The following is a 70,775-nucleotide window of genomic DNA, read 5'->3' on the forward strand; positions in this document are numbered from 1 at the left end:
TGCCTTTGTACTGGTGAGGTGGTTCTGCAGATTGAGGAGAGAAAGAGCTAAACCAGGCACTTGTGAGAACTCCTTTCACAGCATTTCACACTGAATGACTTTAGAGGATGCCGACACTCTGAGTTTGTCAGCCACATCTCCCCGGGACAAATGCAGGAATTGGGCTTCCATGCCAAATCAGGACAGCAGGTCCCTGAGGATGTGCCAAGCATGCACTGCCCAGCCCCCATGTCCCACTGGAAGAGCCTCAGTGGCCCAGCACGGTGCTGGAGCATCACTGAAACCAAGCACGTACCAGCTTTGATGACCTTCTCAAGTCTTTAAACTCAGCAAACAGGCAGCACCTTGCTCAGACTTGTAAGGAAAAGATTGGGTTTGTCCACAGGAGCCTTTCAGAGTTTGTGAAAGGTCAGTGGGGGATGTGAAACTCGCCATGGAACCACACTGGTTTGTTCAATTTACAAGCATCATTTGTTTCAGTGTGACCAGAAAGTTATTCAGGTCCCTGCCTGCAGCCCTGCCTGCTCCCACCAGAGGCTGAGGCTGGATCAGAGCATCAATGTCAGCCCTGAGCCAGTGGGTTGTGATGCCCCAGCAGAAGATGAGAGATGCCAACAAGGTTTCTCATTAGCCCACAGCAGTTTAATTATTTGTGGCACGGATGTCTCCTCAGAGAGAGGACAAGGGGCATGGATTCTTGCTGCTTCTTTCTAAGCAAATGCCAGGGGTCTAATTCCTAATTTTTCAGATATTTTCCTGATTAGAGGCTGCCTCAAGTGCCAGGGAAAAGGCAGCAATGGAGCAGAGGTTCAGGTGCCTCGTTGACCCTTGCTCTCCACAGTGATCCCTGCAGAGCTGCTGCTGCTCCTGCAGGCTCGTTCTGCACAGAAACATGTGGCTGATCAAACATGAAGCAATAAAAAATCCCCTCGGCCCACAAACACCTTCCCCAGTCAGCTGGGCATTTCCTGAGCTAAAATGGCTTTTTTCTTCCTTGATGGATCCCTAGAACGATAATTGAACGATTTGCTGTAATAAAAAGTTAAATTGCATAAAATTAATATTGATCCAAATTAAACCATTTGTCTCCCTTCCCTTTTCGGTTCCACAAACACGATTATTGCTTTGGCTGTTACAAACCAAATACAATCACAAGTTGCAATCACAGCTTGTTTTCTGCCCTTTGCTCCCCCTCCCCAGCTCCCTTCTCTTGCAGGGGAGAGGGCAGCACCTGGGCCAGCAACTTTTTTGATCTTCCCAAGCACCAGGATGCCTCTCTGGCCCTGGCCAGGCTGTGGCACATGCTTCAGCCTTAAATATTTGCAGGAGGGACCAGAGTGGACAAGGAAGGAGGAAATACCCCATTGACAGACATCAGAGCCAGTTCCTCCTGCTTTCTCTTCCCCTCCACCATTTTCTCATGGTGATAATTGGAAAGGAAGGAAGGAGCTATAAATACCTCTGGAAATTAAAAGGAGCATGTATAGTCTTGGCAGAGAGGGAGAATATCCAGAGGGTCTCAGCTCCTCTTCCCTACACCTACTGGCAAGTGTTTACTACGAAATTTTTCATTTGTCTCCTCTGGGATTACAGGCAAAACAATATTTGACAGCCCAGGAAAACTGCAGTTTCTATGGAGCCAGGGAGGAAAATCTGGCTCGGAGTAAAGCAGGCGCAGGAAAGCAGGGTCTTAAAAATCCTCTGCAGTGGGATGTGGGAAAAAGATGCTCCCACTGCCTGCAGTGAACATCAGAGCAGGGATATGGTAACCAAACCACTCCTGGAGCTGGTGAATGGAGCCAGATTCCCAATGGCCTCCTGCAAGTGGACACAGCACTGGAATTCCCAGCATCCACAGAATCTCCACAGCCCTGCCCAGACAAACCCTGAGTTCCCTGGAAACCCCCCTGGCTGCCATCCCCATCCCCAGGAGCAGCTCAAGGCAGCAGCCTCCCCATCAAAACCTTCTCTCCCCAGGCCAGGGAGCTGCTCAGTGGCTCTGGGGCATCACTGCTGGAACCAGAATTTGCTGGGCCAGAGTGAAGCAGAAGGGAATCCAGGCTTGCCTGCGTAGGAACACATTTTCACTGCATCTGGGCTTGTTCCAGAGCAAGTCCCTGAGTGCAGGGCTGCTTGCCAGGTCTAGACCCCAGTCTGGGAGGCAGAGAAAGTTCATGGGACTAAAGAGGTTTCAAACCAAACATTCCTGGCTCAGGGAAGCAGGGCTGTTCCTGCAGAGCCAATCCAAACCAGCTCCAGTGCCAAACAGGTTTATTCTATAAACTTTGCAGATGCAGGGCAGAATTACTGAAATAGCTCTCAATGGGCAGGTTTGGGACTAAGCTGCCATGTAAAACTCCAAGGAAATATTAGAGGTGAGCAGCTGGGGCCAAGCTCTGCCAGTATTCAGCCCAGAGCATTGCATGGGACCAGGGACAGCTCCCAGCTGCAATTCTTGATGTGCTGGATTTACCAGGACCAGGGAGAAAGGAAAGGAAAGGAAAGGAAAGGAAAGGAAAGGAAAGGAAAGGAAAGGAAAGGAAAGGAAAGGAAAGGAAAGGAAAGGAAAGGAAAGGAAAGGAAAGGAAAGGAAAGGAAAGGAAAGGAAAGGAAAGGAAAGGAAAGGAAAGGAAAGGAAAGGAAAGGAAAGGAAAGGAAAGGAAAGGAAAGGAAAGGGCAATTGTACATTCAGTTCAACTCTGGATTGTTCTTTCACCATGTTCAGCTGAGCTTTACAGTGCTTAATTTAAAGTGCTGTTCTGTGTGGGAAACTCGTAAAACAACACGATCCATATTTATTATCCCTTGATGATTCCAACCAAAATCTTCTCATTTTGTGAGATTAAGGGGAGGGAGAAAAGGCTCATGCTGCTGTGGCAACTCTGCCAGAGACTTGCACATGGGTCTGCAGACTGACTCTGCTTGCTGCTCTGCTTGGCCACCTGCACAAGGAAGAGTCTGCAGAAGACACTGTCCCTGCCAACATCAGCCTCCTGCCCCTTTTCTCCCACTCCTTCCCTTCCAGGAAAACAAAGCAGCACCTCACAAAGCCTTGGAGAAAGGCTTTTGAGCTGCTAGGTAGAGCCTAGAAGCTTAATTTGTCCTTTTCCCTGGGAGTGCTCTGTGAGCAGCTCCTCCAGTCCTCCCCGTGCCTTGCAGCCCAGCTCTGCTCCTGTCTATTCTCCAAAGCCTTGTTGTCCTCCAAAGTGAACATGAATTGCTGCCAGCTCAAATTAGTGTCTTACACTCGCCCAACTGAGCTGCTGGAGGAGGAGAAGGACTCAGGATCTCCCAGCCTTTACAGTTTGTTCAACTTCTGTTACACACTGCCTGATTGCCAAATGGGTGAGAGAGCCTGTGGAAATTGGGTCTGCCTCCTCTCAGGTGGGAACCTGGCTCTTCCTGGAGAAGTCATGGAGCAAAGCTCTTGCAAAGGGATCTCAGACAAGGCTCTGAGGAGATTAAAATTTGTACACAGCAGCAGTTGAGCCAAAGGTACCAAGGGCAGAGTTTCAGCAGGAGATGCCAAGGATGGTTATAAAACTGCAAACCAACCAACCAAACCAATCTACAACAACAACCTGGCCCCAGAAACAGCTCAGTGATCAGTAACTGGCAGCAGCAGCAATCCCTGTAGAACATTCTGGAAGTGCCTTGTGCAGGAGCTGGGGAAGAGGGGAATCCCTACTGCATTTCTTCAATAACATGAATAACTCCAGGGACTGAGCTGGATGAAGACAACCTTTCACCAGGGCCATTGGTTATTTGATCGTGTGGGTTGATTGCACAGGTTGGTGTCTAGCTGCCACACATGACATCCCTCTGCAATGGCATTTGGCTGCCAAAAAAATGAACAGGAGCCAGAAAAAAGCCCAGCTCAACCCAGAGACTTTTGCCTGGTTATTTTTGTTTGTCCTCCCAGTCTGCTTGCAGACCCTGTGGAGAAGGATAGGCTTTTTATTGACCAGATAGCTGTGGCTGTAATCTCTCTGAAAATGCACATTAAAGGAATTTTAAAATCGAGATTATCTCCGTGAGTAGTCCTTAATGACTCCTTCACAGCTGTTACAATGCTTATGTAAATATTGCCAGTGAATATTTAAGGCTCTATTAAAGAGAAATTTACTGTGCTGTCCATAATTGAATCTCTACATAAATCCCACTGCACAGGTTGGCTCTCTGGAACACAACCACTGCCTCCCTGTTGGGCTCAGTGACAGGGTCCTCCCCTCCACAATCCTTATTGTGGATATGATGCCTGGGAGAAACACAAGCCCCTGGAGGGGACTTGCACCCCAAACCCAGGAACTTTAAAATCAAAATGTAGGAATAATGTTCAAGTAGGGGGAAAAAAGCTAAATTAGGAAGATGTAACAAAATGTGATTGAATTCAGTATAAATTAATATTCCAGGTGGGAACAATACATGTGTATGTATGCATAAGAGCCATCAGCTCTTTTGTTCTGAAGCTGAAGGAACATGAAAACAGAAACTCGTCTCCCATCCGAGCTCAAACCTGCCAGAAGTAGCTGAGACATGAGAAGAGGCTTTGGCATTTCTCTGGGCTCACAAAGAGAAAGCCAAATGAACTCAGATTCATCTGCACTTGAAAAGCAGGACTTCTCTGCAGGACTGGAGCAGCAGATGGATGGAGAAGAGGAGCACCACGATCTTCCAGAGCATCACAGTGCCCAGGACAGGAGCTGAACCCAGGGCTGAGCCACAGAAGTTCCAGCTTTCCCAGTAACACTCTGAAAGATCACTGCAATAAACTGAACAAGACGAAGTTCTCTGAACCAGATGGGCCTTTTCTTCTCCTTCTCCATTACCAGGTCTCAGTCTGCTCACACACACCTGCCCCTGTGGCAGTGGCATCCCCTTGGTCTCAGCTGCACACCCCCAGGAGCTTAAAGAGAAAAGGAAACCAGAGATCACAACTAGCTGAACCTTATTTTTCTTAATAATTATTATTATTGAACATTTATAAGCAAATATAGCATCAGGATCTTAGGAAGATTTAATGGAAAAAAATTAATTTTCCTAAACTAATGAAGTACTTGAGCTCCAGGGCAACAACCGCTAATGGTGCTTCTATCTCAGCTGAAGAGGCAAAAAAATTGTGTTTAATAGTAATTTTAAATATAGATTTGAGGTTCTTTCCCATAAATCATGAAGTCAGATAAGGACTGCGCATAATAACTTGTCAGATTACATAAACAAAACTGATTTCAAATACTTTAAAAAACACTTTTATTCCATTTGCAAGGCTGCACGCTTGCAAGGAGACTTCACATCTGCATGAGCCACCACGCACTTAAGCCTTCACCCGTGGTAACTCTTCCTATTTAACAGCATGTAGTCATCACACAGCCTTTAAAAAAAGAATTTAAATTGTATAGACATGAATTTGTCCAGGGAGGGATCCTGGCAGGTGTGCTCAAAGTGGAGCCAGAGGGGACACAGTGTGACAGCCCAGCCAGACACCAGGAGATGTACCAGGAGATGCTGGGGTCAAACACAGCCAAAAACTCTGCTGGTGGCTCAGGGCTGCTTCCCCCCAGGTTTCCAGCCCCAGCAGCCTCCCAGTGCCTGCTGACAGGAGCACTGTCCCTCCACCATGAGCCCTGCATGTCAGGGAAATGCAGCATCCATCAGTTTTATTCCCCGTGTGCCACCCTGAGACACCTCTCAGCTGCTGCCAGGCTGAGCTATTACTCTGAATGTAAATAATGGCCCATGCTGTTCCACTTCTTTACAACAGGTACTTTTTTAATGCTTCCCTCCTTGAATCCCTCTTCCCCCAAGGACCACAGCACTGCAGGCTGCTGTGTGACTGCAGAGGAGCCCCATCAGCAGAGCAACACCCGCTGGCTCAGCCTCTCCAGGGCTTTCACTGAGGAGCAAACACTCCTCTCTGATACACTGAAAACGTCAAGATGATCATTAACATCCTCCCTGAAACTCTGCTCCCTTCACTAAAGGGATGCTAGGGGCAAAAAACCTCACTGACAAAACCTGAATTAGCACTTGAGGGTCTGTAGACAAATACTGGGGGATTTGTACAATGAGTCCTCCAAATTTACCATCCCGTTGTCTTGGACCATCCCTAAATTCCTGCTGCCAAGACAAGCATCCATCCCCAGCCTGAGGGCCTGTTGATTACCATGAATTACCACCAGTTTGTGCTGAACTGAACATTCTGTGAGGGAATGCCTGGGTTGAACCAGTGGCTTACACTGAACCCTCTGTCCCTGGCCAAGGAACCCTTGCACGGAGGGAGCTGCCAGCAGAACCATCTTCAGGGGCCAGTGGGAACTGGGATTCCTTGGAAAGCCCAAAACCACTTCCCTTCTCCAGAACAAGCAGAGGGACTGAATATCTCCATCCCAAATGCCCTACCCTTTTCAGTGCTTTATAAACTTTTTATCCAGCTGTAAAATTTCTAATTATCTGAGCTAAATAACCAACGCTGCATGAACTCAAACCGAGACTATTCCAGTCAAACACATAATTAAAAATTTCTGCTGTGCTGGTTCCTTCCCCCAGCAACATGAATTACTGTGCAGGGTGCAGCACCACAGCTGGGACCCCAGTGTGGTGATCCAGATTGTGGTAAATGCCAGGACCAGGGGGAATGAGATGCACCCTGCCCTTGCCCCCAGTGCAGTAGCACTGGCCAGCATTCTCACCTCTCTCAGCCACCATTCCCTGCTCTCCATCTTGCTTTGGAGAGCCACAAGCACTGGGAGCCCCAGGCTGCAGCCCAGGAGCAGGCTCAGCTGGCAGAGAGGTGCCAGAATTAGAGCAAAGCACATCCTCAGAATCTGCTCTGGGAAACATTGTTCTGTAAGGAGCCAGCAGCAGCTGGAGACTGACAGTCTGGAAAGCCACAAAGAGGAGAGACTGTGGCAGGGAGAAGATGATGCTCCCAGCTTCTCCAGGCTATGGATGTCCCAGCTGCTGGGACCTCAGTGTTTGCAACTTACCGAGCATCAGGAAACTTCTGCGTCTCCTCAAGCTGTGCCAGAAAACCTGATATTCCTCCTAATGATTCACCTGCCTCCACACTGCATCAAAGACATCAAGTGGGTCTCATAGCAACTGCCAGATTAGCACTTCTCCCTAAGCCAGGCTTGTCACCACGAGCTGGAGGGCTGGAAGGGAAGGAGTGTGATGCCAGCTGGGAAACAGGAGCAATTCCCCCTGCCTGCCACATCCCTGATAGGCATTAGCTGCCACTGGGCTCCTTGCCTGGCTCTTAAATAACCTCTCACCTGGCCTAATCAAGCCTGGGAGGCTCCTGCCCCACAAGCCTTCCTGCACACCTGTGAGAGGAGCTGACTTTCAGAGCTCCGCCTTGGCTCAGCTGTCTCCAGTGTTTGCCATTTTCAGGATTCCCTCAGCTTCCCACAGTCCATGTGAGCAGGGAGAGGGTCTGCAGCAGCTTCCTGAGCTTGTGTCCATGCTCCATGTGCGCCTGTGTTTGATGTGGGAGTGATGACAGAGGATGTCAGCCCCATTCAGCTGCAGGAAGGATTTAGAATCACTGAATCACAGACTGGTTTTGGTTGAGAGAGACCTTGAAGTGCATTTCATTCCAGCTCCTTGCCATGGGCAGGCACACCTTGCACTAAACCAGGTTGTTCCATGGCTCCTTTCACTCCAGGGGTCCTACTGGAGCAGCCCCAGCCCAGGCTGGCTGGCTGGAAGTGCTGATGGGAGAGGGAAGCTGTTTTTGGATGCTGCTGGGAGCCAGGGAAAAAGCAGCCTTAAAGCCTTGGGTTTCTCAGGCTGCACAAGGACAAGAAGTTATAACAGTGATTATACACCTGCAGGGTGTGTGAGAGCCGTGTGAGTGTCTCTTGATGTTTTGCTTAAAGCATGTTTTCAAAGAGGTGTTGCCTTCTTGGACCACTGAGTCTTTTCTATTCTGTTTTGCACGTACTACCCTATATAAGTGCAGTGTTCCTTTAAATAAAGCTCTCTTTTGCTTCTCCATTACACAGGAACTATGTTGCATTATCCTTTTCGCCGCTCTCCCATAGCCACAAATGCAACAGGAATCCAGCCACGCTAAGCGCTCCTGGCAGCGAACACGCGCATCCAACTCCACTCCAAATCCATTTTAGATCAAAGGCATTTGACTCTGCCTAATTTCTAAGAGCCATCACGCTTCCCCAGCCCAGATGTAGGACTTCCTAGGCACAAATCCTGCTGCTGCCCCAGCGCTGAGTGTGGGGCCTGCCTGTGGGTGCCATGAGTCCAATTTCCTTGGCAAGATGTGAAAAGTCCAGAGCAGTCCAGACAGTTTCAGCAGCTTTTTCAGAAAGGGCTGTGGAAATCCTGTCCTTTGGGTCTCGCTGCTGCTGCTTTGCCTGAGCGTTTCCAGCCTCTCCTTCATCTCTGGGATTTACCCTGTTATCTGATGATGATTTATCCTGCTATCTATAGCACTGATCAGCGATGCCAGGGAGCGTGGCAGGACCTTGTGACCCCTTGCCTATTGTGCAACAGCTCTGGGGATTTTGCTTGCCAGGGCAGCTGGATAAGGAGACATCTCCAACGGGAGTGTTTAACAGCTCCTCACAACAGATTATTGGAGGGTGCTTTAAACCCCAGGGCCGTTATCTGAGCCTAATTTTCCGTTCCAGCCCCTAACATTTCAATTTCCCCCTTCACTGATCTCTGGCTTTAATGGCTCTCCCAAACTTTCCTCAAGTTGAGAAGTGCCCATTTGGTACTGTTCCTGCTGCATCCTACCAATGCCTCATCTTCTTTCTTTCTCCTACTCTTTTCCCTTTTCTCACCCTTTTCACCTTGAAAACTCAGCCTCAACGTCCTCACTTCCCTGGGAGTTGTGGCCCTGGCCCTGCCCCTGTGGGGGATGCTGCATTCTCTCTCCTGGCTCCCTCACATGGGGTTGCAGCTGGACCCTGGGAAGGAATTTCATGGAGCTTGGGAACCTTCGGTTCCCCTTTTCTTTTGTCTCTTTGCAAGCCAGGCTGGAGCTGACACTGCACGTCTCTCTGGCAGGACTGAGGGCGGTGCTTGGCACCAAACATCTCCAAATCCATTCAGTGGGGCCCAGCAGCACTCGGTGGTCTCCAGTGGCTCGGGGGGCTCTCATCCCCCTGCTTTGTCTGCCCTGTCCATGTGCCCAGGGCTTTTGGCTGGCTGCCACCAGTGAGGCTGCACTGTCCAGTCTCTTCCCAGCCCCCTGGGGATGGGATGCTATGGGCTTTGGCAGCTGCTGCTCGGTGCCACTCAGCTGTCACTGCCTTTTGTCCCTGCCAGCAGGCTGCCTCCAGGGAGAGGGGCTTGCTCACCCATTCCCAGAGTCCCTGGCACTAAACAGGGCCCTGGAGAGAGTTTTCTTGGGCTCTTGGCTGCTTCTTTTCCCATCCTGCAGCTTTGTTCCTCAGGCAGAGCCAGATCTGGGATGTGTGCACAGCCCAGCAATGCTCTGCCCTCGCCTCTGCTCAAGGAAAGGTGACCTCAGTGACTTTGGGAGTCGATTATTCAAATCCAGACAATTCTAAAATCTGCCAACACTCAGGGAAAGGGGTTTATTGGCATTTAAACTATTAATCCTGGCACCTGTTTTTCAGCTATGCACCCTGCCGGACTTGGAAAAATGCAGGTGGGACAAGGGACACTGAGCCAGCTTCTGCCCAGGTGATGTGGGACATGCAGCCACAGCAAAGCTCCAGCATGCCAGTGTCTGCCCAGGAGGGACAGATTTTGAGGGTTCCTGTCTCCTTAACCCCTGGGAGAATGCCAGCCCAAACATTAACAGCATCCATTGATGCAGAATGGTTTTGTCTCTTGGGGCTGATTGAAAAGCAGATTGGTGAATGTGGGGCTTTTTCTCTCCCAGGAGCTGAACACGGCTAACTGCTTGGATGGACAGCTTTATGGACTGTTACATGGATATGGCTCTTCCCATGGCTTCACACACCCATTTCACAAATGGTGCTGGCTGCAATCCACTGCTCTGTGCCGAGCTGCTGGTTGGGACATCGTCACGGAGGCTGAAGTGACAAGAAGGAAAACATGGATGAGAAATAGGGAAAAACAAATGTCAAGCTGTGCTTTTAATAGTGCGAGGGCAGGGTACTGGTTGGGCTTTTAAGAAGAGAAGGATGTGCTGGTAATTGGAATAATCTCTCTGAGGAGAGGGTGGCAGCCTGGCTCCTGTACCTGCAAGCACTCAGCATCCCTGGCCAGCCAGTCCTGGGCTGGATGCTGCACTCTGATTGCTCACATTGAGCCTGGCTGAGACCAAAGGCACTGTGTCCCTCACAGTGCAGCCCAGGTATGGGCCAGTCCTGATCACCATGGAGCCTGCAAAGTTAGAGAGAGGATATTCAGAGAAAAGGATCGAGCTGGATCCTGGTTTTCAGGCAGAGTTGGCCCTGTGTCACCACAGCAAAACACTCTTCTGGATTAGCAGAGAGCTTGAAAACACTCACTGGCAGCCAGAGACTGAATTGGTGTTGCTTAATGATGGCTTTTTCTGGGAAACTGAACCCCCAAGGCCAGATGTGGCCATACCTGTTGGTGCTATCCATCAGACACATCAGGCAATGTGCTCCTGCCAGTGAATCCTGTGATCTATTCCTAAACACTGTGTTATCGAAGGCCAGAACAAGTATCAGGCAGAGAAATCAACTGTTCCCTGATCTAAGCCGACTGGAATCAATTGCTGCAGGGGGAAAGTGTGGTCAGCCACCTCAGAGCCCTCTAGCAGGTCAATAAATACACCTGAGAGGACACGCTCCCTGCCGAGGAGGATGTGTTTCCCCTGGCATTGCTGCTTGAGTGATGCCCTGCTGTGCCCCCATGCTGCTGACCTCACACAGGGCTTCACACAGGGCTTCACACTGGGATGTCACCTTTCCTCAAGTGCCACCAGGGCTTTTGCTCCTGCCCCTCCTGCGCTGGTCCTGCTGTGGCAGAGGTGAGCTGGCTCCCAGGACACCCATCACCAATTCCTGCCTCTGTCCCCTGCACCAGTCACAGCATTTATTCATGCTTGAAAATTTGCAAGGGAAAGATAATAAACCCCCCAAGAAAGTCTGTCTCTGTTTTGGCCTGACAAGGAACTAAGATAAATGTCAGTTTTCAGTTAAAATCATGCTCGGAAAATGAGCAGGAACAATGGGGATTTCATTCTGCTGCGTTTATTAAACACATAGAGACATGTCACTGCTGGCAGAGCCAAGCAGGTCCCACAGCCCTGCGGCTCAGTCTCTACCAGCATCAGAAATACCCTAGCTTAGATCCAATAAAAGCCTGGGATTCAAAACCTGGGAACTGCATACACATGCGCTTCCTGAGTCCTTAGGAGAAGTCCCACTGGAGAGCCAGTCCATAGCACAAGTCATGGGCAGCACATCCCAGGTGGGCAGGTGGAAACTGTGGGCTGAGCCCACTCTGGACTGAGCCCAGCACAGACTAAGCTCAGCATGGACAAGCCCCACCACAGACGGAGCCCACCACGGGCTGTGCCATGCAGGTCTCCTCCTCTGCGGCATCCTCAGGGCTCTTCCTCCCCAAGCCCTCCTGCCATAACTCATCTCTGCTGAGAGGCGTCGCTGCCTCGAGCTGCTTATTAGCACAAATTGCCTGGCAGCCACAAACTGCTCTCTCAGGGCTCGTCACTCACCGGGCGCTGGCGGCCGTGGCACAGCGCGGTGACGGAGCCGGGCGCGCGGGCAGCTCGCTCTGCTGCGGGGCACAGGGGGCCCAGCACGACCCCTGGGCTGCTTCAGCAGTGATAAACCCTCTGTTCTGCAGCAGAACTCACTGATGGGTCGCTAATTGCAGTTTTAATAAGAGGTGTTGTTCAGATGTGTTTGGGCCATGCCATCCACCAGGAGCTGGGCGTGTGCCAGGGGTTGGTACCTGTCTGGGGAGGGGGAAGCAGGGGGTAGGGATGAGTGCTGGACAACCTCATCCATCAGTGTTCCCCCTGCTGTGCTGCAGAGCCACTCTGCCTGCCACCACAGGCCCCCCATTCCTGCCCCCCATCCCGTTGGGAACCTAAGGGCACTCAGAGGGGTGCAGGGCATGGAGATCTTGGCTGTGAGACCCATCAGCTGGGATGATGTACTTACACTTTTAATAAGAAATAGCACTTGATATAGAACCGTTCCAGCATTTATTGAACAAAAGTGCCTTCCGCTGCTTCAGTGCAAAGCCCTGAAGCCTGTCCTGGATGATTTAAGAATGATCCATCTGGAAAATGATGCAGTCAATTTGTTACATCCAGCCAGAGAGCCATAGAAACCACCATAACAAGCTTAAATGATTTCAACATCACTACATCATCCAGCCCCAGCCAATCTTCCTCAGAGCCACTGCTGAGCTGGGGTTGCCCATCCTGCATGGCTCCTTTTCCTGAAGCTGATGCTGCTCCTGCAGCCCATCCTGTTGCTGGATCCAGGCTTCTAATCAATGCTTTTTGGGACATGGGGGACCCTTTCCCACCTTCCCACTGCTTGTCTCACTCTCCCCACTTTCCAAAATCCCTGTTTTAAGACAAGAAGCTCCATGCAGCTCACAAACCCTCCCGGTGGGCTCCTCTGGCTGCCAGCAGCTTGGGTGCCTGTTGATGGTTACCACCTCACCCTGGGTAAATCAGGGCTTCGGTTTTCAAAATAGCGTGTTGATTGAAGCTTAAAATATCCCCAGCAATTACTTCGCCCCGGTATAATTATAATAATTAAACTTGGATAATGCTTAGTCCTACTTTTTATCAGTACTGTGTGCTGCGGCACCAGTGTGTGGTGTTTTGTTTCCAGACTCATTTTCCAGCCTTGCCCTGACGAGCAGCGCTGGAAGGGACATGAGCTGGCAGTCTCCAATGCTGACAAGGGGACAGTGACCCTGTCACGGCCCCTCCAGCCCTGGGGACCACTCATGGCACCGTTTAACCCGGGGCATGGTGTGTGGTGGCCGTGTCCTGGCCCTTGCTGCACAGTGGGATGAGCAGCAAGAGGGGATGCTCCCGGCTCTGTGCTGGGGCAAAGGTTGCTGGAGGGAGTAGGGATGCTGGTTCTTCCCTTTGGCTGCTTGCCTTGTCCCACCCCAATCCCTCTCCCACAGCTCAGCACAATATTTCTCCTCCATGCTCCCAGCAGCGACACTTGGAACAGCTCAGGCTGGTGAGTACGTTTCCGGCTGTGATAAATAGCAGGGAAAGGAATGAGAGCTTAACACTGTATTTCATGCCCTGAAATCCCACTTGCATCTGGAAATGAACAGAGTTCTCCAGCTGATATATGCAGCTCTGAGGCCATTCGCATCCTGTTCGCTTGTACACATTGTCTCAGTGATTTAAGCTGGCAATTTGGCCTTAAAATGAAGAGCAGCTCCCTTTGTCCCTCCCCATTTTTCTATATATTTTCCTGCAGAATGGAGCTTTTGGAGATTTGCCTGGGCTGGGGCTGGGCATCATCTCTGGTCTTGGTTTTGTGCTGGCCTGGCACGGAGAGTTGTGGAGGGTGCTGGCACTGCAGGAAGGCTGCTGCCACAGCCTGGGAATGCAAGTGGCAGGTGGCTGTGCTGGTCTCTGTTTTCCCAGGCCGTCCCTCTTCAAAGCCAACATGGACAGCAGTGGAGGCTTCTCCCCCTTTCCTGGTCAGATGGCATTGTGAGGATGACAACCATGCTGTCCCCATGTGCCCTGGGGAAGGGGGACCAAGGGGGGCTACGGGAGCTGTCTGGCAAGACAAGGGGGGCTGTGCCTGCTGCTGGCAAGAGCCTTCCTTGTGCTGCTCAGTCCCCACATCCATCTATCCATCCATCTGTTGAGCAGCACAGCAGCAGGGGCGACTGTGACCCACTGCCACCCGTTCCACACCCAGTGTGCAAACCAGAGCCACCACTTACCTGCTCACGGCCATGACTCCTCCTTGGGTAAAAGGTGGAGCTGGGAGGAATGATTTCAGAGCGGAGCTGTTTGTTTAAGGCATCATTAGTGATGTTTAATTAACTCCCCAACAGTCCTATTCAATGGCTTCCTTCTTCCAAACAGCTGTCCCAAGAGCCCTGGGGGACATTGGGTGACCCTCCTGCTGTGCCACAGGGTGTGGAGGTAGTGCTGCTGTGGCAGAATGTGCATCCAAGGGGATGCACAAGATCCTCTTCCCAGGATGAAGGCAGGGCTATTTCCCCACTGCTCACCTGAAGTGAGAACAGCTGGGAACGGGGAGATTTCCCCATGGAAGCCTCTGGACTCCTTGCTGAGATGTGGATCCCCCTGGACACCAAACCAGCCCCATCCCCTCCCCAGGAACCACGCACGGAGGAACCCAGTCACCACCGGCTGCGCGGTTCTCATATCAGTTTTAATAGCAACATCAGAGTACTAAATATACAGAGGGCAAGGGGACAGGGTGGCATTTACAGTGCTTCCAAATACACGGCTTCCACGGACAGAGACAAATTAAAAACCGCTTGGGAAGAAAAGGTCCTTTTGGCACCGCCCCAGCTTGCACTGCGGGCGGGTGGGGCAGCCACAATGCCAAAAGGTGACGGCGCTTCCACCGGATGCCTCCTGGTGCAGGATTTTCCCAGGAAAATAAAGAAGTACTCAGTGATGTAAAACCGGTTACAAAGTAAAACTGTCTCATGTTAGAAAAACGGGTTTTGGCAAAATAAAAATAAAGTGTAAACTTCACTGTACATGTCCTATCAAACAAAAAAAATAAACCCCTTGGAACCTAAAATAGAAGAATCTGGGTCAGAAATCTGTGCCCTTAGTGTACATTTTTGTGCAACATATACTTTTTTCAAAGTAAATATTATCTCCACTCGTGACACTATTAAAAATGTACCTACAAATGCTGAGAGTAATTCTTAAAAATGTGTGAGAAGCGTTAGATGAGCTCGGGAGACCAAACCCACAGACTTGGAAATGGCAAGGGATTTCTTGCTGGTTTTGAAAAAATCGCATACAGATTTAATATCTGGTTGAACGAAAATTCCAACCACATTCATCCTGAAATGGGCGGGCTGAGATAGGATAGATATATTTTTTGTTCTATTTTATTTTTTTTTTTAATTTTTTTTTTTTACAAAATATATATTATGTGTAGAATATCTACTATTTTAACTACCGTTTCAGCTGAACTACCTTCCTTCGCAACAAGCTGCCAGTGGAGAAGAGGTAACCTGAAATCCGCCCCCGCGCCGGCTCTGCCATCGCTGCAGTGAGCTCCTGGCAGGCTCGGTGCCCTTGGTCCCACGGAGCACTGGTGCCCCGTGGAGCACTGGTGTTGTCTGGAGCACGGCTCCTGACACCACCACCGGCCGCCCTTTCTCCAGCTGGGAAGACAGAGTGAAGGTAAACGATCGGATCTGGAGAGACGGGCGGCTGCCCAGCACCGGCTCTGCCTGGGGTGCTGTGGGGTGAAGCCTCCCCGCTTTCAGAGCTCAGGGGATTGAGGACCAAACCCTGCCCGCCCTACCTGTTGGTGCCATGACATGGGAGCTTGGACATGGAGCCCCAAAACAGTTTGGTGCAGGATAAAGCCCACCAGGGCTGGTGGCAACAGTGGCACCGACTCCCTGTCCTGGTGGGAGCGGCACATCCTGTGGCTCCTGCTCAGTTTGCAAGGGATGTGGAGGGAGGAGAGTCCTGGACGGCCCTGGGCTTGCTGCAGAGCCCAAGGAGAGCCAACCTCTCCTCACCATGGGTGGCTTGTCCCCCACCACTTTCTCTAAGACAGAGCCAGAAGTGACACACGGACACTCCATGACATGTCTGGGGAATGTGGCAGTCTCTTGGCTGCCATGGTGTGTTCTCAGGGACTATTCAGGGGCTAAGGAATCTGGAAAATGAACTGAAAAGGAACAGGCAGCAGCGGGCTGAAGGCTTAGAGCCAAGTGATGAGCAAAACTTTTTTTTTCAAGCTTCCAGGACCTCGGGTGAGATGGTGTGCCCAAAACATGACAAAGCCCCCACGAGAGCGTGTCTGCGACCACCACGCTTCCCTGCTTTTCCATGGTGGGAAGATCTACTCAATAGACTATGCCACGGAAATGCAACTTTCTATTTTCATTTCTTTCTTGGTTTTTGGCTTTCATCAATAGGAGGGAATGAAATCACCACAGTTCATTTCTCTTCACTGTGCAAGACTTTAGGACGCCTGGATCCTGCCTTGTACATCACTGCATCAGCGGCTCCATCCCAGCCCTTCCTCCTCCTCCTCCTCCTCTCCCTCCACCGCAGTGGCCCAGCATGGATGGGGGGAGGCTTCCTCTGATAAAGTGCAAGTGCTGTTGGTCCTTATAAATAAGGGAAGATTGTGCATCTACTTTTGTTCCCTGGTTCACCACTCAGTTCTGGGGAGACCAGGACATGTCCTGCTGCAGACTGGGGGGGAAGCTCATGCAAGTCCTGCCCTCTGAAATCTGTGCCCATCCTGGGCTCACTTCCTTCTCTTTCTCTCTCACACACACACACACACACACATACACACACGCTGTCCCCTCCTCTTCTCCAGCTCCACAGGGAATTTCCTGTGAGCCATCCTGTGGATGCTCTCTCCATCACCACTGCCATCATCACCACTGCTTGCATCGGTGCTGCCCGTGCTGCCCTGGCACCTCCCAGCTCTGCCTGACAACTTCCCTGTGGGCAGCAGGTTCCATCCATGCAGAAACACAGAGTACTGCTTCAGATGCCCTGCAAGAGGGAGCTGAGATATATTTCTTGTCATACTGCTACCGCGATTACACTGGAATACCTGTGGGAATGAAATAAATAGGAAGATTAAGGGGAGAAGCACAAGAAACATGGCTCAAAGCTGGTGCAGATGGATTCCCATGAAGTCACAAAGGAAGGACAACCTGTGGGCAGGGGCTGCACCACTGACACCACCATAACAGGAAAGCCCCAGGACACTGAGATGACCCTGGAGCAGTTGCTCAGACTTCATGCTTCCCGAGGACAGACAGTCCCCACATTTTGCAGGGACAGCTAAAGCTTTGGGGGCCACTGTTCTAGCAAGACACTGTCTCCTCTCCTCCCTGGAGGCATCCAATGCTCTGGAGAGCCAGACATGAGCCAACCCAGGAGATACTGCTCTGCCCAGGGGATGGTTGGCTCAAGTCTGCAGGTATTTGTCAGGGCTGGCAAGGAAGACTTCTGTCTGAGGCAGCGTCCAAAAATTCAGGACAAATAATCCAGACTGTGCAATTCCATGGGAAAAGGACAGAAAAGGACACGGGAACAAGAGACCGCACGCGTGGCTATGCGCAACACCACCAGGGTTCTACTTTTTTTTTTTGTTTGTTTTTAAACTGCACGTTCATTATCATAAAAGAAAGGAGCTGAGTAATCAGTGGGGGAGTAGAAACGTGGATCTGGACAATTCTAAAAAACCACTAGTATTTACCAAGGGCAGTTTACAAAAGGAACTGGAGGACTTTGGTCTGATCTCTGCTGTCGTTTCCACCCATTTAACATTGAAGGGACCCGAGCGAGACCCATCCCAGTGTCTGATGTGCAGCACGGCAAGGCAAGCACCCAACTCCATGGAAAGACTTGGACAGAGGGTTTAGGGTCAGCACCCACGAACACCACCCACCCCAGCAGGAGCTGGAAGGGCATGGACGTGTTTCTAGAGCAACACACCAAACTGGAGCCTGCAGAATCGTGCTTCCCTGGCACAAAAATTCCCTTTAAACACTATTAAGAGTTCTCCAGGATTGTGGACAGCTGGCTGTGTCTTCTTCTGCTGCAGCAGAGCCAGCCAAACCAGGAGAACAAAGGAAGAGTCTCTCAATCCCACAGCCCCAGGCTGGGGCAGGAGGGCAATGAGCTCCTTCCTCTTCTTTCTCACACAGGGCTGAGTAAGCTTTGGTGCTGTGACAAACTTAGAAGCCATTCTCAAAAAACCTCCCCACACCCCACTCCTAAAATTTTTCTTCTGTGCCAAGAGAGGCTCATCTTTTGGAAGTCCACCCCTAAAATCTGCCCCGTCCAGCCCCGAGGTGTCATGCCTAGCACAGTGGAGACTGCAGCTCTGTGGACACGGGGCAGACCCAGGATTTCCAGCTTCTTCCCATCGATCTTGATGATGTATTGGGATAGAGAAGCCTGGAAATACCTTCAGCACTGCCTTGAGCTGTGCACTGGATGGTTTTGGGAAGCTTCTCCTCTGCTTCCCGCCGGCAGCACAGCCCTGGCCGCCTCCCACCACGGTCACGTTGCAACGCTGGAAAAGCATTTCCAAAAAGAACCAAAATTATATATATATATATATATGTATACATACATATATATGTCTATACATACACACACACACGTATATATAAGTATATATGTCTACCTATATATACACATATAGGTTGACAGGCAAGCTGCCAAAGTAGAAAACATCAGATCACCCAGTTTGCATGATGCATGTTAAAGAAATGAGACCATTAGCCCATGACATCTTCTTTAAAAATGAGTATTTAAGATCTTCAAAAATTGCTACAGTACAAAAAGAGTTTGTGTGTGTATATATATATATATATTTTCTCTCTACATATACCGTATGTATGTATGGACCGGAATGGATGACCCCACCAGAAGAGATGCCCCACTCGTCCTCCACAACATTTCCAGGCGTTATTGACTCGGCTCTTTGCAAAGTCTTTGCATCGGTTCATGGCACATAATGGTATTATTGGCACAGGTTCAGAGTCACCGTCCATGGCCGGGCTCCAGGCGCTCATCCTTCCCTTTCCATCCCTTGCTGGTTCCTCCTCCTCCACGGGATTCTTTGTTCTCACACTTTCCTTTCTCTCCTCCCAAAAACGTGCTCTTCGACAATGCAGTTACCTATAGGCGTGTTCATTTTTATAAAAATATATTTGGCCCATAGAACGCTGCTCTTTGAGTCTCCTACTGGTAAACAGAAATGGTAGGTACAGGTAACCCATTATTTTTTTATATTTTTACAGGTTCACCAATGGAATCCTGTTGAGGACGAGAAGAAGAAGAAAGATTAAGTCATGACAGGGAATTTGCACCATGTCTTGCACTGCTTGGATGATCCCCCACAGCCTGGAGGTTTCCTCCTCCTTCCCCCCTGATTGTGGAGCTGCGGGATTCCTGGGGGAGCAGGGCATGGAAGGAGCAGGGTATCAGTGACCTCCTCCTCCTCCTTCTCCACAGCTGCTGGTCTGTGCTGGGGATTGGGACCACAATTTCTCTCTTCTTGGGGACTTTTCCAGAGTGGGATTTACTCCCAAGCATCCCTGCATTCTGCAGCTTCTCACACTCGGGCCTTTGAGAAGCGAGTGCTCTGGCAGACGAGCAGATGATGACAAGCACTAACAAGATTTTCTAAAGTTAAATCTAAAGAATCAATAGGGAATTGGTTAAGCACTAAACTAGAGATCCTATCAAAGTCCTTAAGCTATTTATTTACCATCTACTGGAAGATGTCTCCCTATGCAATCTTGGACCCTGAATGTGAAGACAGTCACTCCCCATCATTGGCGTGTGGCCACTTGCTCTACATATCCATGACATTTCATGAGCTGTAGCACAGCTGAGTGTGCCAAAGACAGCTGCCAGCAGGTACCTACACCCTCTACAGCAGTGCATTCCTAATCCACACATCTGTGCCCTCTGCCTGGCTGGGATCAGCAACCAGAACACGGTGTGCTTTTTGTCCCAGGGTTCTTTCTCTAAAAAAATGCTATTTTTAAGCAAAATGCCCAATACACCATCTCCAAGAACAACCCTGAAGTCTTAATTAGCAAGACAGATTTTCCAGAGTCCTTAATCTCCTGTGCTGGGGCTGTGCTGGGACTGCTGCTACTCCTCCGAAGACAAGCCGGGATCTTTTATGATGACTCATTATCTGTTAATGTTAACACAAACCATTTGCTGTTGTTAGGCAGAACGGGGCCAGCACAGCAGCTGCTGCCGTGCTCGAGCGCGGCGTCACCAGAGAACGCTGCCGGCTCTCTGTGCCAGGGCAGGGTCAGGCTGGTGTCACCAAACCAGCACAGCTGCTGGGCCCCCAGGTGCCCCTCCCTGCCAGCCGTGGCTCTGGGGGAGCACTGGTTAATGCACAGTGGCAGGGTGTACAATCGGTATTGTATCCCAAATAGCCTCTTTGTGCAAAGTAGGTCAGCGCTTGATCAACCTTACAGATTTTTGTATAATCTCATTCCATGGGGTTTTTCAGTCAAAGAGAGTGGGATTAAGGGCAAGAATAATGCAGAATCTCGAACTTCATTTCAGAAAGCCCCAAAGCCAGGATGAAATCAAGCCAAACCAGCCACCCTGTGCTGTGGTGCCTGGACAAAGCCACTCAAGTCTTTGGCACACGTCCTGTGCTGGTCTGCAGAGCAGCAGTGCTCCTGCCTCTGTCTCGGTGCTCCTCCAGCACCACTGGCACCAGCCAAGAGAAGTTTTCTTTTTCATCCCTCCCTTCAGGTGACTCCTGAGAGCTTCCACTGACTGCTCCACTCCTCACCTACCCAGCCCAGGGCAACACTGAAGCTGCTGCAGACAGACTGATTTCTCTGCCTGCAGGAGTAGCTGCTGGCAGCTGCTGCTGAGGTGTGACATCCACCCAGGTGTGACATCCACCAAGGAGCTGGTGTTCCAGAGGGACCTGGCTGCCAGCACAGGCAATCTGCTGGAAAGCTCCACCAGCTGTTTGCCACGGGCTGCATCACCTGCTGTGGGGAGGGACAGTGTCCTGGTGGGGACTGTGCCTACAGCACAGGAACCCTCCCCATGCTCCTGCTGGCACAGGAGGAATCTGACCCCAGGAAATAGCTTCAACATCTGCTCCCTGTGTACCTGGATGAGTTTCACCAGGTTTCCTGACACAACAGTGGCATTGCCTGCAGCTCACTGGGCTGGAGGTGCTCTGAGTGCTGCCCCTTTTATCTGCTGCCTCAACTGCTCAGCCCAGCCTGATGATGCTGTCTGCATCACCCAAGGCCAGGGTGCCAGCTGGGCAGCACTGTGGTCAGTCTTCAAACCAGGCTGATGGACTGTCAGATGTGAAGTTCACATTGAATCCCAACTTGGCTTCCAATGGTCATTTTGACAAAACATCTGCAGCACCTCTATCCTGCCATCCCTGTCCTGGGACATGCCACCAGCCTTGTGCCCACACCATCAGGAGCACTGATATGCCACCAAGACAGCTCAGAGCTGTGAAGTGCTGTCAATTAAAATTTGTAAAACACTAGGAAAAATGGGCTGTGAGGAGAAAGCTGCGTGTAGCCCCTCCAGACAAAAAGCTGCACATGCTTCAGATCATGCTTCTCCTCTGCTGTGGTGCAGTGGGTCAACAGCAACTGTCCCCTTCAGGTGACCTTGCTGTGGCTGTGGATGCCAGCCACAGCACACTCCCCTGGAAGCGGTGCAGCCCAAGCAGCTGCATCTCCTTTTCCTACAGCCTCTCCCCTAGAAACAAGAGCTGGAGAGGCATCCTCCATGCCTCCACTCCTCTGCTTCCCTCCATCCCCCTGCTCCTCTGGCACTTGGCAGCTGGTGACAGCACAAGGCAGCCACAGTGGCAGGGACAGCCTAGCAGGGAGCTCATCTCAATGCCATCTGCACCTTACACAGTGACACATGAGACTTGGAATGCTCTTTTCACCTGAGGGATTTCCCACTGGCACCTGGTTTCAGCTGGGGCACAACACTTATGCGAGTGTGTCCCAGAAACACCCTGGTGCAAACACACCTATGCAGAGTAAACACACAGAGAACAGGTAGAACAGGTTTGGGATCAATCTCATTTTGTTATAGTTAATGAAACCAAACAGCAGCTTCCAGAATTGCATCTGTAATTGAAGAGCCATTACAGAGCTAATGCTCCAGGTACGAGCTGGATGGATTTTTCCAGAGCGCGTCAATGTGCGTTTTATGGATTCCATGAAAATGGGTCAATGAGAATTTCAAGGATTTAATAAGGCGTAATGGAATGGCTTCAGGCTATTTAAAGAAATCTATGGAGGTGACCAGGGCAGAGTTTTTGGCCTGGGGTTTCACAGGACCTGGGGCAGGAGCAGTGGGATCCATACAGGATTCCTACAGTGCTTCAGGCTGCTCCTTCCCTCCCTCCCTCTACCTGAGGCATGGAGAGGTGTAGATGGCATCGAGTGTAGCTGGCTTGTTTTACGTGTTATTTCTTTTTAATTCACTTTAAGCCAATGGAAAGACATCCCAAACTACAAAACTGAGGGTGGAAAAGGGCCAGTGTGTTATTGCTGAGGCTGGTGTTCCCTGCAGATCCTCCATGCTAATTCTCCTGCTGCCCTCACTCCTGGCACCAGTTCCTGACTGGGTTGCTTTGCCCTCTGTCCCCTGAGACAGTGGCCACAACAAAAGAATCAGAGAAAAAACCAAGCATATCAGCAGATGGGGAGTGAGAGCCTTTCACCTTCACCACTGAAACTGCTGCAGACAGAGTAAGCTGTGGGAGGGCAGTGCCAGATGAATCCCTGCTCTCTGCCCCACTGGGCTGGCACAGCCCTCACCTGCCCTGTCTAGACACCGCCAGCCCCAGCCTGGCCGAGACCATTAACTTTTTATTCGCTTCCATTCTAATCTAATTATATTTCTGTGTTCAATAGCTGTGCATAATGTTAAACAGCCTATTCCAGCCAGGGAAGGCTGGAAATTTCATTTACACTGAATACATGATTCATTACAGCAGGGACTTGGGACAGAGCAATTAATTCACCTGAGCACGTGGCTTGAGTGGGCATCACTGCCCAGGGCGAGCTGGCACAGACAGACTTTTCCTGCCAGTGCTATCACCTGTGCCACCTTCAAAAGCGACACATGAGGTGAAAACAGCGCAGACCAACTCAACAAAAGAGAAGAAAATCCCCCAAGATTGTACTCTTGAAACTCAACAATATCACTGCACTCCTTCAGTCACAGCAACACCCCAGGTGTGACCAGCTGCTGGGGACTACTCAAAGGGTTGGCTTTGCAGAGCAGCAGGAGGAAAAGGAGGAGGAGGAGGAGGAGGGGGAGAGGAGAAGGAGAGGACCCCAGCATCCTTGCAGTGAGCATGGAAGTGTTCTTGACAGCAAACATCACCAAATGAGCTTTCAGATACTGGTGCATGCCATATGTGTGGTGCTCTGACAAGGCGGACTGTCCATCATGCCACCAGAGGTTAATTACAGATCAGGCCATTTCCCAGCACGGAAATTACTGTGGCTTGTTCAGGTTTTAGAGGTGGGCTGGAACTATGGGATCAGGCTGAAGTTCAAGGCTGCTCCAGGGACCCTTTATTTTTGAGTCCTTGTCCATTCCACTCCCTGCCTGTTAGTGTGGGCCTGTCTGCAATTAACCTCCCTGGAAAAGCCCTTTGGCTCTTCCATGGCATGAAATACATCCAGTCACACTGAAGGAAGTGCAGATGGGAGGATGGCACCAGGCAGGGTAGGATGGGCACGGTGGGGGCAGGGGAGGGATGTGGGATGGACGCAGGGAGCGCGGTACGTACCAGGAAACAGCCCGCTGGCGTCTGCCCTGCCCCCAGAAGTCAAACAGGCTTCGGCCAGTCAGCAGGAGATTTCAAACCATTTCTCAGACACAAAGGCCACGGGAATAAGATGCCGGTCAGAAGAAGAGGGTCTGCAGTGAGCAGAAAGAGGGGCTTGTACACGCTGGTACGTAACACACGGTGCAAGCCGGGGTGGCCTGCTGTGCAACCAGCTTTTTTACATCTCTCTAGAGTGATGCTTTGAGTGGGTCTGGGTTCACCAGGCTGCCTGGAAGTGCTCTGGGATAGAGGGTCCCAGAAAGCATCGCTGGATGGTGGAAAAGCCATGATCTCTGCCAGCCAGAACACAGGCACTCTCAGTCAGCTGGCTGCAGTTCATATCAAACCAAGGCTTGTGAACACCCAACAAAATGGTGTGACAATCCCTGCCAGTTCTCCACCTTCCAGGGTGTGAAGAAACCCTGGAAAATTCAGACGAGCAGAACCGTGCACACACACAAGGGATGCTGACTGAAAAGGCATCAGTGAAGTTGTTGGCTCCAGACCTGTCCTTGGGGCAACCAGACATGGGCTGTGGCTGCCACACATGTTGTGGCTCCTCGAGGCTGCCTGGAGCATCAGCTGCTCATTTTCTCCCTCAAAACTCTCTGCCTGGCTTCCCTTTCTACCTCTGATGGGAACACACATTCACCATATGGTGAAACCACACCAGCACCCAGTGAAAGCGCTCTGGAGACAGCCTGTGGTGCAGGAAACATTGCTCCTGATCCCCTCCCTCTGGGCAGGCAAGGGGCTGGCAGAGCACGGCCACATCCCCTGGCTGCCAGTGCCGCTCCTTGTTAGCGCTCCGCCGTCATTTCACAGCAGCCAAACGGATCATTTGGCTCTCGCTGCCTGCTCCTCCATTAATCACCCGCTCGTTTGCAGCCCAGCAGCTTTGCCGATGCCACTGAGGAGACAGCACGGGTGCTGGAAAAATGGCTCCAGTGGCATTTTATGTGCTGGCAGCAGCAGCAGCAGCTGGGAATGAACATGGTGTGGTGCTGAGCTCGCCCAGCCCTGCAGGGCCAGGGGCTGCTGAGGCACCCACCCAGCCTCACCACCACCCCAGGGATCAGGGGACAGCCCCACAATGAGCACCCAAGAGGCAGGTGGCTCTGCCAAACGCCCAAGAACATCACCCCATCAGCACAGCGCTCCCCACCCAGCGGGAAAGCACGGCGCCCACCCCACCTGTTTCCATTGAAGGTGGTTTTGTAATCCCCGGGCGAGTGCAGCGTGTCCTCTGCGTAGACGGGCACGGGGGTGCGGACGCACTCGTGGGAGCACTGCAGCGTCTCGTTGTAGGCGGTGAAGATGTCGAGGGCGCTGGGCACGCGGGCGGGGGCGAAGTCAGTCAGGTTCTGGCAGCTCTCCTCCTGCTGGTCCAGCTTGCGTTGGTGGCTGTTGCGCCGTGGGCGCCCGCTCTGCGCGCAGCTGGGCAGGGGGGAGAGAGAATCAGACAACCGTGGGATGGTCTGGCTTGGAAGAGACCTTAAAAACCCTCCAGTTCCGTCCCCCTGCCATGGGCAGAGATGCCTTCCACTAGGTCAGATCCTGACTGGTCCCTGTCCAACCTGGCCTTGGACACTTCCAGGGATGGGGCAGCCACAGCTTCTCTGGGCAGACTGTGCTATGGCCTCACCAAAGTCATAGGGAAAAAATTTCCCCTAAGATCTAATCCAAGTCTCCCCTTTAGTTGAAAACCATTCCCCTGGTCCTGTCCCATTATCTGTCTATGTAAAAACTTGCCCTCCATCATTTTTGCAAGTCTGTTATGGTCTGAAAGGCTAAAGCAGAAGGCACAGTGTACCCCTAAAATTTGGCAAGAACACTGACCTGATTGACCAGTCATTACAGATTGCTCAATACTAGATAAGAATTCAGAACTGGAAAGATCAGCCACCAGCAGTAATTTGGCTCAGTGCTTTTTCTTGAGAATAAAATTTACATTTTAGACACAAGCTTTTTCCCATCAGAGGAATGACTTAATGAGTCACACATTTGTACCTGCAGGAAGCAAAAGCCTTTTCTTAAGTGAAAATATGTAGGTGAGAACAATGAAGTGAAACCCTTTCCATTTGGGAGGCACCAACAGGTTGGAATTTCTCAGGATAAATGAGCTCAGGACCTGGTGTGACACAGCAGAGGGATGGCTGGCAGGGCAGCCCTGCTCTCTGGGGGCTCCTCCAACTCTAGAGGCTTCATCAGGATCTCGTGGCTGCACAACACTTCTGGCTCAGCACGTCAGAGATGAGGAGAACCCCAGCTCGCAGGAGCCGCCCTCAATCAGCCTGGTCCTATTTCAGGGTCTAGACACTGATTTAATTAAGATGCCACTTTTTCCAGATGGGATTGACAGTGCCTCGCAGAATGCTGGAGTTTTGGGAGGTGGCAGCTCCGAGGGCGGTGGGAGCTGGGGATGCCAGCACTGTCTGTGGAGGGGCACCCCTGGGGACAGGAGTGGGGGGCTCTGCCAGGAGCAGTGGCAGCATCTGCCAGCAGCAGGGCACTGCCAGATCTGCTCCGGTTGATGCAAACAAAGGAGACAGCCCGAAACCAACTGCTGTCTCCCCATGTGTGCAGGAGAAGCAGTGACAAGAAGGACGCTGGCTTGGCATGCAGCCATCACTCACCCATCCTGCTTGAGGGGGACAAATGCCAGCCAAAGGACAGGGACAGTGACTGTGTCCCCACTGGGGTCAGGGCCAGAGCGTGTGATGTGGGTCAGCCCTGCCATGGAGCACCCACACACGGCCCAGGGTCACCCAGTGAACCCAGGCAGTTTGGTTGGAGCTGAGCAAACTCCCAGGTACTGTTTCTTCAACTGGGACACACCTGGGTGCTGCCCACAATCCCCTGCTGAGGATTTTCTCTGGTGATTTCTCAGTTTCACTTACTGTAAAGCATTTCTATTCTACACTGCCCACTGGATTTATTTTTTCCCCTTTTTGGCTCCAGCAGCAGTTACCGAGCTGTTCTGCCAAGCTGTGGTCAGCCGGATCAATGACTCGTACTGCTCACTGCTGTGACTGGAGACAAATCCCACAAGTGTTTTATAAACTATTTTCCCTGCTCCTTCACTGAGACACTGTGGCAACCAGGGAAGTTTAGAGAATCAAATCCCACTTGAGATACAGGAGGGAGCACCACTTTGCTCCTCAAAGCAAAGCTGTGGGGCCAGAACCTCAGTGCTTTCAGTCAGTTGCTGCTCAGCATTACAGCTTTGCCAAGGTGAAGATGCCTCCATAGCCCTGCAAAGGGCTTCTCCTCTCACCCCAGTTAGCCAGCAGGCTCCTCATCAACCGGGTGCTGTTGTTGCCTCCTGGCTGCAGGAATTGATTTGCTGCAGCACCCATGCAGAGCTGGGCCAGGCCAGAGGGGAGAGCCACTGGCCACTCTCCCCCAGCCCTGTGCTGCAGCCATGTCTCTATGCCAGCAATGCTGACCTCAAAGTAGGGCAGTTTCCCTGGGAAAATAGGTAAAGTGAGGAGTGCCTGGAGCGAAAGCTAACCTATTTTGCCATACGCCCAGCCACACTGGGAGAATAAACGGGAGCAAATGGAGCTGGAGGAGCCCAGCAGCACCCTGGGGGTTGGGGCATGCTTCAATCCATGGCACATGAGGGGCTTGGAAGGTGCCCTTCCATCCCTGGGGTCCCAGGGAAGGGCAGGAGATGCAGCTGCTTCTTGCCAAGCCAGGCTGGGGGTTTTAGGAGCAGCATCAAAGCTCCTTAGGGAAGCAGCGGAGGAGCTGCTGCCGGCACTGGGCAGATCCTGGGAACACTTGCTGTGGCCCAGCACACGGCTCTGACCTCTCCAGGTGGCATCGTGCTGAGGCACTCAGCCCCAGCAGCAATGTGCACATGTCCCATGAGACTTTTCCACCCAACCCCAGTCACATCCTGGTCCCCAAAGCCACTGGCCACGTGGTGTGAGGTGGGGAAGCTGCAGGGGCGCAGCCGAACCCTGATGCACCCACGTCACACACCCTTTGGTGTAAACCCCCCATTTCCTCCTGCAATGCCTTTCCAAAACTATCCTGGCAGGTGCCACGGGCTTTGGCACCTACAGCAGAATGGGCACCTCCATCCCTGTCCCCACCCCATGGCACCCCCAAGCCAAGCAAAGCAGGAGGGACCTTACCAATTTTTTAAGACAAGAGTTGTTATCAGCGCAGCTATGACCATGATGAGGGACACTGTAATAGTGATTATCTGATGAACTGCCAGACCTGCAGACAGAAGAAAAGAGACAGTGGGGATGGGAATTGAGGGGACCCTGGCAGAGCCCCCTCCCCACACAGCCCCCCACCAGCCCTTCACAGCGCCGGGCCACACACAGCCCCCGGCAGCGGTGCCGCAATCCTCTCTCCCGCCTTACACAAAATAAGCCAGGCTCCTCATTTCCTATCCTCTCAAGTATGTTCCTTGTCAGCCCGAATTAGGCACGAAGAACGGAAGAGGAGTGAAGACGTCTCCCCTCTGGGATGGAAAGGGAGACGAGTGCAGCCTTGCACCGGGTGCGGGATTCACCAGGGATAATAATTACAGCACTGACGGCTGCTCGCTTTGCAGGTTGGGTGGGTTCATTTCCCCCTCTTCACCTTCCACGGGGTATCATTTTGGCTCGTGGATCATTCCTAATGAGCAGTTTGGAAACAAAAGCAGCTCGCTGTACACTATGTTTGTGATTTTGTGCTGCCTTACAGTTGCAATTTCATAATGAAATGATTTTTCCTGGCTGCAGCCCAAGGATGTGCTATTTTTCACAAACAGATGTTGCAGCTCCTGATGGATGGTAGTTTTAATAAATAAATAAGTCTTAGAATGACAGGAAAATAAGCAGTTTTATATATATCTGTATCCGTCTGTGGCAAGGATGGTGTCAGTGCCAGGGCCATGGCTCAGCTGAACTGGGGGTGCCTGGGGGCCACTGGGCAGCTCTGGGGCAGCCACCACATGTGGGGAGGGATTCACTTGTGGCCCCTGTGCTGGCCACAGGGCCAGAGCTCACTCCTCAGCTGCTCCACCTCTGGGTTTCATCTCCCAGGGGAATTCACAGGAGAAATGCCACAGTGGGAGGCACCCCACCTCCCAAAGGTGAGGTCCAGAGAAGCACTTCTGTATATGGTAACACCACTGTGAGTTCCCAGAGGGTGGTGACAATGGCAGCGTGTCCCGACGGGCCCGAGGAGCGCGGGGGCAGCACAAACCACAGGTTAGGAGTGACGCCCACCCTGGCACAGCCAGCCCGGCCGCATCCTGCACGGCAGCCTTGGAGCAGCTCCCAGTGGGACGCTGCCGAAAAAGATAAAAGGAAAGACTCTAAAAATAAAATCGAACCAGCCCAGTGCCCGATTCCTTTGAAAACAGAAGTGGAGTCAGGGATGAGACCTCCCTCAACACGGGGAGCTGAGGCAGTGGCGGCAGGGCGGCAGGAGAACCTAACGATGCAATTAATCCTTGCATTTACGTAATGGGAAAGGCACAGGCAGAACAGATTGCAGGTGGCTGAGCACTGGTAGGGATGGCAGCTCCTCAGAGCAGGACACATGGATTTTAAGAAAGGCTGGATAATTTTAGACTCCCATCACACACATAAGTTGCCATATGTACCGGCACAGCAAAGTTCCTTTGCATCATGTATTAATTCTGCACCAGAAGCCAGGGGGATTTCAAGGGGACAGGAGATCTTTGTCTCAACGTGGTGGTGTTGGACGGAGGGAAGGGACCTGCCTGTGATGGTTCCCTGGGAAGCCCTATAGCAATACCTGATGCAATAAACACTACCAGGTCTTTATTCTTAATTTACAAATATATCAAATCCTTTCCTATAGGAATGGATTCCTAGGGCCATATGAAGAAAGATCAAGCAAATATCCAATCTGTGAGGGGTGAGGTTAATAGGTGGGGCACCCTTTGAGAGGGGAATGTACATAAAGCATCCTGGGGGGTGAGGTGAGATGCACAGAGATGCTGCCAAGGGCAAAGCAGTATTTTACACACAGCCCTGGAAGCCCAACTGGATGGAGGAAGGGGATTTGGAAGATAAAATCAATAGCTCACAGAGCAAAATCCTCCTCCTCCAGTGTAGGCAGCTGCCAGGCACAGGCATAACTCCCCATGAGAGCCTGTGCCCCCAGAGAGAGAGACCCTGGGAGCAGGAATTACAGCTCCTGGGTTTTGTTTGCTCATCTCCATGGCAAAAGCTCGGATCCCAGCGGGTCACGGAACCCGGCGGCCACGTAATTGCACGTTATTAACCGTGGAAACAGGGAGCTGCAGAGAGGGCAGAGGCAGGGAGGGACACCCAGCACTGTCCCCTGCACCTGCCAACGCCTCAGCCCGGCGAGGGCTCCCCCTGCCAAGGCTTTTACCAGGCAATTTGACGCAGTGACCATTTAACTAGAGGGTAATTACAGGAGAAGTATTTAATGGAACCGAAAGTGTGTCCAAGCCGCTGTGCTTCTGCTAGTGCAGCAGAATTCCGCGCGCTGCCTGCCAGGAGGGAAAGCTCTTCAAAGGCGCTCTCTGAACCCTTGGAAATGCTGAAATATCTCTGGGTTTTTCCACTCTCGTGCTGTCCGTGTGCACTACACTCTCACTGGGGCCTCTAATCCCCCTGATGGGGGGAGAGGGGCCATGGAATCCCAGCAGGCAGCACAGCCCAGCTCCCGATTCCCCACATCCTGGCCAAAACCCCAATCTTCTCAGAGCAAGCCAATGCCAGGGCTTTTTTTTTATCTGTTATTTTAAAGACCATATATTTGCTGCTGAGATGAAAGTGCTGAGGTTTGGCCTTTCTGGCCACCTTTTGAAACGGCTCCCGGACAGCTCTGCATCAATGGAATTAATTCCAGGAGAAAAATCCATTTGAGACTAATGTCTTGCTACTGCAGGAGCGCGCAATGGCAGCGAACAGGAGATATAAGCTCTTAATTAAAAACAAAGAGAACCTCTATCCCCCAAGGCCTTTATTTCAACAGCTCTGGTTAGGGAGCCTGTATTTTTCATTTTCCCAATAAAAACAGCTATGAGCTGCAACTCTTTGAAGACCCTCGTCAAGGCCTTGAAGCTGCATAAAATTAGAAAAATGAGAAAACAGCTCTATTTCATTTAAAAGGGAGAAAACTGGAGTTACTTGTATGGGCCAGATATGGCTACCCCCAGTCTTTTCCCACACATATGCTGTGTGGATCTCCCTCTCCTCAGCATCCCATCCTCATCCCTGCCACGAGTCTCCTTCCTCTGCTCTCACATGCACTGAGCACCAGGATGCCAATGCCTCCTCCTGAGCATTGTGGAGAAACTGGGCACAGTGGCTGGACTCAAGAGTCTCTACAGCTTCCCCAGCCATCAGAAATCACATCTGAGCCCCAAAAACCTCATCCCCTGATAAAGCTGCCTGTGGACAGAACAATTCAATCAGGAGTGTTGTGTGGCTTCCCTGCTGCCACGGCTGGCCTTTCCCAGGGGGGATCAGCCAGATTTGGCCGTAACATGAATCTACTGCTGGTTAATAGCTTGTAAGGAAAATAATTTACAAAAGCCACAAGGGTCTGATACAGGGGAGGAGACACAGCAGAAGCCTTCTTGAAAAGCCTAGTAACAGTACACAGCCAGTTCCTGTGTAGCCCAATTCACCACACCACAAACCGCCTTGGGTCTGCTTTTCCCAACACCTTCTTACTGGCAAATCTGGGGTCAGCAAAGCTGCTTGGTTTTCCACCTGGTAAATCAGTGATCTCTCTGAAACCCAGCCCAAGGAGGGTTAGTCATCCTGAGGTGAAAATGCAGCTTTTCAGCAAAAAAATCACCAAGGTTCCTGGTAACTTTCAGGTATTTTGAGCTGGACTGATGAAAGGAAAACATCCTCCCGCTGCTGCTGCTGCTGCTGTAAAATGTTCTTGCCAGGAAGGAAAATCCTGGAGGCTTATGCTAAAGAGACTGGGACTTATCTTCTCAGGTGTTATAGCAAATATCACCAAGCAATAAATACTTGGAGAACAGCAGAGGAGAGTTTCTGGCTCACTGAGATGCACGTGGGAGGATGTGCACAGGCACGTTCGCCATCCGCGCATCCGGGGAGTGTCCGTCAGCTCAGGTGATGGCCTCACTCCTTCTTTGCTTCCAGCTTCATTCTCCACCATTCAGGAGAACTGCAGCTGATGCACAGCCCAAGGAATCCTTTGGGCAGCTCCCAGGAAGGGTAACCCGTGGTGCCAGCTCCTTCACCTCCTCTGTGTCCCTCAGCTGCAGCATCTCCCCACGCCTCAGCACAGCGGATCAAAGAGGCAGCTACATCCTCACTGCCCAGGCTTTTTTTTAAAACACATTTTATCTTTAATTAATTCCTTTGAAGCTTTTTGCATCTACTATCTCCTCGCCTCCAGCAACCCCTCTACTGCACCCTCTTTCTAGAGGCAGGGTCATCACCAGTGGGAAGCAACACCTCTATTATTATTTACTCCTGACACACTGCTGGCTGGAGGTGGGGAGGGGGTGGTGAGTGGCCTTGGGGCCACCACCAGCTCAAATCCAGAAGCCAACACCCACATGGCCCCCGCCTTCCCCCAGGAGAACCCCTGGTGAAGGGGTGTCCCTGAGCACCAGCTCTGCCACACGCTCCCGAGCACGGTGACAAATGCGCCGCGACCGGCCATCAAACACCACTAAGAGCAGCAGACAGCACATGGAGTTTTCTGCCTTATAAAGCACTTAAAGGTTTAATTAAAGACAGCTTTATCCTAAAGCTCCTGAAAGGAGCCTTGGACAAACCAGCCAGTGCAGTTCCTGCCTCGCTCTGACAGCTCTGATTCATTCCACTCTTCTCTGCTTTGGCTGAGGCTACGGGACCTGGGGATGATCTGTCTTGGTGGAGGTGCCCAGCCCACGTGGAGAGTGCCCGGTGAAAGCTCGTCACAGCCCTTCCCACTTACAGCATGCTGGAATTTTAATTATTCCTCTCTTTCCCCACTCCAGTGTAAAATGATTATGACAGCCCTGAGAAAGGAAGCACGTTTTTGAAAAGCACAAGCATAAACTATGCCTGGATGAACATCCTGCATGCCCAGCTGATGCCAGCAGTGCTGTGCAGCAGGGGTGGCACTGGGACAGGAACACCTGAGCCTGAGGTCACCTGAACCTCCAGGGCAGCACCCACCGGGCTAGGGCACGCACCATCCTCTGCTCTCATCCCAAGCATTACCTGCCATCACTCCTCTGCTGCCTCTCCTGCCTATGAGCCAAGGAATTCCTATTCCAGGGGATTTTTTTAAGCTTGTTTTTGCTGTCAGCGACTCACGGAGGCATTGTTTCTGCCTTTTTTCTCTCGCTCCTCAGTGGGGAGGAAGGGAGGGTGAGAGGAAGATCTGACAGAGCGGAGCTGCTCCCATTGCTCATCTCAACGAGCACTGCTGCCTCTGCTAAGTGAAGTGGTTCTTTTTACCAGCCTGTGTGCACCCCAAGGACTCCACAGTCCCACAGAATCACCAGGGGCCCAGAGGCAAAGCACAGAGGGATACAATGACAGAATGGAGGGACATGGGGGCAGCAGCGCAACAGCAGCCAGCTGCTCCAATGGAATCAAGTGCTGGGGATCTGCGTGGCTCCAGCAGACCTGGGACAGCTCTGCCAGCTCCTGTGGGTGCCACACACAGGTGGTTCCACCCTGACCTCCCAGGAATGTGCCAGGGACAGCTGAGGGACCACAGGCAGCGAGAGCAGCACCGCACCCACCCCGGGCTCCCGTCAAGGCGCCTCACCGGACAGGGACTGGCAATGCTCACTGAGGCAAATAAACCGTACAGGCGAGTTACCTCATCCTCATTTGTAGCCATATGCTTTTCCCAGCAGAGAACAAACACTTCCAGCCGCTACAGCTTATATAACAGAGTGGAGCAGGGCTGGGAAGCTGCACGGCTTCGCACAGGCGCTGCACCAGCAGAACTGGCACGGGCACGGACCCTGCTTTGAGACAGTGTTGGCTGCTCGCTCCCTAAACACTGTCCCGGGGCATGGCAGGGGCATGGAGCTCCCACTGGGAGCATACTGGGAGATCTCTTGGGTGCTCAGCCCCAGCACTGGAAGGAAAAGCGCATCTGGAGCCCATGAGCTTTTCAATTGAGGGTGGATGAGCTGGGATCAAACAGGGCCTTTAGACCTGGGGAAAGAATTTATCACATTCACTGCTTGAAGAGGAGTTAATTAGCAAGAGCTCCGATCCTGGAGAAAGCCCCTAATGAGAGCCAAAGCCTGCAGATTAAAGCAGCTGGCCCCCTGGGAGCTGCCGGGGCTGCTGCTCCCATCGTTCCGTGGCCACGCAGGACAGCAGTGGTGGCACCAGCGGGTGGGTGGCATCACTGTCAGCTCAGCTTTGCCTAAACAAGGCAGCCCACTCCAGTAAGTCCCAGAGTCCCAGCACATGCCAGGAGCCATCCTCCTGCAGCTGGTGCCGGCAGAGGGACTCCTGCAGCTGGCTGATGGCAACAAGTCCCCTGGTCCCCACCCTCCTGGACTGGATGGTGCCACTGAGGCCAGAGGCACTGACCAGGGCAGGTCTGGGGAGACCAGGCTGCTGCTCTCATCATGCAGAGAGCAGCAAAGCTGCAGCCCTTATCGATACTCCCTTGCTGATCTATCCAGCCAATTCTAGCATTTTGTATAAGGTGTGTAGGCTGGGAGTTATTTTTCGGCTATAAATAACTCCTTTAAGTCAGGAACAACATCCTGGTTGCATCGTCTCTTTCTGCCAAGCCAGGCTGGCTGGATAAATTAATTGGGATTAAGATTAGGCTATAAAATTCCTATTCATTTCGACTAGAAAATCGCAGTGGGCTCAAAGCAGTCGATGCACAGTGAGTAAATTCTGTAAACTATCCACCGGTATCCCACAGTTTAATATCAGCAATAACAAATATAATTTGCAATAAATGGGAAGCAGCTTTCCCATCCATGTCCACGCAGCAGCCAGCGCTGGGGGAAGGCATTGCTGTGCCGAGCGTGGTGCTCAGCGCGATTACGGGAGATGGGCTGTGGATGGAGACTGTAATGGGAAAACACAGCGAGCGGCTGGAAAACGCCTCGGATAAAAGCGATAATCAGCACCGCCGTTCTCCTCCGAGCGCTTGTTTAATGTCACACTAACTCCTGTCCCAGGCAGCGCTGCCACCGGGACACTCGCATGGCGAGTGTCTCTGCTCCCGGACCCGCCACCCCTCCTGATGTCCCCGTGTAAGGGTCAGTCTGAAGTTTCTCTGATCTACCTCACGATCATCCTCAGAGACTGAGACCCCGGGACCCCACACTTGCTCTGGACCTGAGTTCTGGCCCAGCCGAGGAGTGTGCTTGCCCAGGACTATTTGTAGCTGTGCCTGGTGCTGCCATGGCACGCTGCTCTCAGCAGGGTACTGGCTGTAGCGCCCTGTTCCACCTGTTCCTTGGACCAATGATCTCCACATACAATAGTCCATAAATCTCCCCACCTTTTGGCCAGAGGCCACTCTCTTTGGAAAAGGAATATAAGAAGTGACTTTCTTAAAGAGACCCTGAGATCTCTTTCTCCCCAAGGGATCAAAGATGCGTCTGTCATCGGAGGACTCATGGATGACGTCCCTTCTGTTGGTAGCTACATCCCATCCTTTCTCTCTCTCTCTCTCTCCCCTTTTACTTTGTTCCTTTATCTCTCTCTCTTTCTCTCTCTCTATAGCAAAACTGAATTGTTACACACAATAAACTGCATTACTGCTTTCTGCTGAACAAACCAGAATCTATTGCCTTTTGCTTTTGCACCCTGGGGTCGAACAAACCATCACGACTCCCGCTTGGGTTGAGCGGATCGTGACACCCCGCCACCTCCCCGGCGGACCCTACCTGTGCTGTCCCCCAGCCCACGGGGCGGCCGAGCATCCTTGCCGCCGCTGCTGTGGCCGGCGGCCGGCTCGGCGGTGCTGGTGCGGCCGGGGCTGCTGCGGGGCCGGTCCCCGGCGGGCGCGGGGGCCGCGGTGCTGGGAGGCACTCGGGGCGGCGTGGCAGCGGTGGCAGCGGCGGCAGTGGTGGTGGCGGTGGTGGCGGCGGCGGTGGCGGTGGTGGTGGTGGCGGCGAAGGCGCTGGGCAGCGTGCTGCTCTCCAGGGAGTCCTCCTCGCCCGTGGGGCCCCAGACGATGACCTCGGGCAGGGCTGTGGGGCGCCCGTCCCGCGGGGCGAAGCCGCGGCCGCGCAGGTGCCGCCGGCCCCTCCGGGAGCGCGGCCGGCGCGGGGGGCGAGCAGCAGGCAGCGGGGCGGCGGGGGGCGGCCGGCGGGAGCGGGGTCTCTGCAGAGGGGGCGCGGGGGCGCAGGTCCAGGGGGGCCCGGGGCGTTGCAGCTCGTCCTCCCCGCTCGCCGTGCCCCAGAGCGAGCTACGCGACAGTCTGTGCCGGAGCGCCGGCCGTGGCGAGAGCCTCCCCCCAGTCCCGGTGGCTGCGGGCTGGCAGCTGGCAAGGTCCATGGCTAGGTGGAACATGGCTATTAAAATCCAAGCATGGCTTCCGAGCGGGCAACCTGACCTGTGGACAGACAGGGAGCGTGTTAGTGGGGCATCCCAGCTCTCCCTCTCAGTATGGTACATCCTAGATCTCCGAGCCCAGGCACCCAAAACATCGTCCAGTTCCACGGCTATCACTGTCCTCCTTGGTTCTCCAGCCAGCGTCCCCCAAAATGGCATCGGAGGACACACTGCACCCCCTCCCCCTGAAAACTACCACCACCAACATGGCAGGCTGAGGATCCCCACTCGCAACCGTGACTTTTCAGTTTGTCTGGGAATGACCTGAGGATAGGTTTTACCAGGAAACACCCTGGAGGAGTGGCCAGCGCCTGCTTTGCCCAAACTCAGCCCTTCTCCAAAGCAGACAGCCCAGCAGAGCTCCAGCAGCACAAGCTTTCACTCCAGGGACGCTGAGATGCAGGGCTATCAGAGAGCACATCCCAAGCCCACAGGCAGCATGATGAATCCTTCAAAGGGCTGGAGGAGACGAGTCCGTGGGCTCTTGTGTTCACACATGGAGCCCATCTCCCACCGTGGCAGTCACCCACACTGCAGCAGGAACATCCTCCCACGGAGCACGGCACATCCCCTCCCACGGCGTGGGGCACCCGAGCTGAACATGACCCTGCAGCACAAGGAGGGCAGGAGGAGCAGCCCCGTTTGCTGCCCTGGAGCAGTGGAACACCCCTGAGCTGCTGGCAGCTTCAGCAGTTACAGTTTTACTTTCATGTCACCCTCACGTCACATCACGTCACAGCCCTCTCCCGTCCCCAGTGGCACTGCACCGAGGCTCTGCTCCCCTCATGTCTCCTCTATGATGCTGCCCCGTGTAAAGTGGCAAGAAAACCTCTGATAGGCAAATTTTTATTGCCTTTCCTTCCCAACCCTGGAAAAAAAAAAAAATCATTAGGCCAAAGCCCAAAAATCTTTACTCCATTTTACTTAGCTTTTACACGAGAAAGACTTTTGTCAAACTCAGCATGAGTTAATGAGAGCTTTACATGGCTAAACGGGCTAATCCTCTGCAGCAGCGCCCGCACAGTCCTTGGGAGCACGACAGAATGTGCATCTGGTTGACAGAAGCATTTGTACACTCCCTCCGTGCGTGAGCAAGCAAAGCTAAAGGAGCTGACCTGGATACTCCCAGGCACAGGCTTTTTCTGCTCAGAGGATCTCTGCTTTTTTCCTAATTGGGTATTTTTTCAAAGCGTAACAACATTTATTTTGGGGAGGGAGAAGGCAACGCAAGGAAACAGCGCAGAAGGAGAAAGGGAAGAGCCAGAAACAGACAACGGAAACCAAAATAGTTCAGGCTGGGGGAGGAAGGATTTCAAGGCTTCTAAAAAACCACAAACCACCCAAACCGTGGTGGTGGTGGTGGTGGTGGGTTTTTTTAGAGGCCGACAGAGTGGTGGCAGCACGAAGAGTGTCCCCCACGTGCTGTAGGCAATGCCGTGCTTCCACTGGGGAGGAGCCACAAGCTCATGCTCCAGCTGGATCATCAAGTACAGACTCACCTTTGCAGTGCTCAGGATCACTCCTATAGCATGTCAGGCTTGATTTCAGCCTCTGCCCAACTGCCCAACATCACCTGAAACATCTCCTTGCAAGGAAGAAAAGGTGCTGGGCACCTCCTGCATGTCACTCACCCCAGGTGCCACCTCTCACATCATCTGTGCCCGCACCCAGACCTCCCCCTCCCAGCACTCTGTGTTGCTCACATTCAGAACTTTTATGAACAGCTGCTGAACAGAGCAAGAGAAAATATGCCCAGCCCAAACTTGGTGCTCGCTGCATCCCAGCCACTGTCTGGAAACTTCTGAAAGACAATATGCCAGTTCTTGGTGCTTGGGATTGGCAGCTCACAGGAAAAACAGATATTCCCCCTGTTTCCATCTCCTCCTGTCTCCTTGTGACATTTCAGGCTGTGGCAATGGCAGCATGAACTTGCAGGGGCTTGCTCCTGCAGAACCTGCCTGACACGGCTGCATCAGGAGGATGTGTGGGCAGAGGCAACATGCAACCCTTGTTTTCCACTGGGTCATGCTGCAAACTTGTGTTCCAGCATGGCCAGGCAGTTCTGGTGATATCCAGCATCAGTGTCCCTCACTCCTGCCACTGCTCCCCAGGCCAGAGGCTCTGGGATGGGGATGAACACAGTAAGGGATATTCAGATGGGGCAGATCCCTCTCTGCCCCAAGGACAGCTTGGGTCACCCTCCCACCAACATCCCTTCAAGCGATGCCACCCAAGGGACTATCACCCCGGTGTCCTCCTAGTCACCCCGCTGGCTGGCATGTCCCCAGCAGACGGCTTCAGGGACAGAAGCAGCGAGTCCGGTTACCTCGGAGGAATTTTGCGCGGCATGCGATCTTCTGAGGGCTTTGCAACAACAGATAAGAGCAAGTGTCCTTCAGAATAAATAGCAGCGTGTAGGAGTTGCCGTTGTCCTGGCAACGCAGCGTGATGTGCCCGGCGCGGCGGAGGGGATGGATGCGGCAGGACCACCCTGCCCTCCCCCGCCGCCCCCGCCCCAAAACAGCCCCCTGCCACGACGGGCAGAGGGGGTGACACGTCCCGAACACACCCAGGGAGCGGGGGTGACACGTCCCGAACGCACCCAGGGAGCGGGGACACATCCCGCCCTCATCTCCTCACACCCAGGGAGCGGCGATACATCCCATCCGCATCTCCTGCCGCCTTGTCCTTGCCCCAGAAAGCCTGGGCTGTCCCAGGAGAGCCCGCTGCGGCTGGCACAGCACGGCCCGGCCCGGCACAGCGCCCCGGGAGTCCCCGCGCCTCCGCCTCGCTGAGCAGGCAGTGGAGCACCGCGCTCCTCTCGGGAGCGCCGGCACAAAGTCACCGCTGCTCGGAGGCCGGGAGGGCGTTCCTGCTTTGCCGAGACATCAAACAGCTCAAACACTTCGCCGATGGCAGGAGCTGCTCCTATGGGACAGCAGAGCGGAGGCAGAGGACCCTGTGCTGCTCCCAGTGCATGGAGAACTCCCTAAGTGCACCCAAGGAGGGGCTCTGGAGTACGGAAGGGAACACATCATCCAGAGCCACAGGCAGCATCCATCTGCCTCAGTCTGGGGGCACGGAGCCAGCCCTGGCTGGGGGTACACGTGGGCCAAAGGGATGCATTTGGGCAGGGCTGTGGTTACGCTCCTCATTTGGGAATCAGGGCTTTGGTTGTTCCTCACCCCCCTACAAGCACACACAACCTATTTTGCAAGGAAATGTGAGGAGCGTGGGCAATTTTCACATTACTTCCTTTCCCATCTTGGAGGTGAATGGGAACGTTATCCCAAAATACTGTTCAAATTCCAGGAAAAACTCAATAAAACTCAGAAAGTGGGTTAGATAAAGAAACATGGAATGGATATATTTGAGAAAATGAAATCCTGTCCTTGATCTCCTCATCCAAGGCCTTGGCTCCCACGAGTCACAAATCCTCTCCCTGGGCTCCATGGAAGTGAGGCAGCTGCACTTGCATGCAGGAAATGGAATTCCTACAAATATTTACCTGCAAGAAGCATGAGGGCAGATTTCAAGGAAACTGCTGGGCTAATGACACGGATCAGGCACTCCAGGACTATTTCCTGAGCCCATTCCAGTTTCAAAGGTGACGAACAGTGAATGCTGCACTGGAGCCACCACAGCCTCCCCACCCAACACCCCTTCCAGAAGTCCTCCTCTGTATGAAACACCTTCTTGGATCTTTCCAGGTGCAGCCATGTGCTTTGAAGAGGAGGACAGTTGGCACTCAAGAGAGAGATTAATTTCAAGGATGCTGGAGGATGTGAGCTCACTGAGCTCTCCTTGGCAGTGGGGAAGAGGCTGCTGTGGAACTTGGCTGCTCCCACCACTGCACACATGGTATCAACCTCCACGTGCAGGGAGGGAAAGTGGGAGCATCCAGCATGGAGCAGGACAGAACAACCCCTGCCCCAGTCCTGGGAATCCTCTGGGTTGGCAGCACCTCAGGCAACCCTGATACTGCAGACAGGACATGGATTAATCCAGTGCACCTGCTGTGCCTCCAGAAGCTCCCAGCTCTGGTAATGTGTCTGAAAATTAACTGGGAGCATGGCTCTGACAAACATCAAAACACCACCCGTCAGCACTAACCCACTTCCCCAAAGCCTCAAAGGCTCACTCAAGTGCAGTCCCTTTCATAAGGTCCTTTTTCGCTCTCCAGCATCAGCCCCTTTCTCTTGTGCCTGTGGAGACACTTCACAGGAGCATTAACTGTAGAATAGGCTGATTTTTAATGCAGAATTATACAAATGGAGCCATTCTTCCATTTCATGCCTCCTGTTAGGTAATCTATCGGTATTGCACAGGGAATCAAGGTTATGTCCTTGTTGGGGTGATTTACGAACTCTGAGCGTTTCATATCTCTGAACACCAAGCAAGGCAGGGACAGAAATATTCCTGTGAATGCCTGGAGCAGGAGCTGTGGCCAGAGAGTTGGGGTGGTGTTTCCTTTACCCAGGCAAGACAAGGCAGGAGAGCAGGCACCACGCTCCAGGAAAAGCATCCTTGGCAGCGTGGCTGTGTGTCCTACAAAGGCATTCAGAGCAGGGCAGGTTGTAAAAGAACGTGCAGGAACTCGGTGGCTCCATACGGAATAGAACGAGGCCGCTGCATCCCAGAGGGTGACTTTCACACTGGAGCAGGAAGAAGAGGGGAAAACTTCAGTGGCAGATACTTGGCCCACGACTGTGTGTCCTCGCTGAGGTGGGGACTGCAGCCGCTGCCGCAGCTGCTCTCCTCTCTCTCCATCCTGCTGTCCTGTGTGATGATCCCTGCAGTGCAGCGACTGTCCTTTGTTGTCACACTACCAACCATCACCATGGAAATGGAGCCTTGCCATTCTGCACTCTGGGCAGGACCAGGACTCTCCCCGGGGCTGGGAGGAGGAGAGATGCACCATCCCATACGAGGGTGGCATGGATGAGTGCCAAAAGGCACGTGGCAAGCTATGACATAGGATCAGCAGGTGACCCTGTGGACCACTCCCACATGGTGTCCACCATGTCCCACCCCACAACCAGGCATCAGCTGCACCATGGAGACCTCCCTCCTGAGCTATGTTCTGCTACAGGATGAGTTTTTCTGATCCCAGATCCAATGGGAACCAGGAACACACAACCCACTGCGCCATCTGTAGCCCCAACTTCTTCCCAGATAATTATAAATTTGTGAAAATATGGCTGCCAAGCTCTTTAAAGCCAGGACTGGGACTTAAGGCACAAAGGCTGACACACAGTAGCACCTAAGTAAATTAAATGTGCCACATCACTACCTATCTATATTACAGTCCTGAGCTTCAGGATTACCTGCTAATAAAAGTGATATTTAAAACAAGTCCTAAGTTCCTCCACTGCCCCCTTCTCCCCACAAGTAATTAAACTGATGCCGCTTCCCGCAGTGGAGGGGATGAGATTTATCATGGAAGGAAATCAGCAGAGGGTGAAATAGGTTGAATCCTCCCTGCCATGCTGCTGTGGCCAGGCAGACAGCAAACACCCACTTCCCTGGAAAAACTGGGCAGGAAGGGGTTGGGCGGGGCTGGGGGAACCATGGGTCCCCCCAGGATGGAAATGCCAAGATGAGGCAGCTGGATCCATCCCTGGGGAGTTGTTAGAGAGGCGCAGGAGGGCGGCCGTGGCAGTGGGGAGCCACTCGCTCTCCTGCCTCTGCCTTGAGCTCACCCAGCTGCAAATAAACAATTTTACCATTTGAATAGCCGCGAGTGCGGAAGGCATAATTAACACCCAGCGGTACCATCAGCCAATGTGCTGATGCGGGAGGTGCAGCCCCTGCCAACGCCGTCAGCGCTCAGCTCCGGCTGCTCCCGCCTCCGGGCCCGTCCTTCGCCAGAGGCAGAGAAAGGGCAAAGCCCCAGCGCAGGCACCTGGGGCTGGGGCTGGAGCCCACCACGATCTCTCTGGTGCATCCCACAGCCACAGCATGAAGAGTCAGGATCTGGCAGAGCAACGTGGGGAAGAGTCAAAAGGAGCGGCAGAGAGCAGGCACACGTGGCATCACTGCAAAGACAAGAGCCTTTGCTCTTGCTCCCAGTTGCTGCCAAAGTTGAGCCAACCTTTAACCCTGAGTTTCAAGTTCAGTTCCCATTTTCAAATATTTTAAAAGACACTGACAGTACAAAAGGCCCAGTGCCTCCAGCCAGCCCGAGGATGAGTGTGAGAGCTGACACAGCAAGCTGGCCAACACTGCCCATTATGGTTAGCCCAGCATAGCTTGCTCTAGAGAGAGCAGGACATCTGCTTAAGAGAATTTTCCCTTCAGGGATTATTTCAGACAGAACTTGAAAAGTGCCAGGGTGGGAAGCCCAGAAGTTTGCATACATCTTCAGACAAAAACGTCTCTTGCAAATTTCTGTGCAAGACCAGTGCTCAGTAATTTACCTGCCAGCACTCTGTCAGCAGGAGCTCCGAGCCCAGTCTGGCTCCCCTGGGAAGACTCAGACTGCTGCAGGTTCATCTGCCAGCGTGGTGAGACAGGTCCCAGCCAAGCCAGGGGATGAACAGCCTTGAGTGCTCCCCAAGGAGGTCAAGACAGTGGCAAGCTCAGGCTCTGCATCCCAGGGTACTGCTGGAGCATCCCTCTTGGCAAGGCAGAGAGTGGGTGCTCCTGGAGCATCTCTCTCAGTGGGCATGGGGCAAGTACCACTGGAATATCTTCCCCCAGCAGCACAGCCTGGGTACTGCTTGAGCATCCCCCACAGTGGGCTTAGCCTGGATACCACTGGAGCTTCCCCTGTAATAGGCACAGCCTGGGTACCACCAGAACATTCCCTCAGTGGGCACAGCCCAGATACCACAGGAGCATCCCCCTCAGCACATACAGAGTGGGTACCACTGGAGCATCCCTCCCAGCACACACAGAGTGGGCACTGCTGGACCATACCTCCCAGCACATAGAGAGTGGGCACTGCTGGAGCATCCCTCCCTGCACACACAGAGTGGGTACTGCTGGAGCATCCCTCCCAGCACACACAGTGATGGCACTGCTGAGCATCCCTCCCTGCACACACAGAGTGGGCACTGCTGGAGCATCCCCCTCAGCACACACAGTGATGGCACTGCTGGAGCATCCCTCCCAGCACACACTGAGTGGGTACTGCTGGATCATCCCCCTCAGCACACACAGTGATGGCACGGCTGGAGCATCCCTCCCTGCACACACAGAGTGGGCACTGCTGGAGCATCCCCCTCAGCACACACAGTGATGGCACTGCTGGAGCATCCCTCCCTGCACACACAGTGATGGCACAGCTGGACCATACCTCCCAGCACACACAGTGATGGCACTGCTGGAGCATCCCTCCCAGCACACACAGAGTGGGTACTGCTGGAGCATCCCCCTCAGCACACACAGTGATGGCACTGCTGGAGCATCCCCCTCAGCACACACAGTGATGGCACTGCTGAGCATCCCTCCCAGCACACACAGAGTGGGCACTGCTGGAGCATCCCCCTCAGCACACACAGTGATGGCACGGCTGGAGCATCCCCCTCAGCACACACAGTGATGGCACGGCTGGAGCATCCCTCCCTGCACACACAGTGATGGCACTGCTGGAGCATCCCTCCCTGCACACACAGTGATGGCACTGCTGGATCATCCCCCTCAGCACACACAGTTTTGGCACTGCTGGATCATCCCCCTCAGCACACACAGTTTTGGCACTGCTGGAGCATCCCCCTCAGCGGGCACAGCATGGCCGTCGCTTCCCCCATCACCGCCCGGCCGCCCCAGCCAGCAAACACTGCGTGCATTTAGCATGGCAGGGTTGGACAGTGGGGTGTTTCATCAACCCAGCAGCGATAACACTTGCCTTTTGTCCCTCCTGGATAAAGGGGGTTTGTGAGCACTGGCTTTCCAGCCCAAACTGGCACCTGTCGCCAACTTACCCCACTCGTCCCCCCCTCGAGTTCCGCACCAGCACTGGGGACCAGGCAGCAGCAAGAGCTCCAGCTCAGACACAACTTGCTGGGAAGTTTCAGATTTCCAGATCTACCAAAATCTTATTAAAGAGCCACGGTCTCAAGCTCTGCTCTTTCTGATATTTAAACAATCAATAAACCTAAGGAAATTAGGGCTTTCCTGCTCATTTTAGCTTCTACCTAAACCTCCTCACTCTCACCACAGAATTGCTGCCCAGGCTTCACGTGCTGATGGTGACCAAGGAGGTCCTGGCACATGAGACAGTGCTGCCTTCTCCCATCCCCATGACAGCAGCAGAAAACATCCCCCCACGTACCAAAATCAGCCTGCTAAGGGAACAGGACTGCGGCATATGCAGGAGCATGTTAAAACCAGAGCTTAGAGATCATCCCTGGTGTTAGTTAATGCAGCCCACAGTAAATAAGGCCAGTGGCTGAGCTGACAGGCTCCCTGCTGTGGACACAGGCACAGGCAGGACAGCGCACTTCCCACAGCTGCCATCCGAGGAATTTCTGCTTCCCCTGCTTTGCTTATAAATTTTCTTCCATTGCCGCACATCTGCCTTCTGTACAATCAACTGCAGGATGGTCAGGCTTCCCCCTTGGATAAAAGGACTGCATTGGTGTGTCCAAGCAGGATGCAATGCCCAGAGTTATTGGATGGGATGGGATGCAATGGGATGGCATGGCAGAAGTGAGGCCTTCCCCACCAGGATGGAAATAGTCCTGCCAGATCTGGACTGGAGCTGGAGCCTTATGAGGGGTTTTGTTCCTCTGAATACATATCCACAAATCGATTCCAAGAGATAGCAACTTAGTCAACCCAGCCCTCAGGTGTGAAGGGCCTACAGAGAGAAAATCTGTGGCACAAAGCTACAGCTTATGCTGTCCTTTAACCCCTCAGCTTTCCAGATAAATAACCCAGCGCTAATCGTATTTTTTAAATGAATGTGCTCAAGCGTGTCATTACAATGAATGCAGGAAATGCTTTGATCTTAAAAAAAAAATAAGTTGGCTCAGTATATCTAAAGTAGCAGCTTAACAAGCTTTAAAACAAAACAATTAAAGGAGGTCTGTGGTGTCTTTGTAACACAATGTGTCTTCGTGGGAGCCGCACATCAGAGCTCACTGTATCCACTTCCATGGGAAACACCTCCAACCATGGAACATGCCCAGGGAGAAAATACCTCATAATGGGATTTTTAATGATGACCTCCCAAAGTGCTCCACTTTTTCAGAAGCAAAGACAAGCATTGACCCACTGGAAGCAGCTGGATGACCAGCACAGGGCCCAGCCAGCCCTTCCCCATGGCAAAGGCTGGGTGTCCACACAGGGAAGTCCAGCTAACTGAGATCTTCACTCCAGCACCACGATCTTGGGGTGGAGCTGCTCTCAATTTGCCCTGCAGTGACTGAGATTCAAACCTGTCTTTCTCCTGGGAAGTCCCTGGCAGCCCAGAGATGCACAGCCTGCCCAGAAACCTCAGCAGCCATTCTCAGGAATGAACACAGGGAGCACGCCAATAATTTCAAAAGCTCCATAAACTCTAACAGAAATGGAGAAGATGAGAGGAATGAAGACTCTGAAAGCAGAAAGAGGAACAGATGGCTTTTATGGAGCAAGAAATACAATAGGAAAAAATGGAGCAGCAGAACTCTCTTTGAAGGTGTGAAACGTCAGTAGGGAAGCCTGGAGAAAGCCAAGGCCCAGTAGCTGGGAGCTCAATGCAGGGCACTGCATTGCCCAGCTGAGGCTCTGGCTGGTGGTCCTGGGGAGCTCCTGGGCCCCCTGGCTCCTAAGACAGCACAGGCTCTGCCCAGCCCCACCACAGGGACATGCTGCTGCCAGAGAAGGGTCAGCGTGACACGCAGCATGGAGAAAGAACAGCCCAAAAAGATGATGAAAAAGCCAAGCTAAAATAGAAAGAAAAGGCAGCAGGAATGAACTCTGGGGCAAAGACTCTTGATCCTGTCACAGAGAGTTTTAAATCCCTTTTAGCACCAAGCAATTTCTTTTCCGTGGAGAAGAGCTGTTCTCCCTGCCATGGCCATCTCACTGTGCAGACAGCAACCAGGCAGCTCACAGGCTCTCCCACTGCAGCCATGGCAAAATCCTGATGGATGGAAGTGCAGATGAGGATTTTCCTCCAGGACCTCAAGAACACTGTGCCACTGGGGGCACAGCCCCTCTGAGCCCAACTGCCAGTGTGTCAGGGATCACTGTGCTATGCATCTCATTAAAAAAAACCAATAATCTCCTTTGCTGGAAAGATTAAACTTTTGCAGCATTATCTCCCATGGGCTGGCAGCAGGGGATGACCTCCTACATCCCTCAGTATCTCAACTTCCTTCAAAGGTACCTGTGCCAGCAGCCTTACTTCCATCCTCATCCATCAAAATTAACAAAATTGATTTTGCCAGAGAATATGTCACTTTGACAGGAACCCAGAGTAAGTCCTGAGTGTGTCATGTCAGATGATGCCAAAGCAGAGCCTCTCGCAAAGACAGGAAACAAGAAGATGAATAACTCATCCTTATCCTTTCCATTACAAACTTTGTAAGAAAACCCATGAATGACAGATACTTGTAGAAAAAAGGTTGATTCATTTTGGGAGTTCTTTCTAAAATAACACTTGCCGGCATCTGGAATGGTCACACTTTCCCTACATAAACGCCCCGCCGCTGTGGATTCAGCCAAGCTTTGGCTCTGGCTGGAAAAAAGCAGAGCCAACCACGCTCCCAGCGGGATGAGAGGCTTCATCTCCTGGCATTCATCACCCATGTTCCAGTGGGTCTTTAAGTGGATGTCCTCGTCCATGTCAATTAACTGATGCTTCATTACTCGAGCCCTGCAAAGGGAGCAGGGATGCTATCGCAGGCTCCAGGAGCAGGGCTGGGGTCACGCACGGGACTCAGGCAATTACAGAATGTGTCCCTGAGGAAGCTGCTTGTGCTTGTGCTTGCTAGGCAGGCAGTTCCCAGGGGGGACAACCTGGGCTGCCCCCGACCTTGTCGCATCTTCAACCTGAATGGCGTGCAGTCAAGTGGCAACATCAATTAGCAGCGTTCGCTCTCACTGGCGCTCGAACACTGCTGCTGAGGCTCCCCTGCCTGCCCCTGCTGAGCACAGCAGCTCCACACAGCTCCTCAGCTGGCATCACGCAGCCACATCCCCCATCTACAGGGCTATAAAACATAGATGGAGTTTCTCCTGACCATCCCAGGATGCTGCAGAAGGGGTGTGGACAATACCCTCATGGACAAGAGCCATCAATCTCACCAAGCTGTAGCCGAAAGCCACAGGTCTGCTATCCCGTGTGGCACAATGTGGTCCCTCACATGGCATGTGCTGTGTCCTGTGGCTCATGGTCACCCCTGCACCAGCACATCCCCATCTCCTCGCCTCTCTTGTGCTAGGGCACGAGCCCTTTGGTGAGCTCCAGTTTCTCCATCTCAAGCATCCAGACTCGCCTCTTGAAGGAAGCACCTCAGTGCTCCCAGGCTATGTGTTGTTTTTGAAGCAGCTTCTGCTCAGCCTTTATTTGGAAGTCGGTGGAGCTGGCAGCACTGGCAATGCAGCCAGGCCAGCAAAGCTTCACCGCTCCCGCCTCGCCACAGCTAAGCCTCATCCCATGGATGCTTCAGCCAGGGTCTGGAGCAGCTCTGCAGCCAAGGCGCTGCTTCTCCTCCCTGCCAGCTTCTGCAGCAGGAGCTGAAGAGTCCTTTCCATACTCACAGAGATGCTGTGCCAGGGAACAGATTCTGCTCCCAATGGCTCTGGCTCATGGGGACACAGCAGCCACTGGCAGCAGGGACACAGTGCCCCTGGGATGCTCCAGCACTGCCAGGAAAGCAGAGCTGCTGAGAAAGACCTTCAGAGCAAACTTCAACAAAAATCATTGCATGTCAAAGCATATCTCCTGCCTACGCATCATTTCCAAGTCACAAGGAGACATTTTGCAGACTGGAGTTGGAAATGAGCACTTTGTGAATGATTGGCTTTATTTACTTTTATAAGTCCTCAGGCGAGTCCCAGTGGGTGCTTTGGCCTTCTGCCCCGCGCACCCAGCACCCGCTGACCCCACCCCTGCTCATCTCCATGGAGCTGCTCATCCACCTCCAGCCAAGCTGGGCTGTTCCTCCTTTTCTCAGTGTTGCTTGGGACCATAAATGCCAAATCTGTCAGCACTGATGGGAGGACACTCCCACACAGCTGCACTTGGGGCAGGTCTCCACCCTGCTCCCAGAGCATCACACCCAGCATCCCTGGCCCAATGTGAGCACCTCATTACACAGCACCCAGCCCTGCCACCACTCCACAGGCAGTGTGGGTGCTTTGCCTCCAGCTTGGGCAGAGTTTAAGGAGCACTGGGGTGACAAAATGCCCATCAGTCCCCACCATGTCCTCAGTGAAGGAGCTCAGTGCTGCACTGAACGGAGGCTTTAGCGCAGCTTTGCCTTGCAGAGCTGCCGAGGCCAGAGAAAGCAACTGATAAACCCAGAAAGCAGAAGAGATTCAGCAGCAGACAAAACCTCATTTCACAAGGAATCCTCATAAAACCAAATTAATGTTGAAGGATGAAGGCAGGTAAACCTCCCACAGTTAGGTTCAGGCCACTGAGACTCAGTTTAAATCTCTCAGCAGTTCTGATTTAATCAATGCATTTCCAAGTGAAATTAGATGAAGTACATCTCCATCACAGGAAATTATATAAGCTATCAAAGTCTGTAGGTGCAAGTCCCAGTAAGAAGAGCCACAGGAAATATTCATATCAACTCAAATTCCATTTTTAAGGAGTCACTTCAGGTCCAGAGTTTAACGTTCTTTTAGTGAAAAAATCACTCTGATGAAAACAGTGAGCCAAGGCAAGGAAGGGCCAAGCAGCAGGTTTGGGAACAACCATGCATAACCCACAGTGACTGCTAGGATGCTGGCCTTGGCCAGGAACCCCTCCCAGCAGCACTACCCAACATGAGAAGGAAGGAAGATGGAAGGGAGGAAGGATGGAAGGAAGAACAGGAGTAAAAGCCCTTTATCTTAAAGGAAGGGGTGAAAGCACCAACAGTGTCACACCATCCACTGATCCCACCCAACACAGTCAGCCTCCAGGAATTATCCTGCTAGGAGAGTGCTGCTGTCAAACCCAAACTCTTTTGGGCTTGAACTGCTGTTGCCTACTTTGTCACCACCAGCCCTCAAGGAGAACAACAGGCACCACAACCCAGAGCAAAGCAGCTCCTGCTCCTCCTGCTCAGCACGCTGAGGTTCCGGAAATCTTGGTAATCTTTCCTCCCAGTCCTTCTCCCATTAGCTATATTTAAAGGCTTAGGCATGCATACATTTTCATAATGAACCTCAGACCTGCAGGAAGTCCCTTGTCTTATTCACACCCTATGGAGCTGTCCTTGGGAGCTGCCTGCAGCGCTCACCACTGCCCTGTATCCATACATACCTATAGACACTGAGGTAAATAAGGCATCCTGGGAGAGCCTGAAGATCAGATTGGGTAGGAGAAGGTGGGAACAAGGTTGAAGAGCTGTCCTGTGCCTGGCTGCCCTTCCCTGTTACAGGCTGGGCTCTGGAGGAACATTAGCAACTCCTTTCCAGCAGATGACCATTACATATGGCAGAGCTCCGGTCCCAGGAGCAGCTGGGCCGGCAGCTCGCCCGTCCCGTGTCCCTCCTGCTGAAGGCTGGCATAGCAGCTGGCACACAGGACAGCTTCAAAGCATCCCAGACAAGTGGCAGCACCACAGCAACTCCCACCTGCCGCCCCACTGGAGACACCACGACGACAAGGCGGTGGCTCTGCCGTTATTACAACAATTATTCATGCTCTGGGAAGCGGCTGCCGAAGCCCTGCGCCGCTCCCCTCGCCTCATCTGGGAAATTGCTGCCAGCACGGAGGTACGAACCACTGCATAAAAGTGCAGTTTATTCAAGCATTATTGTGGCTGTTAAGTATCATAGCCAGTGACACCAGATGAATTTCTGTGGCAATCAATCCACCCGGGAGCAGCCAGCTCAGCCCCTGTGTGGATGCAGGATGAGTAAGGACTCCTCAGTGGAGGCCATTAACTCCCACTGCTTACTGCTCTCATTACTTCCCAGACTGCAAGGCTTGCATCTTTGACGAGCGGCTGAATCTACACTTGACAGTGTGAACCCGATGAGTGAAATTCATGGAAAAATGTTTTCTTTGGCAGTAACTACAAGGCCCATAAAGTTTCCACGGAGCCAATGTGCAGGGATGTATGTTTTTAATGAGTTGTTTTATACAATCGCCGAGAAATTGCAAGCGGTGGTTTTACTCCTACTGCAAATCACTCCAGAGCACAACGCTGTAAAAACTGTGGCATATTGTTTAAAACATTATATTCGTAGCTATGGAGGGGAAGTCCTCGGCAGCGCTGGAAGCGTGGCACGCTGCAGAAAGCTGCCGTGCCCTCGCAGGCGGGCGCAGGCACTGACGCAGGCGTGTGCACGCACACGTATGTCTGTGCACACTCAGGGACTGACAGAACCACTGCCACCTCCCCAAAGAACAGATTTTGCCCCGCAGCACCCACACCTGCCAAGAGCAGAGTGGTGCTGGAGCATCCCTGCGACCTCGCTCAGCCCCGCTCCGAACCGGGGATCGGCAGTTCCCCTTCATAGGAACCGAATAATTCTGAGCAATGCGGGTGCACAGGTCCTGCCCTCCCCGGCGGAGGAGCACAGCTCACCGCGAGGTCAGGCGCTGCCAATGCCCCGGGCGAAAGGGATCCGACTTGAAAGGAGCAGCACGGTACCATCTCCCCGCCGCAGGCAGCCGCTCCAGGCAGAGGCTGCGCGGGGTGAAACGGGCGCTGCAAAGCTCTACTGCTTCTCCTGGAGCTATTTTTCTAGTAGTCTTTGAGAAAATGAGGAGAAATGACATGGGAAATGTCAGAAATAAAGCCAGAAGCAATTAGAGTAAGAGAGAAGGGAGAGCGGCAGGCAAGGTTAGCAGTAAAGTTATCTCTTATTAAAAATAAAACACGGAGGGACTGGAAGCTGATGAGGTGTCAGAAAGGACAGCCTGGTGCTGGGGATCCAGGATGCACAGCACAGAAATTTGCAAGGCGAATGAATCGAGGAGGGAAGCAAGTAGAGGGCTCCTGTTTCCATTGCTAAACTCTCCTCAAAAATAACAAAGCAGAGGGCGTCCTCTGTTCCCAGGATTACAGCCTTCTGCCGTGCCAGCCTTGGGAAACGGCCCTCCAGCTCCACTGGGTTTTTCACCTGACACGAAATAAATCCAAACGCGTGGCACCCTGAGAAAACCCTCGGGTGCTTTCGCCGGGAGGAATCCCTAAGGTCACTACATCACCACAGACTGTCCTTCCCACACGCAGCAGCGCATCCTTGGCTGACGGATGGACAGACATCTCCGGCGGCAGCGCGAAGGTGCTCGTGTGCCCGGGATGTCGGGGTGCACCAGCCAGAGGCACGGGACAAAGAAGGGGGGCACTGGAAGCCGGCTCGCCACGTGCCTCTGGAATATGCGGCGCGGCACGGGAGTGTAACAGAGGCCAAGGGCCTCCCCCAGCTGCTCAGCACAGACAAAACCTCAGTTCAGGTTTCACCCTCCAGGACTCCATCCACAGCCCGGGCAGAGGGACAAAGCCTCCGACGACTCCCACGGATGGCGGACAAAGGTTTCTCGCATCACCACTCGCTGTCCGTGGATTCGGGGGGCCCTGCCTGCCTCTCTCCGTGCCCCCGAGCTGCAGCCATGTTCTGCCAGAGCGCAGGGGCGCGGGGGGCGGCGCGGGCTGATGCGCTCCCCGAGGTGCTGCGTGGGGCAGGGCTGGCGGTGGGGGCTGCACCCACCCATCCGCTCACCCCGCAGCTCCCCTGCCCACCCGGTCCTGCTCCCCGGGGAGCAGCCACAGGGCTCGCTGCGAGCGTGGGGCGGCCGCTCGGGACTCCTCGCCTTGGGACCCCTTTCCCCAGCAGCAGGTGATGTGCCGGAACCACCGTCCCGCTCGGTGGAGGGACGTTTGGGGTTTGACCCCTGCCCAGCACAGCCGCTCAAACCCACGACTTTCCAAATACAAAACCGGGTTGATGAAAATGAAACAAATTATGGATTTTACTTTTGCTTAGGGTCTCACTTGTTTAACCCTCTGCTTCTCTCACTCGATTCCACTGAGATGGGCTCAAACCACCAAAATCCAGGTATTACCGGGGCCGCACACAGGCAGGGGCAGGGGCCAGGGCTCTCCAGCCACAGCACCATGGAAATAACAAGATTTCGGCTCAGATGACTTCGCAGCGGTAATGAAAATGTGTTACGTAACACTTTGACTCCGTCTCCTCTGCTTTGCAATTCTCGATTAATCTTCCAAACACATCCATCCATCTATCCGTCCATCCACTCATTCATCCATCCATCCGCCTATCCGTCTATCCATCCATCCGCCCGGGCCCCGGACGCCCCCCAGCCCCTTCCCCCGCTGGTGCGGCCAGAGGGGAGCAATCAGCCGGCGAGGGGACTCTGACCGCGGATCCATCTCCTGGGCAGGGCGGGCGAGCGGGGCGGGAGGAACCGGGTGGGGGAGCCAGGCACGGCGCGGAGCGCGGACCGGCCGCCTCCCCGAGCGCCGAGAGCCGCCGGCTGCACCGCGCGCTGCCCGCTCCGCTCCGCACACCGCTCCCCATCCCGCGCCCCGCTCCGCTCCCCAGCCCTCTCCCCGCTCCCCACTCCAAGTTCACGGTTTAACTCCGCCGCTCTCCGAGCGCGCCCGGCGGCGGGATGCCTCAAGCGCTGTCCCGCGGGGCCATCGCTCCCCGCTCCTACCTGCTTCCCGGGAGCCGTCGCATCCACATCGTCACGTCTCGGCCCGGCCCGGCCCGGCCCGGCGGGGCTCAGCGCCTCAGCGCTCCATCCGGGCGCGCCGCCCCGCGCCCGCGGCAGCGCTCAGCGGCGGGGCAGGCGGCGGCCGGCGGGGCGGGCATGCCCGGCGGCGGCGGCGAGGACGGGGGGCTGCGCTCCGGTGCTCCGGCCCCTCAGCGCCGGCGGGGCAGCTGCGCGCCCGCGGAGGCTGCGCGTCCCATGCGCGTCTCGGTGTGGCTCGGCTCGGTGCGGTTCACCGGGGCTCGGCTCGGCTCGGCTCGGCGCGGCGGGGCTGGGCGCGCGCGCGTCTCTGCGCGCACCCGCGGGGCGGGGGCGGGGGGCCGCGGCGCGGGGAAGTTGCGCGGGGCGGAGGCGGGGGCGGAGCGCGGCCCCTCCGCGCCGAGGCCGAGCGGGGGTGGACCCGGCTCGGCACCTGCACCCAGACCCGGCTGCGAGTCCGGCTCCGTGGGGATCGCCGGGCGGTGCCGGGACCCCGCGGGGGAACGGCCCGTCCCTCCCCGGGACGCCGACTCCGGCAGCCGTTTCCCCCGCTGGAGAGGTTCTTTCCCCGGACCCCGCGAGCAGCAGCTCGCCCGCGGTCCCGGAGAGCGAAGCTCCCGCTCCGCCGGTGGGCACTGGCCCGGCAGCTCCGCACCCGGGGACCGCGGTGTCCCGTACAGCCCGTCCCCGCCGGCGGGCAGCAGGGGAGTGCGGGTTCAATCCGTGCTTTGAGGGTAGGGCGAGGGGTCCCCCGCAGTTCCGCAGCACCGGGGAGCCCCGGCCCGGTGCCCGGTGGAGCGGGCCCGGCTGCTTCTGCAGCGGGCTCCACCAGCCGGCCGAGCGGGCATCCTGCTCCTGGAGCGGGCATCGTGCTCCCGAGCCAACCCTGGTAGAGTTTCCATCCCGATCTGCACATCTGGCCCGCGGGTACAATGCCGGGCCAACGGGAGCGCGGGTCCGCCACCGCCGCCTCGGGCCCCCGCACCGAGAGATAACGCAGCCACCACCGAATTCCCTTCGGCTGGAAGTGCCTTTCGTGCTCCGTGCTCGCCCGAAGACAACCGAGCACAAAGGGGAGCGTGCGGGGAGAGGCGCTGGTTATTTTGGGAGGTGTTTCATCAGAGCCTGATGCGTTTTCTCTCTTTCCGGGGGTGCTGCCAGTAAGGAGCGACATTATTCCTGGTGTACTGTAAGAAAAGTGTGTGTCTCAAAAGCCGAGCTGCTTTTCTGTTCAGCTGCTGCAATGAAATAAGTTTTTGTATGCATTTGGGGATAGATTCTTCAAAGCTGCTCCGGGCTAAAAGTGAGGAGCAAACCGTGGTGCACAGAGCCAGCACTGCCGGGGTGTCCCTTCACGGGGACAAGCCACCTGCGAGGAAGGGGCACGACAGTGACCACGGCTTGCTCAGCTCTGAACACTCACAGCAGAAAGCACGGCTTGTGTAGAAATTAGTCTCTCTGCTGCCTTTCTGACTCACTGGGTTTCTTTTCTGCCTCCAGAGAAACTTATTCTCAGAGAAAAGAAGCGTCCTGAAAGCAGGGCAGCTGGAAGGAAGGTCAGTGCTGTCCCTTGGACACCTTGCCAGCCCCGTGTGCTCCCCTCTGGATCGGCTCCAGCTGCTGCTGGAAGTGCTGTAGTTCAGCATCCAAATCCCCACGTTCCTCGGAGCTGGATTCCTGGTCAGAAGGAACCTCATGTGGGGAGGGTGGAATGTCGGGGGCTGAACTGTGAACCAGCTTATCCTGGGAGGTGGCAGCTGCCTGGAGAACAGGCGTCTCCCATCCCAGCCCAGGCAGAGCCAAGGCTACAAAAGTACCTGAATAATGGCCGGGCTGTGTTTGGTTTTCACTAAGCACGATCCTCCCTTGTCGGCATGGTTAGGGCTTTGTTCCCTCACAGCCACGGGTGAATCCCACCTTCGGTGGTGCCACAAAGCCAACTGTCCCCTCCTCGCCTCCTGGAACGAGGCCAGTTACAAACTGGCTATGGTTCTGTTAAGTCTGCCTCCCTCGGGAGGGATGGAGCCTCGAGTCCCAGAGTGCTCGTTACAAAAAATCTCATGATCACGATGCTCACAGCTGCTGATTAAGGGAGCTTTGGCACAGAGATGTGACAAAACCGGGTTCACCTGGGCACACGTTCCTGGGGCTGTTTGTGCTGGGACTTGAAAGAGAAAGCTCAGCTTTACCACAAGCCCATAGACTTTATCAGCCATTAAACCCAGTTCACTAACATGAAAGATCTTGAGAGAGACGAAGGGACGAGCATGCGATTGTCTCTTAAGAGGCTGAGAGAGATACTGGAATGTAGTTAAGTAAAAGACAATTAAGGCTTAAATAAAACCAAATAAACAAACGTTAATGAGAGCTATCTTGTATCTCAAACAAATCCTCTTAACTCAGCCTCACTTAAAAAAATATTATTTCCCCATTTGTGCCAAATGTGTGGAACTGATGGGGAACTGAAGGGAGGACCATGCTGGGGATCTGGGGCCTGGCATTGCGGGTTGAGCTTCTGAATTTTTTGCTATAAATATCTGTTATAGTCTATACACCTTGTTCAGACAAGTGACTGCAAACATGGAAAGACCCCATGCCATCATCATCAGCCTTTCTCTGGCCCCGAGCCTCTTCTCAAGCTTCTAGCCTCAATTGCACATTACACCATCACCAGCCAGAAACTTCCAGAAACAAAAGAGATCAAAGGAGAGCTGAGATTTTTGACAGCACCAATGCAGGTGTGCAGGCAAAGCTTTTATATGCAGGCAATTATTTGGGTTCAGGTCTAGTTTGGGATGCTTGAAGAGAAACCTCACAGGGAAGGAGATACCTGGTCAGCGTGTGTGCATCCTTGCTGCCCTCTGGAGAGCCCTGCCTGTCACCTGCCCGGCGACACGTGCAGTGCTCACTCTAAAGCAGCCAGCACAGCGATTTTCTTGGTGTTTGAGAAGGCAGGCGGTGCCACCCGGCAGTCGTGGCCCCCTTTGTCTCGCTGATCTCCTCAGCAGCGCTGCCTGCCATGGGCAGGCGATGGAGCAGCCCGCAGCCCGCAGCGGGAGCAGGAACCGTGAATTATCCCCCTATTTAAGTAGGAGGGAAGGAAGTCATTAGCGAATTCATTTGTCTAACTTGTTCTTGTCAGAGTCATCGCTCCGAGAGAGTAAAGTTCCTGACGCTGGTGCAAAGCTGCAGGCGCTGACTGGGGCTGGCTGCCGTGCTGTGGGGCGCAGATGCTCACTCAGAACTGAGTTTGGGAAGAAAACAGGGCTTTTCCCTGAAAAAACTGAACTTTGCAGGCTGTCCATAACAGCTCCTGTGTGTTCACCCACCCACCGTGAGCTGGGCCAGGTGTGGGCACCCCACGGGTGCTGTGAACCCCAGCAGGGGAACGTTGCCAGCTGTGCTGCTCTTCATCCACTGTGTTTTGAGGCAAAATCTGTTAATTTGCCTCTGAGTGGAGAGAAAGACACTGCCCCAGCTACGCTTGCCAAGGAGGAGTGAAAATTGTCTCTTCAGTAGAAGTAGGTTGTCATTACCCATTTTCCTTTCATACGGGAGAAGCAGAAGTGTTACTTGGAGCTTGTGAAGCACAGAGGAGTATAATGCAATTTCTGCCTCCTTGTAGCATTGTCCTTTCGTTTTTCAGACCAGTGCTGACAGGGAATAGGATTCTGGAAAGCACCCCGGGGATTTTATACACTGAGCAGCTCTCTTGAGACTTGCATTCCCTTCAGAAAGCATCCCCCACAGCCCCAAACTCCTCTAATGGTCTAAACCAGATTATGCAGCAAGGCACAGCTCCAGCCTGGCATGCTGGACCCCTGGAAAGACAATCATGAGGCAGGAGAGCAGGAGGGGAGGGCTGAGATGGGGAAAAGCTGGATGGGATTTCGTGCACCCATTCTGCAAGCCCAGAAGAGTCATCCAAATTCCCAGAGCCTCCCGGGGGTGTCTGGAGGTGTCAGCCAGCTTTGCAGCCACAGCTCATTTCTCCAGGGAGCTCCTTTTTTCTCACTTTGCCTCTCCCCAGAGTCCTTCCCCAAGGAGGGGAGGCAGAACCCACCTCACCTCCCCAGTTCCAGGTTTCAGTCAGTCCTGGGGCCCAGTGAGGGAGGGAGGGAGGGAGCTGAAAATGGGGGGTACTGAGGTTACCCCCTTGTTAATAGGCCCCTTGGGGCCAATCAGAGTGAAATTACACTGAATGACTGGTGTTTTAATATGTATATACGTATGAGAGATTTATTGTAAAACAATTTGGTTGCAATGGAAAGGGGATATGAAGCCATTTTGGTTATCATTAATAAAAATATAGCAATATAAAAGTATAAAGATATCACTTAAGAAAATATATAAGGGAAAGAAGAGAGAGAAAGAAGGGATAAGAGCAGGGAGTGAAGATCTCAGCACCTGGGGATCCAGCGACAAGACTTGATCACTGCAATTTAGATTGTTATTGTTCAAAGTGATGGGCTCAGTCTTGATCTGTTGAGGGTGGGGAAAGCCCACAAATCCCAGAGTTGAATGTGCTAATATAGGCTCAGGTTCAGGTGGGAATGCCCAGGTACCTCCCTTGATGGAAGTTTTACACTGAGTGTTGCAAAACTGTGGGTCTTGTGCAGTCCTCCGGTGGAAGGCCCCAGAAATGAGTCTGAGGGGATTTTGGGGGTCTTTGATGATTTATTACCCTTTTAAAGACATGACAGCTGCTCCTCATGCAGCCATAGCTAAGCCCCCTCAGCAGGGATGAAATCCCTCAGGTCTGTGTGTGAATGTCCTGGTACCTTCCCCTGGGAGGCAGAGTTCTGCAGCTGAGCCAGTTGTGCAAGGGAGGACACTGCCCTGATAAAAAAGCACATCCCACCTCATATGATCTGCTTCTTACCATCCTTTCCTTTTATCTGACTCCAAACCCAGATTGTTGCCAAATAAAGGTTGGTTTGGCGTGGTCACCATCCAGGGCTGAACCTGGGCAGCTCTGATGAAAATCAGAAGTTTTGCTACCATACCCCCAAAACTTTCCCTTCTTCCCTTCAGCTATGGGCTGCAAACCTGGCACCTGATGCTTTGGAACTGGTGCATTGTTTGAGTGAATTACCTTCAACATTTCAGTCTCTCACGGAGCTGCTTCCCAAAGCTCACATCTTGTGTAGTATTTGTCTGGCCAGGCTGCTCTCATGCAGTTTCTTCCCTTTTCAAACTAAACATCGCTAATCAGCTTCTTCAAGCTCCAACATATGTCCTATAAATATCCCTTGTGGAAGCAAAATCTGTCTCGTGTGTGTATGCAAGACAAAAGAAAAAATTAGAAAGCGTGAAGCCCTGACTTAGCAGCCTGGCAGCAGAACTGTGCTAAAGCCTCGGATCTTAATGAAAGCAGGGAACATGCCTGCCCCCTCCATCCCCTCCTCCAGCCCCAGAGTGAGCCAAAGCCCTGAAATCTCCATCCCTGACAGCCCCAGAGCTTGCCCAGGTTCTGGTCCTCTCCCTTAACTGCCTGCAGGTCCCTTAGGTACTGGGCTGGATGGGGACAGAGCTGGGGAACACTTTGTCCTTGGAGCTGAGCAGGGAGCTCAGTGCTTCCTCCTCTTCTTGGTATTCAGGAGCAGCCCTGAGGCTCTCCTACACCTCTTATTTCCAGCTCTGGCTCAAGGAATTTGTGAGCCCCTGGTTGAGCTGAGGGTAGTGTGGGATGGCACGATCCTCAGCGTGCCTGTGTGTGGGGTGGGATGGGGACACGCTGCTCTTGTGAGAGACCTCCAGGTGTAAGAATCCTGCAGGCAGGTCCAGGACTGTGTTGATGAAACTGCTCTGGCTCTGCCACTCTTCCAGCATGGATGATAGGAGTGAGGGCTGATAGGAGTGAGGGCTGATAGGAGTGAGCTCAAATCAATCATCTGTCACTCACTGGCTTCCCTGGCCAGGCTGCAAAGCCCTGACTGAAGCAGGACCCTAAGGACAGATGAGTGAGCATCTTAATCACCTTCAGCACAGGCAGCAGGACTCCAGCCCACCTGCCCACCCTTCATGTTGTCCTCAGGTGCCTTTTGTTTTGATGGAGGCACAGGCAGTGCTTGGATTAATCTCTGGCACATGGGCTGCAGAGATGGCAGGTGGGGAGTTGAGAGCCCAGGGGAGCCAAGCAGGGTCTGGAGAGCCCAGGAGGATGAGACAGGGGATGGAGAGACTGGGAGCACTGGCTGGGGTCAAAAGCAGATGCCTAAGAAACAGCACTTGCAGGAGCCTGGGAGCAGTGCTCTCACCAGCAGGAGAGGTGCCTGCCTTTGTTACCTCTGCTGAGATGTCCTCAGCAGCATTGGAAGGGTGACACTGGCCTCAGCATTGCCATGGTTTCCCCGGGTTTTCCATTGAGCTGCTGCAGGTTGAAGAGAGGCGTCTCTCCTTCACGGTGCCTGTCAGCTGGGAGACATTAACAACCCAGAGAAGAGAAGCTGAAGCAAAGTCTCTGTGAAGGAGAGGAGCCATCACAGGCTCCTGGGAAAGGAAAGCCAATCTCATCCTGGTGTGTGAAGTAAAGAAACATATCCTGCTTCCTAGGACCCTTAATTGTGCTGAATTTTGGGGTTTCACCTCAGTGGGGTGCACAGCACTCACAGGCTGAGCCCTGCAGCTTCCATGCAAAGGGGTTTTTGTAAGAGCAGAGGTCTGACTCTAAGCTTAGCTTATCTCCAGCTCCAGCAGCAGCGTCCTCATCCTGCACTCCTGGCTGATGAACTTTCCCAGCTCCCCATTGCTGGGAGCTGGCTTGGAGGGCCATGAAATTATAGCACTGGGTTTCATGAGCAGTGTGTGGCTCTTAAACCCTGCAAGCATCTCTAGCAGGGCTGTTATAGATTCCCTTTGCTTTGGCTGTATTTGTCTCATCAATCTCAGTGATGTTGACAATTGGGCACGGTTTAATTCTGCAAATCCGAGGAATGATCAGGCCAATTTAGTTCACATTTAAAGCATTTGTGTTCACATGCTGGAAAGCCCTTTTTTCTTCCTTGCTCCTTGCCCAAGGCCCTTATTATCTGCTGGTGCTATTTATCAATGCACAGCAGGTATATTACAAGAAGGTCTTTGGTAAAGCGATACAAAATAATCATTCCTGTTCCTCGTCTGCTCAGCAAGAAAAGTGAGCCTGGCTCTCCCTCCTGTCAGCATTCCCGAGCAGCAGCATTTTTATATTACTGCAGGAGAAGTGATTTAACTCAATAAGCTTCCCTTCATAAATAGCAATAGTTTGATAAAATAAAGGGAGCGTGTCGATGAACACGGTGTTCCCCTTCAGCTGAGTGGCTTTGTGTCCTGCCCTGTGTGTGTGACACTGCAGGACACCCCAGCAGCCACAGAACTCTGAGCTTGTGGGATGCACCTGGGTCTGGGAAACCTTCTAGCAAGCAGGACATGTCATATTGGGGCAGAAAACTTCCATTTTTGCGCATGAAGCGCATGAGATGGAGGATAAGTCTTTAATAATGGCTTGTGCTTCTGAAAAAACCCATCCTCCTCCCCACATCCTGTGGCTCCTCATCCCCTGCCCAGTTCCAGTTTGTCTGGGTTTAGCTGGTTTTATCCCATTTCACTGACACAGTTGCTCAGATTGGCACTGGATGCTGTTTCACAGCAGAGACTGGAGCTGTCTGAGCCAGGCACTTCTTCTGTGGCATGTAATTAAATCCCTGGTGGAGTGGCAGGGAATGCCTACACACCTGGAAAACACTTTGGAAAGCACAGTTAGGAAGGGAGATCAGGTGTCCTGGGAGCTGGAGAGAAGCAAATTATGTGGAGAGCTAAAAATGCCAATCTGTGTGTCCTGGAACCAGGCAGGCTCCTCAGGATGGGGATGTGGGAAGCCTGGAGGAGCCAGAGCCCAAGCTCTGCCCTTGGAATGATGGCCTCTGCAGAGCAAAGGGGTGATTTAACATGCTGCCATTCCTTGAGCACTGGGACCGTGTGTTTGTTTGGCTTCCTCCTCCCCCAGGGACTCAGGTGTAATATCACCTTCCCATTAATTTATATGAGAACATTTCCAAATAGTAAACTGCCAATAAATTAGTAATGCTGATCTATAAAAGGGAAAAAATGGCCTGTTGTGAGTTTATAGCCCTGTGGAAAAGACATTAAACAGAGGCTTCCTAAGCGTGAGCACTGGGAGGAGCTGGAGGGGGAGAACTCTGGGCTGAGACTCACCTGGACGTGTCGTGTCTGGCTGGATTTTATCCCTTTGTGAGAGCCTGGCAGTGAAAACAGCACTGAAAGATTCCCAATGAACAATCCAAAGGTGATGAAAAATGAATGAGAGGGTGATGCAGCCTGGAGAGAACAAACAAACTACCTGGAGCAAATAGTTTATTTTAAGATGCTAACAAATTTGCTCCAGAGGCCTGTGGAAAAAGTCCGGTACCACACAGCCAACCTTTCTCTTATTTATAGAATAATTGTGATGATTGATTAGCTGGGATCAGATCTATATTTACGGCATGGAAGTTTTCAGCAATATTTCAAGTAATTTACCTCCTCACACAGCTCCCTGGCGCTGTCATCCCAGCTTCAGTTTTTCTCCCTGTGAAGCCTGCTTGCACCAGGATTTATGGCTTTGTTTGTGGGAAGAGAAGGTGTCTTGCTCCAGAGAACAGCAGCAAAACAAGAGCTCAAGGGTAAACCCCTGGTGCTGCAGCCCCCCTGCAGCTCCCTGTGCCAGTGAGGGTGGCCCTGCCTGGCTCCCAGGGTGGGCACTGTCCCTTGGCATGTCACTGCTGCTGCTGGCACTGTCCCCTGGCAGAAGGACACAGCTTCTCCCCAGTCCCCTGCTGCTCTCCCCAGAGCACTCTGAGGCTGTTCCAGCACCATCCTGTCTATCCCACCAGGGCTCCTTTGCTCCTACACCCACAGGACAGCGTGGATGGAGAGGTGACAGCCAACACCCCACCCTCTGCAGGGCTCTGGGGAGCCTGCTTACTGTCTCCAAAACAGCCCAGGAAAACCTCTGCACATCCTCCTGCTCCTCATCCACCCAGGTCCTGCTGCTGGAGACACTTGCTGATTGAAACTCTGGGAGGGAACACTCCCAGGAAATAACAAATTAAATGAGTTTGGGAGAAAAGCCTGAATATTAGGACAAAGCACTTAACTTTTTTTTTTTTTTTTTTTTTTTTGGGTGCCACAGCTGAGGCTTTTTTCCAGGTGAACAGCAATGAGGGAAGGAAAGCAGTGAAGGAGGGCAGGGGGCTCGGGTTCATCCTCCAAAGGGATGGCCACTTGCTCCTGGAGTCAGTGCCAGAGGCTGTGAGGTGCTGGCCAGCATGGGCTGGGGCTGCAGACAGCCTGACAGACTGATGTACAGGACCTGTTCACCAGCCTGGAGATGCCCATGGCATCTCCTGCCTCTTCCCTGCTGCTTTCCACTGCCTCCAGCCTGAGCTGCACAGTTTTGTTTAAGCCCTTCTCCACTCCCGCCTTGTCTCCATTTCTTTATCTCACAATAAAAGTAAGCTGTTATTTCCCTTGTGTTCCAACTGCCCTCATTCATCCCCTGGTACCCGCAGGGCCAGCAGCCAGAGACTGTGCCAGCACTTGAATACTGAGGGGAAAAAAGACATCCTACAGGCTGGAGCCCTTAGAAGTGAGGGAAGCTCGATGCTGCTGGAAATAGAAGCTGCTGCAGCCAAAGTCCTGCTGCAAACCAACTGATCCCCATTAGGTCATGTTTGCTTCCCTGCACAGCCTCAGGACTGGCTTATGGCACAAAAATCCCCTCCTGCTGCCTGGCTTCTCTGGGCTTTTCTCCTGGTCAGGACCTGCCATGACCTGTTTAACGCTGCTTTTAAAAGGCAGTGGCATTTCACCACCTGAAACACTGGATTTACTGCAAAGCTGGGCTCTTAAACTTCATAAAAGGGGATTAACCCACCCCCCACCCCCAGCAGCTCAGCCACCACCAGGCAATGTCAGCTCCCTCCTTCTGAGGGCATGCACCTGGGCAAGGAGGCAAGAGGCAATTAGCCATTGTCAATTGGCTGCTGAGCCCCTCTCCTGCCCCTTAAAAACCTGCTGGGGGAATTGGCTTCCAAGGGGATTTACTTTGCACCTTTTAGAGGAGCGTGAATGCCATGTGCCAAGGACCAGACACAGAGGCTGACACTATCAGCATTAGTGACCCAGGAACAGCTCCATTACTGTTTGGGAATTAGATGTACCTGGGAGCAGCCAGAACATCACTTGGCTTGTTTGTTAACACAACATCTATAAACAGAAGCCTCAAGCAAGCCCGTTCTCAGGGCCCCAGAAGACAGAAAGAAGGATGGCCCTTGTCCCAGCAGCATTTGTTTTCATTAAGTGGGTGGAAGGGCCCTGATGGAACCAGGGAGTTTGATTGTCAGGTGACCTTGTTGGCTCTGGAAAAGTCGGAAGCTTTCAAACTGGAATTAGCAAACCAGCTTGATTAAAAATAAATAAAACCCAGCCTAAGTCTATACTTGCACACGGCTCGGCATCTGTCCAAACTCTGCTTTTCCCCAAAGCACATCCAGAGAAGAAGTGTTGGTGTTGTGTGAAAAAGGCTTTGCCAAACTAGGGAATTTTTGGAAGTCCTTGCACAGCTGGGGACCTGGGCACTGGAATTTCCTTCATAAAGGGCAACCCACGGAGAGAAATGTTTAGTTCCTTAGGCTTCTTTGCTTTGTGTTTGGTCCCAAGGCACCAAAATTAAAGGAATTTGCTCACTAAAATGATTTGTAAATTTATGACTTTTTATATGATGCTTTCCCACAGCATTTCCTTGACATTCATTTTTCCATCTTCTTTTCTTAGAAGCAGAACCTTCCCAGTCTCTTCCTGGATCTACACATCTTTCCCCAGCCCTCAACCACCCAGAAACATTTGCTGCACAGAGAGCAGCCCTGCAAAGGGAGCTGTTGGATGCTCCTGCTCCTTGACAGGCTGATAGGGACTTCCCAGGAGCTGTTTGGGATCCCAGTATCCATCCCTGGATGGTGGCAGGAGCAGCCTAGGGAGTGGGGACACAGCAGAGTGTGGCCTTGCTGCCAGCCCACAGTGCTCCTCGCTCATTCACTCATCTCTGCTGGAGTTTGTCAGCACATCTTCCAAAACTTCTTGGCAATGAAGTTTGCTTAAGGCAGTTTAAATCACTTTTTAGAATAGGTAAAGCAGCCCCCAGTCCTTTTGCCTCCTTGTTATCAGTCCTCTTCCCTGATACCTTCAAGGTCATGGCTTGGGTCCCCCTGTCCCCATCAGACCTGTCTAATTATGACTCCAGGCTTACGTGCTCTTTGGCTAGTCCGGCTTATCCACCCGTGCTTGCTCTGCCATGGCTCCTAATCTTTACCTCAAGTGGCTCCTGGAGGAGCCTGGGGTGCCCTGCTGTGGTTGCAGGCAGGATCCTCATCCAGGCAGGGCACAGGGAGAAGCTTTTCTTAGAACCAGAGAAACATATAAGTTGGAAAAGACCTCTTAGGATCATTGAATCCATCCGGTTTTGCTCAGGCTGAGACGATGTGCACGGTGCAGAGGGATGAGCGACCTCCAAAGGATCTACATGCAGGGTATGGGGTGGTGGAAACATGGGGTGATGTGAGCACAGAGTCTGTTGCTCCTGCCTGTCCTTGCCCTTTATCTCTTCCCTCCTCTGTCTGCAGGAAAATCACTGAGAAACTTTCCCTTTTCCCCATTTCTTTGGGTCTAGGCTGCAGCACTGGCCCTGAGCATCCTCTCAGAGTGGCTGCTCCTCCTGCTCTGGCTCCTGTGGGATCCATCCTCTTTGTCACAGGCACCAGCAGTCCATGAAAGTGGCCCTGAGCTGCTCAGAGCCCTGTCCTTCCCCACAGCAGCTCCAGGGCTGTGCAGAGCTACAGAAAAGGTGTCTCACCGGAGGCTCTGCCATCTCATCCCTCTGATGCTGGAGATTGTTTTGATAAGCTCCTTGTTTCCCAGGCACAGAGCACAAAACTATTTTTCCTGCACTGAGCAGACAAGATGTTGGAATGTTTTTTCCTGTGATAACTGAAAGTGGAAGAAATCCTGCCTGCAATTCTTGTCAAGCCGAGGGATCTCTTTGTAGTTCAGTGAATCATTTCATCCGCAATGTTAATTTAAAAGCAAACAAACAGAGCTGAATGCATTTGATAGTAGAATTATTTCCAGTACATTTCAGGTTTTGTTGCTGTGTGTTGTAAAACACCATGGCACGAGCACTGTGTGGTGGAACCAGGTGACTGGAGGCTGGGCTGTGCCCCATTGCACCCCACTGCACCCCAGTGTGCCCCACTGAATCCCACTGCACTCTCATCATGCCTATGCTGGGAGAGCAGAGCACCCACTGCCCCCCAGGAACATCCGAGCTGCATCCTCTGGGAAAGACTCTCATCCCTGGCAAAGCCACAACAGCAAACCAGGAGTTAAAAACTCCCCTTGAAAAAAAACAGGAGCTGCAAAACATCAGCCTCGTTCCACCTCAAAAGAGCAAGAATGAATCGGAAAAGGGCAAAGTGCGTGAAAGGCTGAATTGTAATAAAAACGGTGTTTAAATGTGCCACCGAGAATTAATCGCTCCTTTCTTTGGAGCTTCCCCTTTGAGGGCTATTCCTAGGAATTTGTGGGAGGAAGCAGGAGCAAGGAGTCAGTTTTATTTTGCATGTAGGCTATATCAGGTGTGGAACTGCCCTGGTTTAGAGGCACCTGATTGCAGAGGGGCAGCCGAGGTGCTCAGCCCTGCACCTTCTCTTGGGGGCTCTCAGAGGGGACAGGTAGTCCTGGAGGGCAATTTTGGCTCTCCCAGTGACTCCCCAGCAGTGATGGAGACTTTCCCAGCTGTTTCCATGGTGGCAGGGTGCAGGTCAGAAGTGCCCTGGCACTGGGAGAGCAGGAGGGGGGTCACAGTGCCAGCCCAGCACTGCGGGCACCCGGCTGCCCTCCAGGCTCAATAACTGCCTGGAACTGGGAATGCTTACCCCTGTTGAGCCAAGAACTGGCAATAATGCTTCCCAGCGAGAGGCAAAGTGCTCCATCTGCTCTGTGCATCCCAAAAGAGTCAGCGGTGACTTTTTGGCTGCCTGGAGGAGCAGCAGGCACAGAGAGACCCCACTGGTGCCATGCTGGGTCCCAGCAGAGCTGGCAGAGCTGCAGGGTGAGCAGCGAGGTGGGGGCAGCAGCAGAGAGCCCAGGGACCTGGTGCTTTTCTTCCTCCCCATCACTTCACCTCCTCTTCTCACTCTGTTCCCTGAGTTTTCCACAGTGCTCACTGGTCACTTGCTCTGTGTGGCAGACACACACAGGATTAGTGGGAGGCTGAGCACCAGCAGATCTTTGTCACCAAACCTCCACTCCCTGCAAGCCCAGAGTGTGTCACCTTTTCAGAAACACAAAATCAATGCTGTCCTACATCCCAAAACCTTTAAACACCAGGCAGGCAATTTGTCTTTGCTGATGGTGGCTGAGCATTGAAAGGAGCCCGGCCAGATTAAATAAACCAGCAATAGTAATTTGAGGTCATTTTCATCATATTAATGGGTTTCCTGCCTATGGTACAAAGGAGTCCAGGAGATGGGCTTGGATCAGCTCCACAATGGCATTGCTTTACTGTTGAGAAGCTGGTTTTGGTGATCATTGCAACAGACTGGGAGCGATGGGAGAAGAGTCAGTGATGGGTCTGGGCACACACAGCATCTTTGGGTCCTGCCAGGGGTGGCACAGCTGGGTGGGGACATGATGTGTCCTCTGTGGGCTGTTCCTCTCCTCAGTCAAAGAGCCAGTGGGAGGGGAAGAATCTGACACTTGGCTTTTCCCCCCTTTTTAATCAAGAAGTAAACAGAGTCAGAGCTTTATGAGTCTGTTTGAGTGTTTCAGTGCCAAGATGCAGCTCAGTATTTTCCAAGAGGTTTGGGTAAGGAGCTCTGTGATTATGCACACAGCACACCACCCTCCTCTTCCCCTGAACCGAGGGGAAAGGTGGGGAGGAGCTGAAAGTCTGAGTATTCCTTAGGAACAGAAAGCAAATTTGAGATAGCATGAAAAACATCATTTGACATATCTGAAAGCCTTTTGTAAGCACTTTCCAGGAATATTTTATGGCCTCAGCTTCATTAGTAGCAATACCTGCAGGAAGGCTCCTCTCAGCGTGAGCGCTCAGTGTTCAGCGCTTGCAAATGTTATATCACAGATTCCGCTGTAAAACACACAACGTGCGCTGTGAGATAACTCCCATCAAGAGTGGGAAGAGCTGTGTGTGGCTTGTGGGATTCCCCAGCTTCACCAGGCTGTGAAACCCCTCAAAACTCCCAGCCAAGGGCAGCCTCAGACCTGGGTTTGTTTGCAGAAGGGATGCTGCTGTAGCTCTGCAGAGTGGCATTTGCACGGAGCAAAGGGGTTCTGGGGCTGGAAAAGGCACTCTCCTATGGCAGAAAATTGGGAATAGCTGTGGCTATTCCACTGCTGGCTTCTTACCAGTGACCCATGAAGACCAAGAGAAACAAAACTCACCAAGTCTGTGACTGCTTGCAGGGGTTTAATTGAAGTGAAACAGCAGAGGCTGCCTGGGGCTGTGTGGCATGACAATGGGAGGCCAGTGCTCCCTCTGCCTGGTGAGGATCCGGTCCCAGCCCTTCCCCAGCTCCCTGGGCAATTTGTCCTCAAGGTTTCCCTTCTTCAGCACATTGCCAAGAGAGACAGTGACAGATACAGGAGAAGAGCTCCACATAACCTCGATTACCCAAGGATAATGAGGCCCAGTGCACCCACATGCTATCAGTAATATTTGTATCTATTCAGCTTTTTCAGTGCTAGAGGTAACCATTTATATCCATTAAAAGCAGACAATGGATGGCAAGCGGAGCTCAGCTCTGGCTGCCTCTTGATGGGCAGCATCCATCACACCTCGTGTCCTCAGAGATCTCCTACACAGCTCCTGGTGGCGCTGGGCTCTGCCAATGTCACGACACCCTGGAGAGCTGCTGTGACATGCCAGCTTTGAGGCCATGCCCCTTTGTGAGCATCCCCATCCTGCCCAGCTCGTGCCCTGTGGAGTCACCACTATTGGAGTCAGTGAGTTAGGGGTCTCTCTGAATTTTTCAGAGAGAAATCAGAATGCAGGGATTGAATTAAAGCCTTTAGATGCATTGAAGTGTATTAATCCACTCACACATAAAGTAGATGTTTAAGTAGAAGTAAGTCAGTAAGTTTTAGGGTGAACTCTAATGCTTTTAGTAAGTGAAAGGTTTCAAATGCTAAAGATGCAGTGTGAGTTCTAGTGAAGGTTGAAGAACATGCTGATGTTTCCAGTAGAGGCTCCAGGACCGTGGCTGTTGACAGCACTTAGACATAATAGAGCTATAGTAAGAATATTGCTGACATTTTTCAGATAGAACAAGATAGGTCGTATCCGTAGTCTATACAAAACCTGGTGTGTTAAGAAACTAGAATTCATTAGAATCTTCCCCTTTGCAAGTCTCTTACCTGTCCTGGTACAGCCCGAGCTGCTGGCTCCCACATCCCATCCTGTTCGCTATTCCAGCAGTGGCGGAGCTGGGGGATGGCAATAACAGCCACACGCCTGAAAGTGCTATTGCTCTCCTCCCAGAGAAGGTAATTGCTTCAGCAGAAGAAATTAAGCATCATAATGAAACGACCATAAAAAGAGGCCCCTTGCTCAGTGCCCAGATCACAAACACCACAGATGTTGCACCCAGCCCAGCACAGGGACAGCGACTCTGCCAACGCCGCTGTGGCGCCAGGGTTCCCGTGGAGGGTTTGGATGGAACCATGCCATAAACTTGCCCCTTTCTGCCTTCACAAGCTTCTCAGCTTTTTCCTAATTTCCAGCCTCTTGCTGCTTTTTTCTTGGCTTTATTTCCGTGCTTCGAAAGCGTATGTGAGGGGCTCAGCAGTGCTGTGTGCAGATTCAAAGCCTGCACTGAGTCTCCCAAACCTGGGAAGGGAGGTGACATCCTTTTCTGGAGAAGCCACACATACCTGAACCTCAGTTTTGCAATGCAGCACGGCAGATCACTTTACTGAAATGGGCAAAAGAACAAAAGATGTATGAAGGCTGTTTTATCAGCTGGGGCCTTGCAGCAATCTGAACTGAGACAGGGCTGGCTGTGGCTTCCTCTTTTCCCTTTTCTCTCCAAAGTGCACAAAGTCCTGCCCAAAACATCTTCCTATTCTTGCCAGCCTGCATTTTCTTCCTCAACCTGCCACTCCTGCTGGGATGCTCCTGTAACTATTACCCCCACCTCACCAGCTCCAAGGAAATGAGTTTTGTTCACTCCAGAGGTGTGAAAGAGAAAGGGCCGGCAGTCCCTTCACTGCTGGGAATGCACTCGAGAAGCAGCTTGCCCATTCATCATCTCCTTGGACATTACAAGAGAATCTGTCCACTTAAAACAGGATTATTTCTGGGTGGCAAACTGCAAAGTTAATTTGGCTCTAATCTCTTTAAACAGAACCAGTAATTGGAGTGATAATGACTCTCCTGGAGGGCTCTCCTTAGCAGGGCACAGGTCTGCGGGCAGATGAGGCTGACCTCCTGTCTGGTACAGTGGGAACAGCGTGGGCATGGCACTGGGGAGGGCACCAGGAGGAGCAAATCCCCTCCACAAGGGGCCACAGCCCAGGGTCGGGACCCCCAGGCACCCCCGGAGCAGCAGGACCCTCCTGCCTGCCCCGTCCCTGGCTGCCTGCTTCCAGAGAAAGAGCCTGAGAATAAACAGCTTTAATCATACAATCCCCACTTCCTATTGCTAATAATATTATCATCATGATATTAAGCCAGTTAATTCTTTCCCTCAATTTATTTGCTTTTGTTTTTGTACTCCCATGTTGTAATTTTCAATTTAATTAGTTTCAGTGTTTCTGAGGGCAATAGGTCTTGGTTTATCTTTGCAGCTAATAGTCCTAATTGTTTACCCTTTCTTTGGCAATATCTCATTAACTTTATGGGCCATCATTTCCATGGCACCTCCAGAATTAATTCCCTCACTCTTTGAACCATCTCCCCAAAATCTTCATGGCTTTTTGCTTCCCTAATCCTGCCTGACCTTGCCCATCCTTGCTGGCTGCTCTTGTGGCTCAGCACTGCAAGCCCCAGGGCAGCAGGTGGAGAATGCTGTCCAGGGAAACCTCTGGCTCCTACTCTGACTGTGGGCAGAGCCCTGCATCTGCCACCTGGTCACTGTGGTCAGCTCTCCTCTCTTTGTGTCCTCCCACAAGTGCTCCTGCTCCTCTAGACTGGTTTTGGTCATTGTTTCTATCTTTAAGTCTGGACTCACTTATCCTGCCGATGGAAGGGTCTGGATATTCCCCTCAGCTTCAGTGACTGCAGAATTTCTTCCCTGTCTCAAGCAAAGGAAAAGCTGTTGGGAAACCAAGGCATTCCACCACTCTGAGGCAGAGGATGAGGTGCAGATCCATCAGCCCTCCACTGGCTCCTCAGACATGCTCCATGTTGGGATTTGGGAGAGGTGGCAATGCCATTGGGCACCCTCACTCTCGGCAGAGCTCACAGACAGCTTCCCTACCCAGCTCCTGCCTTCAGACCCCGTTAATCACACTCCTAATGACTTTGTGTTCACAGATGAGACGTTCCTGGCCGCAGAGACACAGATGATATCTCCCATTGATTGTTCCGCCTCACTTGAATGATGTGCAAGAGGAAATGGATCTGAATTCTCAGCTCAAATCATGCTTGGAGGGTGGGCTTGGAACCTGGAGGGGCCCATTTGGCTGTAATGATTGCAGTGCCATGGGAGTTTTTCTCTGGACATTCTCAGTTCCACAGCCAGCTTCACCCTCGGGTGTCAGGGGTGGCACACCCTGAGCCCCCCAGGCTGGAGGGGCAGAGCAGTGCAGGCTTGCCAG

General features: G+C 52.8%; 1 protein-coding gene across 1 annotated transcript; it reads right to left on the minus strand.

Annotated features, from left to right (window-relative positions):
• Positions 1-14,333: 14,333 nt before the first annotated feature.
• AJAP1 (adherens junctions associated protein 1) lies at positions 14,334-36,241 on the minus strand. Its single transcript, XM_056508448.1, has 5 exons — positions 35,413-36,241; positions 27,686-27,773; positions 24,735-24,977; positions 23,502-23,632; positions 14,334-18,979 (listed from the first exon to the last, which is right to left on the minus strand). Exons 1-4 carry the CDS (start codon positions 36,239-36,241, stop codon positions 23,560-23,562), a joined length of 1,233 nt encoding a protein of 410 aa, XP_056364423.1. The 3' UTR covers positions 14,334-18,979; positions 23,502-23,559.
• Between the last annotated feature and the right edge of the window lie 34,534 nt (positions 36,242-70,775).

Source organism: Oenanthe melanoleuca, chromosome 21 (assembly GCF_029582105.1).
Source record: "Oenanthe melanoleuca isolate GR-GAL-2019-014 chromosome 21, OMel1.0, whole genome shotgun sequence".
NCBI lineage: Eukaryota > Metazoa > Chordata > Aves > Passeriformes > Muscicapidae > Oenanthe > Oenanthe melanoleuca.

Coding starts and splice junctions, on each gene's coding strand:
- AJAP1 (XM_056508448.1), bottom strand. CDS start 36,241: ATGCCATTTTGGGGGACGCTGGCTGGAGAACCAAGGAGGACAGTGATA. Junction 27,774..35,412: donor TGGGCTGGGGGACAGCACAG/GTAGGGTCCGCC, acceptor TTCTGTCTGCAG/GTCTGGCAGTTCATCAGATA. Junction 23,633..24,734: donor ACCACCTTCAATGGAAACAG/GTGGGGTGGGCG, acceptor TGCTCACTGCAG/ACCCTCTTCTTCTGACCGGC.